Consider the following 60,948-nt stretch of genomic DNA (forward strand, 5'->3'; position numbering starts at 1 on the left):
TTTCCAAATATATAATCCTGCAAACGCAGATTCACCCCAAAGACTTCGATATGTGAGCGCATGCATGAGAGAGAGCGTGTGTTTGCGTGTGCATGTGCATGCTGGGTATTGTGTGTGTTTGTGTGTGTGTGTGTGTGTGTGATGGAGTGAGATGGTGTGTGCGTAGGTTTGAGTGTGGGGATGTATTACTGTGTGTCTGAGAGAGAGCATGTCTATCAGAGAAGGTCTGCACGAGCGTGTGAGTATGTAAGAGAGTGTGCTTGTGTGTGAGAGAGTGTATTTTGTAGCTGGGTCTCCTGTAGTGTGCCATGAACCCAGGGTCTCGGCTGAGGCCATCCTCATGTGTTCTAAACTTGGCTATCAACCTCTGCTCGGCCACTAGATCAAAGAGGGCTGAGGCACGAGAAAGGACGGGCGGGGACACTGGTGGTGGTGGAGAAGGGAGAGAAATGGAGACGGGACAGAGGTTGGGGAGTAGAGAATGACTGGGGTTCAGAGGGTTGGGGAGAGATCGGGGTGCAGTGTGAAGAGGGGAGAAAGGGCGGGGGCAGTGGGTGGGGAGAAAATGGACAAGGGGCAGAATGGGAAGCGAGAGACAGCACAAATCCCACCTTTCCCAGGACTGGTGTCAGTGTCCCACGAACTGGAACCCACTCGTCCCACAGCAGATTTGGGGCAACCATTTCTCAATATACGCATGGCTAAGGCATATCATCCCTGCAGGCCATTCACACCGACCTTCCCAACAGCATCCCACCCAGACACACTCGATTACGCTACAGCCCTGCAGTTCCCCATGGCTATTTCCTGATGAAGGGTTTTGCCCGAAACGTCGATTCTCCTGCTCCTCAGATGCTGCCTGACCTGCGGTGCTTTTCCAGCACACACTCTCGACCCTAATTTCCAGCATCTGCAGTCGTCACTTTCGCCCTGGAAGGGGTGAATGTTATATTCCGAGTCTTTTAAATCTTTTAAAATCTTTTCCCCTCACCCTAAACCTATACCCTGTAGTTTTGCAATACCTCTACCCTGGGGAAACGACAGAAACGTTGAGCAGCCATACAAAATGCAAAAGCAATACCATGTCTAGGCACAGGGAAAAAACATTTCGACAAAATTTGCTTTGGTATTTTTCTCTCGTATTCGCATTTGGACACTTAAAATTTGTCATGATGTGGAGGTGCCCGTGTTGGACTGGGGTGTATGAATTTAAACATCACACAACACCAGGTTACAGTCCAATCGGCTTGTTTGGAAGCACTAGCTTTCAGAGCGCTGCTCCTTCATCAGGCGGTTGTGGAGTATACGATCATAAATTCTGTGTCTTACGATCTTATACTCCACAACCACCTGATGGAGGAGCAGCGCTCTGAAAGCTAGTGCTTCCAAACAAGTCTGTTGGACTATAACCAGGTGTTTTGTGATTTTTAACTTTAAAATTTGTAACAAATTCCTGCACACTGAGCATGCTCCGCGGTGTCAGCAAGCAATGTGCATGACCGCCAGTGTCAGCAAAGCACTGCGCATATTCCTTGGTGCCCGCAGAAACTGCGCGTCAGCTCCTTTCCATGGACCAATGGAGAACCTTGGAGGACCGGAAGGAGACTGGTCCTCCTGCCAATCAGAGCCGGCCATTGTCGAAATGTGGAGGTTGGACCGTGAGCTCTGAAGCTGCTGCTGCTCCTTTCTCTGTGAACTTCACCCCAGACTGTAACTTCCTTCCTCTGTCTAACTTTTGTGAGTACAACAGTCTGTTTCTCACCACTTTTTCCATTTTTTGTTTCATTCTGGGGTTCAATTGTTAACTTGTAGCAACTGAAAGGAAAGAGTGAATCGGGGGGCGGCGGGGGAATAAATTCTGGAAAAGTTGATCCAGGTCTGTGTCTCAGTTTGCAAACACATGGCAAATGAGGTGACACAATCTATAGCCTTTGATGTTTAAAAAAAACGCAGAGAGGAGGCGCATTGTTTAAATGGTGATATGTTGGGATGTGGTGAAAGTGAGATGATGGAGATCAGAGTTGAATATTGTGGCGCTGAAAAAGCACAGCAGGTTAGGTAGCAACTGAGGAGGTGGAGAGTCAATGTTTTGGGCACGAGCCCTTCATCAGGAATGATGTGTGGATAGACAAAGGGGCCTCAGCGTCCTTCTCCACCAGTCACTGCCAGTTGTCAGAGAGGAGCAGCAAGCAATCAGCAAGGCAAATGGTATATTAGCAAGAGAAGCTTCGAAATCCTCATTTCCCCTTCCCCCACCTCATCCTAGTTTCTAACCTCCAGCAACACTGTCCCCTTGACTTGTCCGGACTTGTCCGACCTGCCTTGCTCCTTTTCCACCTATCCACTCCACCCTCTCCTCCCTGACCTATCACCTTCATCTCCTCCCCCATTGACCTATTGTACTCTATGCTACTCTATCCCCACCCCCACCCTCCTCGAGCTTATCTCTCCACACTCCAGGCTCTCTGCCTTTATTCCTGATGAAGGGCTTTTGCCCGAAATGTCGATTTCAAAGCTCCTTGGATGCTGCCTGAATTGCTGTGCTCTTCCAGCACCACTGATCCAGAATCTTGTTTCCAGCATCTGCAGTCATTGTTTTTACCCTATTAGCAAGAGAAGTTGAGTTCAGAAGTGGGGATGTCTTCCTGCAGTTAGGTCAATCATTGAATGTATTCAAGGCTGAGTTCATTTGACTTTGAAGAACAAAGAAGTGGGGGAAAGTAAGAAAATGGTTTTAAGACCAGTATAGAACAGTTACAGTCATACAGCACAGAAACAGACCGTTAAGTCCAAATAGTTATGCTGACTGTGTTCTGAAACTAATCTAGTCCCATCTGCCAGTGTTTGGCCCAGACTCTCTGAACCTTTCCTATTACAATTGGAACATTTAAGAGGCATTTGAATGGATATATGAATAGGAAGGGTTTGGAGGGATATGGGCTGGGTACTAAATTGGTTTGGGATATCTGGTCAGCATGGACGGGTTGGACTGAAGGGTCTGTTTCCATGCTGTACATCTCTATGTGCTTATCCAAATGTCTTTTAAACACTATAACTGTACCTGCATCCATCACCTCCTCTGGACATTAATACCACATGAGAACTATTCTCTGTCTTAAAATAAAAAGGTGCCCCTCATGTCTTTTTAAAATATTTCTCCTCTCATCTTCAAAGTTTGCTCCCTAACCTTGAAACACCCATCCCAGGGAAAGGATACCTGCTATTCACCTCATCGATACCCCTGAAGATTTTATAATCCTCTCTAAGGTCATCTCTCAACCTCCGATGCTGCAGTGAAAAAAATCCCAACCTGTTCACCTAGATGCCGGTATACTTATATCCAGTTATGAACTGTTCAATGCTGGTGCCGACTGGAAAGACCAAATGACCTATTCCTGCTCCAAATTCTCTCACCCTGTGTCCAGGACAGCAAGAGACCATATGACATAGGTGCAGAAATTAGGCCATTCAGCCCATCAGATCTACTCCACCATTCAATGACAACTGATACGTTTCTCAACCCCATTTTGAAATTTTGATTTTGGAAAGGCAGATCAGGGAAGGGTCTGCAAAGTTAATGGGGAGTGTTGTTGACCAAAGATACCTTGGAGTGTCGGTTCATAGTTTCTTGAAAGTGGAGTCACAGGTAGACAGGATTGCGAAGGAGGTGTTTGGTATGCTTGCCCTTTTCGGTCAGTGCATTTCAGTACAGATGTTGGGAGGCCATGTTGCCCCTGTACTGGACATTGATTCAGACACTTTTGGAATACTGCGTTCAGTTCTGGTTACCCTGCTACAGGAAAAGTGTTGTGAACCTTTAAAAGGGTTTGGCAAAGATTTACAAGGTTGGAGGTTTGAGCTATAGGGAGAGGCTGAATAGGCTGGGGCTGTTTTCCCTGGAGCATTGAAGGCTGAGAGGTGACTTTATAGAAGTTCATATGGAACATGGATAGGGTGAATAGCCAAAAACATTTCCACATAGTAGGGAAGTCCAAAACTAGAGGGCATAGATTTGAGGTGAGAGGGGAAAGATTTAAATGGAACCATATGGACAACTTTCTTACACAGAGTGTGATGCAAGCATGGAATGAGCTGCCAGAGAACGTGGTGGAGGCTGGTATAATTACAGCATTTTAAATGGCATCTGGTAACAGGGTGAATTGAGAGGGATATAGGCAAAGTGCTGACAAATGGGACTATGTTAATTTGGGATATCTGGTCAGCACAGACAATTTGGACTGAAGGAAAGCAGAAGTATTGTTGTGAAGACTGGACTTTCAGAGCAGCTTCCAAAGATATTTTGTCCTTACGCTGGGAGTAGAGCTACAATGAAATCTTTCATTTGAGAGACGGCAACTGAGTAAGTGAGGATATCCAGGATTTTGACGGAATGTGGGAATTTGTTGCAATGTGGGGTTGAAGTGTTTTAAGCAAAGTGTCCTGAGTGGGAAGCCTACAGAAGGGTTTCGGTGGGTTTTTGTTTTAAACTGTTCATTTCTTTCAGCCCCCAACAATGTACTTCCAATGTTGTGCATCAGAAGGAGCGGTGAATCAGTAACTGGTATCATCAGAAGCCTTACGGGTTTCAGTATTGCAGGTATTGCATTGTTGCATCAGCATTGTAAAAGTTACTGGCAGCAGTGGGAGGTGTGGGCTGTATTCACTGGAAGCGATGAAGCAGTTAGATAACACACATATGAGAGGGCAGGTGGGACTTGTCTTTCAATTTGCAGAAGTTGGGAGGTTCTGGGAGTTGTGGTTCTGGGCAAATACAACTGCAGTACATCATAGAAGCCCTACAGTGCGGAAGGAGGCCATTCAACCCATCAAGTCCACACTGACCCATCGAACAGCTTCCCACCCAGACTCACCCTATCTCATCGTTTCTGCTGGTGGGTTAGACTAGGTAACAAGATTAGGGGTAGGTTTAAGGCAGAGGAGGAGGGACTACATTTCCTGGAGAGTGGTGACTCTATGGAATTCTTTGTCCAAGGAAGCAATAGAAGCAGGCATATTCAAGACACAGTTCGATGGGATTTTGGATGGTAGGTGAATTTAGGGTAGTCAGGATAATACTGGTAAGAGAAGCTGAGATGATGGATAGAATCAGGCATGATCTTAAAGAATGGCGGAGTAGGCTCGATGGGCCAAATGGCCTCTTTCTGCACTGCAGGGATTTTATGATTGCTTCATATGGTGTATATCTGACATTCGCTGTTGTAGAGGCTGCATGGCTATGATTTTTCACCTTCTAATATAGTAATGGAATTACATCCTGTATTTCTTGTATTCATTTTTATTTAACAGGTCAGCAGAAAGTCTTTCTGCAACTTTACTGGCTTTCTTTCCTGAAGCAGCCTTGAGATTTCATTTTCATATCCTTCATTCAGCTCCATTTCCAGCACCTTTGTAGGAAGGTTGTTCCAGGTCATTGTCACCTAAATGAAGTTTTCCTCTTTATATACTTAATGCTACCTTGCTGAATGAAGGTTTTCAGGTTTCTGTGTCACGGATCATATATGATCAGCAGGTATCTGGCAATCTAAGGAATTGTCACCAATGTTATGTTCATTTGACTGTACTGACCGTGACTTATTTCATGGTTTTATTTGCAGGAAGACATGGGGAAAGAAATCTGAAACCAAAAGATACATCAGCTTCTGACAGAGTCATTTGATTCATTGGGACTTGAATATCAGCAGCCATTCCAGTCGAGAAGAAATGTTTGCTTCTGTCTGGTTGGATACTGGTGTGGCAGGAAGAATACTGATGCACCTGAATGAGGGAGATTCAGTGCGGTGACCGTGAAAAGTACAGGACTTCACACCATTTACTCAGCTTGGAGGATCAAAGAGACCGTTCACTTGCTCTCTCTGCGGGAAGGGCTTCACCTGCTCCTCCCACCTGCAGAGACATCAGTGAGTTCACCTCCCATCGCAGGGGGATTGAAGGAGCTTCGGCCGAGTGCCATTATTGACTGCATTAATAACCCAGTTCTGGGGGCTCCCAGGTTTGAATCTCACCATAGCAGATGGCGGATTTGGAGTTCAGTCAGAAATCTGGAGTTCAGGATCTCATTATGAAACTATTTTCGGGGAACAAACACCCCAATCTGATTCACTCATGATTAGGGGAGGAACCTGCCGATGTGGGAAAGGATTCACTCAGTCGTCCCAGCTGCATCCTTTCCCTGGTCTGGCCTATATGTGACTCTAGACCACAGAAGTGTGGTTGATTCTTGACAGTCCATCTGCAAATGTGTGGGGGGGAATCTTACTTGCATACAGGCTATGGGTTGCAATTGCTGAGTGAAGCAATACTCTCTCCAGGCTTAGGCTGCACCAAGGATCGAATTACAAAGGGACAACTCAGCTGACCAATAGAGAAGAAAGTGGGATGCAGGGGAGTGTGTGTGTTTAAAAAAAACGCTACTTTTTGTGCATCTGAAGCTGCAACAAAGTTGGGTCCCAACAAAAGTTACCTGAACTTACCGTCGGACTCAGACATTGAAGGCTATGAGATCCAACAGGTTTTTCTTTTAAAGCTGCTAATTTCTTTCAATCTCCGGCGCGAGGTTTCCAATGTCTTATATCAGAAGGAGCAGTCAATGTGTAGCTCGTATTATTAGAATTGTACATTTTTCAGGACTGATGGTTCGTTGTTTCCTCAGCATTGTAAAGTTTACTGGCAGCAGTGGGAGGGATGGGCTGTTTTCACTGGAAACATTGTTAAAATTCCAGTTACAGTCCAACAGGTTTATTTGGAAGTACTAGCTTTCGGAGTGTTGCTCCTTCGTCAGGTAGCTGTACAGCAGGATCATAAGACACAGAATTTGTAGCAAATTGATACATTGAACAAATCTCGACTGCTTTTAAGTGTTTCATCTTTAGAATGGGTTGCAGGTTTCAGTTCATTAGTATGTAAATCCCAAAACTTCTTTTAAGTCACAGTCTCGAGATAACTTAAGGTTTTACAAAGAGGTGCCATCTCAGCTCAGACAATGCATGAAAGATGTGAGGTTCGAGTCTGTCTTGAGTCAAAGTAGGAATTTATAAAATATTACATGGATTGACTGTCTGCAGATTGTGCACTTTTTGAGCAAAATAGAATGTATCTACAAACATAATTCTGCAAATGCAAATTCACCCCATAGTCATATCTATGTGTGCATGCATGAGAGTGATTGAGTGTGTGCATATACGTGAGTCTGGTGAAAGAGTGTGTGTTTGCGTGTGTGCATGCTTGGTAAAGTGAGAGTGTGCAGGAGTATAAGTCTATGAGAGGATGTGTGTGTGGGTGAGAGTGTGGGTGGGTACACATGTGTGCATCTGAGAGAGCGCGTATATCTGAGAGAGTGGCTGTGTGAGTATGTGAGAATGTATGGCTGTGTGTGAGAGACAGAGAGACAGAATGTGTATAGTGTAATGGGGTCACCTGTAATGTAACATGAACCCAAGATCCTGGTGAAGGCCATCCTCATGGGTTCCAAACTTGGCTATCAGTCTCTGTCCGGCCACGAGAAATGATTAAGCAGTTACACAATAGACACGGGAGAGGGCAGGGTGAGACTTGTCTTTCAATTTGCATAAGGTGGAAGGTTCTGGATGATGTGATCCAGGGCAACCACAACTTGGAGGACCTTCAGCTCAGAGAGGTGGAGCTGGAAGCCAGGTTGCTGACACGCTGGGAAGGCAAGGCGGAAAGTTAATCAGATGTTTTTTATTCCGGGAGATGGTCTTTCCCTCCGTAGAGAGCCTTCCGATGGGGTCAGTGGACAGGGTCAGGAGGGTGTGAGCCCGGGTCAGGCAGGTAAAGGGGATCTGAGAGAGGGCTGGGTGGGGGGGAACTAACTGTGGGGTGGTGGGAGTAAGAACAACGTGAGGGAGGGGGAGATAAGGAACAGAATAGTGATGCGGATTGCCTCCGTTCTCTGCAGTTGGCAGCAGAAGCACAGATGGCATCAGAATCTGGTGCCAGGATTCAGGAACCGCTGTGCTCTGGGCTGGAGAAGTGGGAAAGGGAGGTGCAATGGGTGTGGTCCAACGATGTCAGCAGGAGACAGCCTCTGCTGAGGGCGCATGAGAAGTTAAAAGCTGCAAAGACAAAGCAGAACCTCAAAGCACTGGGTGGGATGGTGGCTCAGTGGTTAGCAATGCTGCTTCATCACGCCAGGAGCCTGGGTTTGATTCCACCCTTGGGTGACTGTGTGAAGTTGGCATGTTCTCTCCCCCTTGTGTTTGTGTTGGTTACCTCTGGGTGTTCTGGCTTCCTCCCACAGTCCAAAGATCTGCAACCAGTTCTTCATCCAGACACCGCCTTTGGACAAGCCCTTCGCATACATAGGATCTGTTCAGGTGAGGAGGAACACTACGCAATGTTCTTCACAGCCTGCAGCACATTATTGATGAGGATGAGCACCTCACCAAGACCTTCCCCACGCCTCCACTTACCCCCTTCAAACAACCGCCAAACTTTAAACAGATAATTGTTCGCAGTAAACTGCCTGGCCTTCAGGACAACATGATACAACTCTGTCACGGCAGATAATGAAAGACGTATCAGAATGTTGACACGATTACCACTATTACACGTGGGGACACCACCCACCATGAGTGCAGCAGGTACTCATGTGACTCAGCCAACATTGTTCATCTCATATGCTGCAGGCAATGATGCCCTGAGTCTTGGTATATTGGTGAGACCGAGCAGAGGCTACAGCAACAGATGAATGGACACTGCACAACAATCACCAGCCAGGAGTGTTTCCTCCCAGTCAGGGAACAGTACAGCGGTCTGGGACATTCAGCCTTGGACCTTCGGGTGACTATCCTTCAAAGTAGACTTCAGGATGGGCAACAACGGAAAGTGGCTGGGCAGAGGCTGATAGCCAAGTTCAATACCCTTTGAGACGGCCTCAAACGGGACCTTGGGTTCATGTCACACTACACTATACATTCTCTCTCTCTCTCTCGCTCTCATACACACGCGCGTGCGCATGCATTCACACACACCCTCTCGCAGACTTATACTCCATTATACACTCTCTCTCTCACACACACACACCCACACCCTCTCAGGCGTATTCCCCATTACACTCTCTTACACACACATGAGCACTTGGTTTCTCCTGCACACACACACACACACATACATAGAAGTTTGTGGGTTGAATTTGTACTTGCAGAATCGCATTTTATTTTGCTCAAAAACTCATACACGTAAGATTCTGTAATACAACGATAGAAATAGAATCCGTCTGACCGAACATTGGGACACAGACAGACTTTAACTTAACACCTTCAATGCATCATCTGATTGAGATGACACGTATTGTTAAAAGTTAGCTTGACAACGTAACTTTTGAAAAGTTTTACGATTTACATGTGAAGGAATCGAAACTAACATGGTCATTCTAAAAAATGGTCGAGTTAAGCTAAAGTTGTTTAATATTCCATCCCATTTCACTGCAATCCTGGTGCTATAAAGTCTGTGTGTTATGATTCTGCTCCACAACCAACGATGAAGGAGCAGCGCTTCGAAAACTAGTGATTCCAAATAAACCTGTCGGGCTATAACCTAGCATTGTGTGATTTTTAATTTTGAAAATCTGCAGTAATGCCAACATCGCCATACTGCGCATGCTACTCGGTGTCAGCAACGCACTGCGCATGTTCCACGGTGTCAGCAAACTATTACGCATGCTCACGCAAGAAGCGGAAACACTCCGTGACCTTGTTTTGATGGACCAATGAGAAGCTCTGGAGGACCGGATGTAGACTGGTTCTCCTGCCAATCACAGCAAACCCATCGTCTGGATGCGGAAGTAGGACCATGTGCTTCTGCGGTGGTTGTTGCTGCTCCTCTCTCTCTGAATGAAGATTGAGCTTCACCCCAGACTGCAACTTCCTTCCTCTCTCCAACATCTGTGAGTTCAACACACTCTTTTCTCACCCCCTTTTCCATTCCGGAGTTGAGCTGTTGACTTGCAGGAACTGAAGGCAAACGGAGTGAATCCAGGGAGGGGACAGAATCTGGGAAAGTTAGTCAAGGTCTTTTTTTCAATGGCAAATACAGGAGAATTGACATTTCAGGCTCGAGCCTTTCATCAGCAATGATGTGTGGCTGAACAAAGGGGCCTCTGCGTCCTTCTAATCCAGTCAATGCAAGTTGTCAGACAGGTGCAGCAAGTAGTGAGCAAGGCAAGTGGTATATTAGCAAGAGGAATTGAGATCAGAAGTGGGGACGCCTTCCTGCAGTTTGGGCGTAATTGAATATCTCCAAGGCTGAGTTCATCTGATTTTTGAACAACAAAGAAGTGATGATTATGGGGGAGGCAAGACCAGTGCAGATCACTTACTATGCTGACTATGTTCTCAAACTAAACTGGACCCACCTGCCTGTGTTTAACCTATATCCCTCTGAACCTTTTATATTGGAGTCAGAGAGATGTACAGCACAGAAACAGACCCTTTGGTCCAATTTGTCCATGCCTATCAGTTATCCTAATCTAGTCTATTTGCCGGCCCTGGGCCATATCCCTCGAACCCCTTCTATTATAGACCAATCCAAATGCCTCTTAAATTCTGTAATTATTCCAGTCTCCACCACTTCCTCTGGCTGGTCATTACATATATGCACTACTGTGTGAAAAGGCTCCCCTTTGAGCTCTTTTATGTCTTTCCCCGTTCGCCCAAAACCTTTAGTTCTGCACTACCCCACCCCAGGGAGAAGACTTTGTCTATTTACCCTATCCATGCCTCTCATGACTTTATAAACCTCTGAGGTCATCCCTCAGCCTCCGACGCTCCAGGGAAATAGCCGCAGCCTATTCAGCCTCTCCCGAGAGCTATTTTTTTCAAATCTGGCAACATGCTGGTAAATTTTTTCTGAACCCTTTCAAGTTTCACACCGTCCTTCTGATGGGCAGGAGACCAGAGTTGCATGCAATATTCCAAGCACGCAATATTCCAAATGTGGTCTCACCAATGTCCTGTAGAGCTTCAAGATCACTACCTCCCAACTCCTTTACTCAGTGCTGTACCCGATAAAGGAAAGCATGCCAAATGCTGCCTTCACTATCCTCTCTACCTGGGACTCGACCTTCAAGGAACTATGAACCTGCACTCCTAGGTCTCTTTATTCAGCAACACTCCCCAGGACCTTATACACTTTATGCTAAGTCCTACTTTGACTTGCTTTCCCAAAATCCAGCACTTCACATTTATTTAAATTAAACTTCATCATTCATATACTAATCCAAATGTCTTTTAAATGTTCTAACTGTATCTGCATCCACCCCTTTGTCTGGAAATTCATACCACACACAAACCACTCTCTGGGGGGACGAAAATGGCGACCCTCATGTCCTTTTAAAATCTTTATCCTCTCTCTCTTTCAAAATTTGCTCCGTAATCTTGACCCCCATTTAGAGAGAGGATTTTGGCCGTTCACCTGATCTATACCCCTCACGATGTTATAATCCTCCTCTGCTCCAGTGGAAAAATTTCCAGCTTATTAACCTGAATGTAGGTATATTCATGGCAGGTCAGGCAGCATCCGAGGAGCTACCTGATCTGCTGTGCTTTTCCAGCACCACTCTAATCTAGACTCTGGTTTCCAGCATCTGCAGTCCTTGTTTTAGCCTTTTACGTCGGTATACTCAGATCTACTTATGATCTGTTCAATGCTGGTGCAAGCTCGACAGGCTAAATGCCCTATTCCTGCTCCCAATTTGCACGCTCCTAGTCCAGAACAGCAAGAGACCATAAAACACAGGAGCAGAAATTAGGCTTCTGAGCCCATCAGGGGTGCTGCACTATTAAGTTCTAGCTGATAAGTTTCTCAATCCCATTCTCCCACTTTCTCCCTGTAACCCTCGATCCCCTTGATACTCAAGAACCTATCTATTTCCATCTTAAATCTACTCAGTGACCTGGCCTCCACAGCCTTCTGTAGCAATGAATTCCACATATTCACCACTCACCGGCTGAAAATGTTTCGCCTTATCTTTGTTCTAAAAGATATTCCTTTTACTCTGATGCTGTGCCCTCGGGTCCTGGACTCTCCTACCAATAGGAACATCTTCCCCATGTGCACTTTGTCCAGGCCATTCAGAATTCTGTCTCTTTCAATTAGATCTCCACTTCCCCCGAGTGTGGGTCTGTTAATCAGCATGAACCACACCCTTCAGGATGAGTTACAGCAGGAATTAGGTTCAGCAAAGTCAGAACGGGGGGAGTGTGTGTGGGATGGAGATTCTCAGCTTTTAGGGGATGAGAGAGGAAATAAAGTTCAATATAAATTAGAATTGATCGGATGGGCTGATGGGCCGAGGAATGGCAACATGAATTTAATTTAGATAAATGTGAGGTGTTACATTTTGAAAGGCAAATCAGGGCACGACTTACATAGTTAATGGGGAGTGTTGCTAAACAGTGTCCTTGCAGGTTCATAATTCCTTGAAAGTTGAATTGCAGGGAGACAGGATTGTGAAGAAGGCATTTGGTACGCTTTCCTTTATTGGTCAGAGCATTGAGTACAGGGGTTGGGAGGTCATGTTAGGCCACTTTTGGAAAACTGTGTGCAATTCCAGTTGCCCTCCTCTAGAAGAACGTTGTGAAACTTAAAATGGTTCAGAAAAGATTTACAAAGATGTAGGCAGAGTTGGAGGGTTTGAGCGATAGGAAGATGCTGAATACGCCAGGGATAATTTCCCTGTAGCATTAGAGGCTGATGGGTGACCTTGCAGAAGTTTATAAGGGGTATGGATAGGTTGGATAGACAAAATCCTTTCCCCATGGTAGGCAACTTCAAACCTAGAGGGCATAGGATTCGCGTGAAAAGGGAAAGATTTAAAACGGACCTGAGGGGCAACTTTTTCACACAGAGGGTAGTGCATGTTTGGAATGAGCTGCCAGAGGAAATGGTGGAGGCTGCTACAATTACAACATTTAAAAGGCATCTGGATGGGTATGTGAATAAGAAGGATTTAGAGGGATACGGGCCAAATGCTGGCAAATGGGATTAGATGAGTTTAGGATATCTGGTCGGCATGGATGAGTTGGACCGAAGGCTCTGTTTCTGTGCTGTATGACTTTAATCATCTTGTGTGAAAGCAGAAGTGTTGTGAAGATTGGACTTTCAGAGCAGCTTTCAAAGGTGTTTTGCCTTTACTGGAAGCAGAAGAAGTGACAATGAAATATTTCATTGGTGAGATAGCAACTGAGTACATCTAGGATTTTGGTGGAAATTGGGAATCATTGCACTGTGGGGGTGAAGTGCTTGAAGGCTTACCAGCAGTAAGGACGGTGTGCTGATTGGCGTGCCCAGTGAAGGGTTAGGTGGAATTTTGAGTTAAACTGCTCATTTCTGCCAGCCTCCAACATTGTATTTCCAATGTTGTCCATCAGGAGGAGCGGTGAATCAGTAACTGGTATTGTTAGAAGCCTTACGATTTTCAGTACTGCAGGAATGGCATTGTTTCATCAGCATTGTAAACGTTACTGGCAGCAGAGGGAGGTGTGGGCTGTATTTACTAGAAACAATTAAGCATTTAGATAACGTACATACGAGAGGGCAGGGTGGGATTTGTCTTTCGATTTGCAGAAGGTGGGAGATTCTGGGAGCTGTGATCTGAGGCAAACACAACTGCGGTAAATCAAAGAAGCCCTGCAGTGTGGAAGCTGGCTATTCAGCCCATCAAGTCCATTCTGACCCCTCCGAAGACCATCCTGCTCATACACCCCTCGCGCCCCCACCCCTTAGGGAATCAAGAGTTTGAGATAACACAAGTAAGAAGAGCTGAGATGATGGATAGATCAGCCACGATCTTAATAAATGGTGAAACAGGCTCAACAGGCCAAACGGCCTACTCCTACTTCTATTACTATGAAACAATAACCCTGCATTTCCCATTGGCTAACCCACCTAACCTGTACATCCCTATGGGCAATTTAGCATTGCCAATCCAAATCAAGGTTGGTAAGCAATGTAGTGATGTGGAAAATGGACATCAGAGAAAAATAGAAAGGAACAAGGAGAATAAAAGTACCAGCAATTAATACTGGATTCAAAAGATTACAAACAATAAAACTAAAAGCTCAGTATCTAAATTTGTGCTTGTTATGAAAGGGTAGAGGTACTGTACCTTGAAGGGGTAAAGGTACTGTACCTTGAAGGGGTAGAGGTACTGTACCTTGAAGGGGTAGAGGTACGGTACCTTGAAGGGGTAGAGGTACGGTACCTTGAAGGGGTAGAGGTACTGTACCTTGAAGGGAGTTAAAAAGCTGAGCAAAACAAAGTGTTCTAAACAAGATGAGAATGTAATATTTGGTCAACACAAATAGAGCAACTGGGTTGCCATGAGGCACAAACAAATTCAAATTTGGCCAATCAGTTTAAATTTTTCCCCAAAGTCCAATCAAGTTTGAATTAAGTATTTTGATAATATTGATACCAATAAAATGATCCGATGATTTGGACTATAAAACCCGGCATTTTTGTGAGTTTTAATACTCTGTGTTGGACATAAAGAGTAAAGTTGTTAATTCTTACTTTAAATATTTACCTCTGGGATAGTACTTTGCCTCTCAAACTTTTACATATTACTGCGTGGGGTGAATCATTTCTGTGTTTCTGGTTTAATTTAGCAGAGGGGGTTACTCTGTGTCGTAATAGCGCTGCAACGTAACAAAAGTGAATGAATTGACTGCACACATTGAAGAGAATAATTATGATCTGGGACTCCTTACAGAGACATAGCTTCAGGATGACAAGGATTGGATCATAAATATTGAGGGGAGATGTGGCATGCAAGTCGAATGAGAAGCTAGGTAAAGGTAGCGGGTTGACGCTGCAAATCAAAGCACTGATCACAGGGCAGTCTGGTGTCAGTTCGGATTTCAGGTCCTGGTTTCTTTGTCCTCTATTGATCTCCCTGTTCCCACACAGTTGTTGTCCGTTCTCAGCTCTGCTTCATTTCTGCTGAAGCTTTAACCTCCTTTGACACCTTCCGGAACAATAAAAGTCAATCAAAGTCCAACCCACAATCTCCCAGCCTGTCAACCATCCAGACACAGAGTATCATTCCAGAAAATATAACAAAAAAGGCGAAAAGTTAGAATTAAACAGGTGCTTGTGTCTGTTCATTGGCAAGTAAACGAGAAATAAGGGTCTGCCAGGATTCTTATAGTGCCCTGATTGAAGAATTCTCTCTCCCTTACATCTAAGTATTAGTACCCAGCTATGATTTATAACAATATTTACATCAACAGAAATAAAGCATCAGTTATGCAATAGACATAGAGATATACAGTATGGAACGAGACTTTTACTCTCTCTCGTGTGTGCGCGCGCATGCACACACACACCGAGGTCTATGGGGTGAATTTGTATTTGCAGATACCATCTATTTTGCTCAAAAAATGCACAATCTGCAGGCAGATAATACATGGAATATTTTATAAATTCCACTTTGGAAATAGAACCAGTCTGACTCAAAAACTGGGATACAGACAGACTCTGGCCTCACACCTTTAATGCATTGTCTGAGTTAAGTTGTCATCTTTTCTTATAAAACCTTAAGTTATCTCGAGTAGGTGTCTTATAAGAAGTTCTGGGGTTTACATATTAATGACACCAGCAATTCATTCTAAAGATGAAAGACTTTACAATCCAGGTTTCTTCAATGTATCATTTCAGTGGCATGACTCTGTAATGTTTTGCTGTAAACTCAGTGTCTTATGATCTTACACTCCACAACTACCTGATGAAGGAGCAGTGCTCCGAAAGCTAGTGCTTCCAAATAAACCTGTTGGACGGGCGTCATGTGATTTTTAGCTTTGCCAAGGTTCGGGTGGATTGGCCCTGCTAAATTACCCATGGTGCTCAGGGTTTTGCAGGTGTGGGAGAATTGTTAGAAGCGATTTGATTCCACCTTCTCATGACTGTCTATGTGAACTTTGGTATGTTCTCCCCCTTCTGTCTGCGCGGGTTACCTCTGGGTGCTCTGGTTTCCTTCCACAGTCCAAGGATCTGCAGTTTCGGATGTGCTAAAGTGTCCAGGGATGTGCAGGTTAGAGTGGGTTAGCCATGGGGAACAGCAGGGCTGTAGAGTAAGTTGATGAGTCTGGGTGGGATGCTGTGTGGAAGGTCGGTGTGAATTTGATAGGTGAAATGGCCTGCAGGGATTATATAATTCTTCTCCTTTAGCCATATGTGGATTGAGAAATGACCTGCTGTGGGAGGAGTAGGCTCCAGTTCATGGGACACTGCCCCAGTCCTGGGGAAGGTGGGAATTGTGCTGTCTCCACCCTTTGACCCCCGAGTCTTTCCTTTCAGCCCCCACCACCCTCTGTTCCCCCCAGTCTCTCAATGGCCCCCACACTCTGTCACCCTGTCCATTCTGTCTCTCTTCCAACTCCCACTGAACTTTCTCATGCCTCGAGCTCTCTTTGATCGCTGTATCAAGCTCTTAGAAGAGAGAGAGAATGGTTGGTGATGAAACTGCCTGGGAGATGGGGGTGCACGAGAAATGGCTGATCTTTCAAATTGAGAATAGCTAAAATAATATATTCAGAAACAGCATTAAAGTTTGAATGCATGTTCAATTTTATATTAAGACAAAGCTGCAGCCATCTTTCTCAAACTTGCTTTGAACTATGTGCAGTTGAGGACAGGCTGTTCGGGGTGAATGAGGCTTTTGCTCGAAATGTCAATTTTCCTGCTCCTCGGATGTTGCCTGATCTGCTGTGCTTTTCCAGCACCACATTCTTGACTCTAATCTCCAGCATCTGCAGTACTCACTTTCTCCTGTTAGGGGTGAATGGCCGAACCCTAGTCTTGAAAAATTGGTTCTGTTAGAAGGTGTAGAGGTGTATTCTACCTTCAAGAGAGTTGAAAAGCGAGCAGAACCACCTGACGTAGCACCAAGCGTTCTGAACAAGGTAACAGTTTAACATTTGGTCGAACAGCTCAGTAGCTGGGTTGCCTGGAGACAAAAACATACTCAATTTTGGCCAATCGATTTAAAATCTTGCCCCAAAATACTGAATTCCAATCAAGTTTGAATTTAGTATTTTGAGAATATTGGTTAGCACTGCTGCCTCACACCACCAGGGTCGATTCCAGCCTTGGGTGACTGACTGTGTGGAGTTTGCACATTCTCCCCGTGTCTGCGTGGGTTTGCTCTGGGTGCTCCCGTTTCCTCCCACAGTCCAAAGATGTGCAGGTCAAGTGAAGTGACTATGCTATATTGCCCGTAGTGTTAGGTGCATTCGTCAGAGGGAAATGGGTCTGGGTGGGTTACTCTTTGGAGTGTCAGTGTGGACTGGTTGGGCCGAAGGGCCTGGTTCCGCACTGTAGGGAATTTAATCCAATCTAATATTCACACCAATGAAACGATTTGATGCTTTGGAGTACAAAATCAAAACAAAAAGTTGAACAGTTACAGGAGAACTGCCAAAAGACCAATAAATGTAGGCTGCTAGTGAGAACTCTGAGAGGTACCTGTCCAGAGAAGGAGTCTGCACAGAGAAAAAACATCGACACCGACCTGGAGAGCAAATCTACAGAGGAAGGTACAAAGAGAAGATTTAACAGCTGGCTGGGTTTAAAGTTTGAATCTTTCGGTAAATCTTAATCAGGGTTTTTATTGGACTGGTATCATACAGGGGAAGGTAGAAGATAGGTTAGAGACAGGAGTTGTAAATAGTTGTTAATTAATTATTCTCCGTTAGACTTTAATAAATAAAGTTGTTGATTTTTACTTTAAATACTGACCTTTGGGAATAGTTTCTTGGTTCTTGAATTTTCACAGATTACTGCATGGGTTCAACCTTCTCTATGTTGCTGGTTTAAATTAGGTAGGGGAGGTTGCACCCAGTGTTGTAAAATTTGGGGGCTTTCGTCCGAGATTTGAACTGGTTTAGACAGATTTGAATAGATTTGGCGGTACGAAAAATCCCAGCAGATTTAAACACTTGCAAGTTCGTGTCCTAGATCATTAAATAAAACTTTAAATAGTGACTTTTAGACACAGTTCCTTACCTCTTGAATTTTCACATTACCACATGGGGTAAATCTTTTTTGGGTTTAAATTAGTTGGGGGGGGGGGGAGGTGCAGTCCGTGTCATAACAATTCTGACTATGTAGAAACAGTAGTGGAGCGTGGAAACAAACTGTTTGTTCTGTGCCAGTCGGATATCCTAAATTAATCTAGGCCCATTTGCCAGCTCCTGGCCCATATCCCTCCAAACCTTCCTGTTCATAAACCCATCCAGATGCCTTTTGAATATTGTAATTGTACCAGCCTCCACCACTTCCTCTGGGAGCTCATTCAATCCACGCACCACCTGCTGCGTAAAATAGTTGCCCTTTAGGTCCCTTTTAGTCCTTTCCCCTCTCACCCTAATATAAATCAATTGCTGCTTTTTCTGAACAGGCTCAGTGGCTGGCACTGCTGCCTTATAGCGCTAGGGACCCGGGTTTGATCCCAGTCTCGGGCAACTGTCTGAGTGGAGTTTGCACCTTCTCCCCATGTCTGCGTGGGATTCCTTTGGTGCTCCGGTTTCTTCCCACAATCCAAAGATGTGCAGGTTTGGAGAGGGCACTTGTGGGGAATTAACTTTCACACTTTTTTTCTACTCCTTAGGTCCCTTTTAAATCTTTCCCCTCTCACCTTCAACCTATACCCTCCAGTTTGGGAATCCCCTACCCTGAGGAAACGATGAGTAGTCAAATAAAATGCAAAAGGAATAAAATGGGGGGGGGGGGAGCAGAAAGGAGATGCATTGTTTAAATGGTGATATATTGGGATGTGGAGAAAGTGAGGACCGCAAATGTTGGAGATCAGAGTCAAAAAGTGTGGTGCTCGAAAAGCACAGCAGATGAGGCAGCATCCGAGGAGCAGGAGAGTCAGCGTTACAGACACGAGCCCTTCATCAGGAATGTGTATAAAGGGGCCTCAGCGTCCTTCCATACCAGTTAATGCCTGTTGTGAGGTAGGTGCAGCATGCAATGAGCAAAGCAGGTGTTATCTTAGCAAGAGGAATTGAGTCCAGAAGTGGGGATGTCTTCCTGCAGTTATGGGATCATTGAATATATTCAAGGCTGAGTTCATCTGATTTTGGAACAACAACGAAGTGGATGTTTATGGGGGAAGGCAAGGGAATGGTTTTCAGACCATTGCAGAACAATTACCGAGTCAAACAGCACAGAAACAGTCCCTTCAGTCCAACTACTCCATGCTATGTTCTCAAACTAATCCCATCTGCCAGTGTTTGGCCTATATCCCTCAGTCACAAAGCTGGTCCTTTTTACTAAAAGCTAGTCCTTTTTACGAAAAGCTGGTCCTTTTACGAAAAGCTGGTCCTTTTTACTAAAAGCTGGTCCTTTTACTAAAAGCTGGTCCTTCTTCTCAAGGATGCTGTGTCCTTGGTTTTTTTTCAGAGGGGTGGTTAAAAAAAACCCGGGCTCCGAAGTGACTGGTTTAGTACAGAGATGAAAAACAGTATTGGGAGGCATTTTTGGTTATATGTGAACAGATGAGACTTGAGGCCAAAGCTTTTATGTTTTAGAAGTGACCTGTACAATGAAAGGGGAGTGGTCAGTCCTGAAAGCTGAAGTCTTGTTTGGGTGAGTTAAGCAGTGGACTATGTGGAGAAAGGCTGCTAACACTGTCTCCTTCTGCCCTTCTAACTTCAACTGTAAGCCTCTGTTCAGTTTTACTTTGTTTAAGGGATTTGTTTTTTTTTTCGTACTGTTGTGTACCAGCATTGTGAAGAGTGTTAAGAGTTTCTCCACAGCTTGTACTGTACTTAATAAAGTTTGGTTGTTCACAGAAGTTGGCGTATTGCAGTGTAAGAAGCTCAAGCAAAAGAACTTAACAAAGGAACCTAAGGGATAAGTCTTTCATGCAGAAAGTGGCATGTTTAAGGAAAGAGCTGTCAGAGGAAGTGGTGGGTGCTGGTACAATTATGACATTAAAAGGCATCTGGATGGGTATACGATTAGGAAGGGTTTAGACGATATGGGCCAAATGCTGACAAATTGGCCGAGATTAGGTTAGGTTATCTAGTTGGCACGCATGAATTAGACCGAAGGGTCTGTTTCTGTGCTACATATCTCTATCACTCTGGCTTGCCACTAACATTTGCCACATCTATATGTAGTTTCTCTCTGGTGTCAGTGTCAATGCCTTGATATCTCATTCTTAACTGGACTGGCAGTACTTGAAATATAATGCAGCAAAATGAGGGCAATTCACATAAAACATCCCCCTATGCACCGATAGTGGGAGCATGAGGATTCCAACCGGGGTTTACAGATGCCACTTTTAAACTCTGGAGATCCAGGGGTATCTCATATTTAGGGGATCTATTTAAAGATGAGGTCCTGATGTCTTTTGAAATTCGGATTACCTAATGGAGACCTCTTTTGATACTTCCAAATTCGAGATTATATCCAGAAGAAGACCACGTTATTAGATAGTCTTTATAAATCAGATAGAGAATGTAGTGTCCTACGACCAGTGGGGGTATCTTCCGTCAGTAATATTTATCATTTACTACATGATGAAGTATCGGGAGATATGGATAATCTGCTTAAAACATGGGATCAGGATTTGGGACTAGAAATCTCTATAGAAACGTGGAATGATATTTGGGAAAATTCTAGAAGAATTACTATTTGTAACAGAACCCAGGCTATCCAGCTGAAGATACTTCATAGGGCCCATATAGCACCGTTTCGATTGGCAACATTTAAGGCAGGAGCATCTCCAATGTGTCCTCAATGCAAAATAGAGGTGGGCACTCTTATACATTGCCTATGGACCTGTCATAAGATCCGTAGATATTGGACTAAAGTAGCAAGTACCCTGACAGAAATTTTTGGAACGGAAATTAAAGTGGACCCTGTATCTCTCCTCTTGGGCTTTTCGAACCTTCCCTCCCTGGACACGTACGGGAAGAGACTATTTTCTATTCTTTCTTTCGTGCAAGGAAAAATATTTTGGTGAACTGGGCGGCTGAGGGCCACCCTGGACTTTCAAATTGGCACAGATTAATTATGGAATGTATTCCCCTTGACTTCCTTACAAATATGGTGCACCGAAAGACTGAATTATTTTATAAAATATGGCAGCCCTTTTTGAATTACACAAATACAGATATTTTGGCTATCCTAACAAGGGCTTTTATTTAATTGAGATTACAAACCTGGCTGGTCCGGGGCCCCTCGGGGGAGGAATCCCGCACGAATACGGGTTTTATTACATCTGATGTTAATACATTCCGAGCGTGTAAGAGACTTAAATATACACTCTGGTTAGTTGTAGGTTAGATTAGTAGATAGTTGAGTTTTGTTTGTTTTTTCTTCTTCTTTTTCGTTTTTTTCTGTTTTTTGTTAAATTTTGACTATTGTATATTTGAGTTAATTGTATATCAATGTTTATATCTGAGAGTTTTGTTTATTTTTGTAAACTTGTTAAAATGTTAAATTTCTAATAAAAATATCTATAAAAAAACTGGTCTGGCAGTGATGACTTTTGTAATCTTTTCTTACAGACTATCTGAAGACAGAAGTTTCAAGTCAACAGATAAAGGGCTTATGTCCAAAATGTTGATTCTCCTGCTTCTCTGATGCTGCTTGCCGTGCTGCCCTTTTCCAGCGACGCAGTTTTTGACTCTGACTCTCCAGCGTCTCCAATCCTCACTTTCACATCAATGTCTGATAGTTACTCAATCCATCAGGACCGCAACAATTTTTAACTATGTTTCTGTGAGAAGGAGCAAAGCTTTCTTTTTGGTTCCAGTTTGAGTACGGGGGCACTGGTTGAAAGACCCTACTATTGCAGCGCACTGAGTGTGGAGCCTGAAACAACTCTACTGCCTGGAAAGAAGAATTCATGGCAGGGTTGTACACGTGTGTGTGCAGCTGAAGCTTCGGCCATGGAGAAACCCGAGGAAACACGCCCTGTTGAGAAACCATGGAGTTGTGGCGACTGCGGGAAGGGCTTCCATGTCCCACCTGTCCTGGCGGCTCATCAGTGCAATCACACTGGGAAGAGGCAGTTCTCCTGCCCCAAGCGGGCAAAGGGCTTTACTTGCTCCTGTGTCCTGCTGGCCCACCAGCACATAAACACGAGTGAGAGGAAGTTTTACTGCTCCATGTGCGGGAAAGGATTCACTTGGGTGGACAACCTCCAGACCCACCAGCGATTCCACGCAGGGGAGAGGCTCTTTAGTTGCCATGAGTGCAGGAAAGCCTTCAGCAATTCCTCCAACCTGCTGACGCACCGGCGGGTCCACACAGGGGAGAGGACATTCAGCTGCCCAGAGTGTGGGAAGGCCTTCAGCAATTCCTCCTCCCTGCTGGTCCATCAGCGGGTCCACACGGGGGAGCGGCCCTTTAGCTGCCCAGAGTGCGGGAAGGCCTTCAGCAATTCCTCCTCTCTGCTGACCCACCGGCGAATCCACACGGGGGAGAGGCCCTTCAGCTGCCCAGAGTGTGGGAAGGCCTTCAGTAAGTCCTCCAACCTGCTGGCCCATCAGCAGGTCCACACAGGGGAGAGGCCCTTCAGCTGCCCAGAGTGTGGGAAGGGCTTCAGTAAATCCTCGGACCTGCTGAGACACCGGCGAATCCACACGGGGGAGAGGCCCTTCACCTGCTCTGAGTGTGGTAAGGCCTTCAACAATTCCTCTGACCTGTTGTCCCACCGGTGGGTCCACACCAGGGAAAGGCCATTCAGCTGCCCCGAGTGCGGGAAGGGGTTCACCCACTCCTCCAAACTGCTGGCCCATCAATGGGTCCACACCGGGGGGAGGCCGTTTGCCTGCCCCGACTGCGGGCGGAGGTTCACATTGTCCTGCAACTTGCGGAGGCACCAGCGGGGGCACCAGTGCATCCAACAATCAGATTCCACCAGTGACGCTGCAGTGGGTCACCCCCAGGGCTGAATCTCCTGCCCATTTTGACAGTGGGTGCATTGAGCTTTTGTGTTTTGTGCTGGACTCACCCCCACCAAGCCCACCTACGTGGCTCAGGGGTGGCATGGTGACTCTGTGGTTAGTACCACTGCCTCACGATGCTGACCTGGGTTCAATTCCACCCTTGGGGAGACAGTCTGTGTGTAGCTTTCACATTGCACGCCCCACGTCTGTATGGGTTACCTCTGAGTGCTCTGGTTTCCTTCCCCTGGTCTAAAGGTGTGCAGGTTAGGATGAATTGGCCCATCTAAATTGTCCCATAGTGTTCAGGGATGTGTAGGTGTGGTGCATTAGTTGGGGTAAATGTAGAGGAATAGAGATAGGGGAATGGCTGGGTTACTCTGCGGAGGGCCAATGTGGACTTGTTGGGCGAAAGGACCTGTTTCCATACTGTAGGGAATCTCATCTTTAAAAAAAAGAATTCCTCCAAGCAATCTTGATAAAATATGCCGAGTTGGACAAAGTATCCCATCAAGTTTGAGTTGAAGAAGTCAGAAGTGACACGACACCATGTTACAGTGCAACAAGTTTATTTGAAATCACAAGCTTTAGGAGCATTGCTCTTTCATGAGTGCTGCTCCTTCATCACTTCATCTGGTGCCGTGTGACTTCTGACCTTGTCCACCCCAATTCAACACCAGCACCTCCGCATCAGAGTTGACGAATGAGATTGGATTTTATTCGGCCTGATTGTGAGATGTTCCATTTGGAAACTCAAAACTGTCTGACCAACAAAGAGATGCAAGTCATAGAGTCCTACAGCAGGAGACAGGCCCTTCGGCCCAACATGGTCCACACCGACCAAACTGTCCATCAACACTAAGCCCATTTCCCTGCAGTTGGCCCATTTCCTACCATACCTTTCCTATCCACGTATTTGCCCAAATGCCTTTTAAATGTTGTTAATGTACCCACCTCAACCACTTCCGCTGGCATCTCATTCCATATGTGTACCACCGTCTGCGTGAAAAGAAATGTTGCCCCTCACATTCCCTTTTATTCTTTTTCCTCTAACCTCAAACTGATGCCCTCTAGCCCTCACTTCCCCAACCCCGTGCATTCACCCTCTCATGATCTCTTCACTTCTCTAAGGGCCTCTCTCAGACTCTTAATGCTCTAAATAAAAATATCTTAGCTTGTCCAACCTCTCCCTTTTACACAGACCCTTGAATCCTGGTAACATCCTTGAAAATGTCTTCAGCACGCTTCCAAGTTGAATAACATATTTGTTATAGACACTGCCCTGTCTACCTATTTTGTTGGAAATATAGGACCTAATCCAAACTGGATAATCTGGCTGATGGGGCAGGAAAACACTTCCTTTCTTGAGAGACAAGTCTCCTGGAGAGAACTGGCTGGCTGACTGATCTACTGACCCTCAGTGTCCCACTGCCCTCAGTTATCTGGAGGGGTGTCCACACATTTGCCTAAGGTGGTACTTGAAACCTTTATCATCTTTGGGATGGATCCTCATTCATTCCGTGCTATGGAGTCATGCAGCCTGGAAACAGACCCTTCAGACCAACCAGTCCATGATCCCCAACTAAACTAGTGCCACCCATCTGCTCCTGGCCTGTATCCAGTATGTTAATACTTTTGTTCATTTGTTCACCGTGAGAGTTGGATAAATAAATTGCTGATTGTTGATTTTAAAGTGTTGGGGATTTATTCTTATCACTAGAGCAGGTTACACCACTTTTCATGCTAATTTTACAGATTATTGGGTGACACGCTCCTCTGGGTGTTTCTGTTTGAGATAGGTGTGGCTGTCAGCCTTTGCTTTATAAAGGTACTGACGTAATGTAGTGCTGAATGCAATGGAGTCAACATGAATCCCAGCCTTTCACTGTGGTTGTGGGTGAATCGTCTTAATTTGGCTCTTAACTCAGAAACTGCACACAATTAACTGCTGAAACAATGATTAACACTTTATTGTATGTAGCAACCAAAAATAAAACTCCTCAAGTTTTCATTGGAGAAAAGAAGGTTTAGGGGTGACTTGATAGAGGTGTACAAGATGATTAGAGGTTTAGATAGGGTTGACCATGAGAACCTTTTTCCACGTATGGAGTCAGCTATTACAAGGGGGCATAGCTTTAAATTAAGCGGTAATCGGTGTAGGACAGATGTTAGGGGTAGATTCTTTACTCAGTGAATAGTGAGTTCATGAAATGCCCTGCCAGTAGCAGTGGTGGACTCTCCCTCTTTATGGGCATTTAAGCGGGCATTGGATAGGCATATGGAGGATAGTGGGTTAGTGTAGGTTAGGTGGGCTTGGATCGGCGCAACATCGAGGGCCAAAGGGCCTGTACTGCGCTGTATTCTTCTATGTAACCAAGTTCAACCTCACTCACAACTTGGCTATCACCCAATTGATGGCAGAATTTAACTGAGTTTCCCCCAACAGTATCTGTCTCTGGAAGTGTCCAGGGATTCAGTGCAACATTCTTCTTCCATGTACTGCTGCTACATCATTCTGGAGTTGAATTCTGGTGGAGATTCCTCGCTTTCAAATCTGTGATGTGATGCTTCTTTTGATTCTAACACCACCTCCCCACACTTCTGGAGATCTCCGGTCTGTAGCTTACCTTCTTATCCTCGAGGTTTAGTGGTTTGTTTGATACAGCGTTTCCTGCGAAAAACTCCTTTACGTCAGGGCCTTCCTTCCACAGACAAACTTAATTGTCCTTTTATCATGAGCTTATTAAACACTTCGCTCATCTGTCCCAGGAAACAGCTTGTTGTTTTGCGTCCTTCTTCCCAGGGATGGTTAACTCCCAGAAATTAGGCCATTCAGCCTATTGAGTATGCTCTACTATTCAATCGTGGCTGATACGTTTCTCAACCCAATTCTCCCTGTAACCCTTGATACTTAAGAATGATTGAGTCTGCTCCAACATTCAATGGGCTGAATGGCCTAATTTCTGCCTCCTGATGTAGCAGTTTCTCAGTGGCCCTTTTGTTTCTTGGTCCAGAAAGAGTTCCTGCTAACTCGGGGAGTTGGAAAGTTCTGCAGTTTACAGGACCACACCACATTCCCCTCTGCCTCCTCCTGAGATACTGGCAATTCCCAAGATCCCTTGGTATCCCTGAAAACAATCGAGGTGTCTGGAAATCTCTGCTGCTACTCTGGAACAGAAGGATTATGGGGAGAAAATTCAGAAGTCTGATGTGCAAAGGGACTATGGAGTTCTACTCCAGGATTCTCTCAAGGTAAACTTACAGGTTGAGTCAGTAGTTGGAGAGGCAAATGCAATGATGGCATTTATTTTGATCAGACTTGAATATAAATGCAGGGATGTACTTCTGAGGCTCTGTAAGGCTCCGGTCAGCCCACAATTAGAGTACTGTATGTAGATTTGGGCCCCATATCTCAGGAAGGATGTACTGGCCCTAGAACATGTTCAGAGGAGGTTCATAAGAATGGTCCAGGAATGAAAAATTTAACATATGAAGAACATTAGAGGACTCTAGGTTTATACTTCATGGAGTTCAGAAGGATGAGAGGGAATCTAATTGAAACCTACAAAATAATGAACGGTGTGGATGTTGGGAAGGTGTTTCCATTGGTAGGACAGACTAGAACCTGAGGGCTCAGCCTTCGCGCCAGGGAAGACCCTTTAGAACAGAGGGAAGAGAGGCTCCTTCAGCCAGAGTGTGGTGAGTCTATGGAATTCACTGCCACAAGGCTGTGGAGGCCAGGTTACTGAATATATTTAAGACGGAGATAGATAGGTTCGTGAGGATCAAGGGTTAAGGGAGAGAATGGGGTTGAGAAACTTATCAGCCATAATTGAATGGCGAAGCAGACTCAATGGGCTGAATGGCCTAATTTCTGCTGCTATGGTCTTATGATATGCTGATGAGTGGAGGGATGAGAAGGAGAGAAAGACAGTTAAGGTGAAGCTCGATAGAGATGAAGGAAATATAAGAATTGTATGATAAATGGCAGAACACATAGGAGCACTGGCATACAGAGAGATCTTGGCATATAGATCCGTGGAAGTGGTAATGCAGGTGGGCACGGTGGTCAAAAAAGCACACAGCACACTTCCTTGAGTGTCAGAGTTACGTTACAGCTGTTTATTATGGCCACATTCAGAATATAGTGTGCAGTTCTGGTCACTGTGCTACTGGAAGGATGTGGGTGGTCTGGCAAAGGGTACAGACAAGGTTCACCAGGACATTGTCTAGTCTGGAGGGCTCTCGTTATGAGCAGAGGAGGCATAAACCTAGATTGTTTTCTTTGGAAAAACAGAGGCTGAGAGGAGACCTCGACAAAATGATGAGACACACAGATTGGCTGGACAGGGGTGGCAGGGTAGCTCAGTGGTTCGCACTGACGCCTCACAGTGCCAGGGACCTGCGTTCGATTTTAGTCTCAGGCAACTATCTGTGTGGAGTTGGCACATTGTCCCTGCACCCCACCTCCCGTGTCTGTGTGGGTTTGCTCCAGGTGCTCCGGCTTCCTCCTACAATCCAAACGTGTATAGGTTAGGGTGGATTACTGAAGCCAAATTACCCATAGTGTCCAAGGAGAGGCAGGTTCAGTTGGATTGTCTGTATGTAAATTGCCCCAATTTTCTGGGATGTGTAAGTTCGGTGCATTAGTCAAGAGTAAATGTAGATCACAGGGGTAAGGGAACGGGTCTCTATATGTTAATCTTTGGAGGGCCAGTGTTGACTTGTTGGGCTGAATTGTCTGTTTCCACGCTGGAGGGATTCTATGATAGTCAGAGGCGTTTTTTCCCTCCAAAGTGGAAAGGTCAACTAAAAGAGGGCACAGGTTCAAGGTGAGAGGGGGACTGTTTGGGGGACAAGTGGTGGGGGTGGGGAATTTATACAGAGGGGTGGTGGGGTTCTGGAACGCACTGCCAGTGGAGGTAGTGGAAGCAGGCACCTTAACAATGTTTAAGGTGTATCTTAATAGACACATGAAGGGGAGGTGAACAGAGGAACAGAAACCACACATGGGCAATAAATAGCAGGTCTTAGTAAGGATTAAGAATTAGTACAGGCTTGAGGGGGTGTGTGTGTGCCTAAACCAAGTGAGAAGGGCCTGTGACTGTGCTGTATTGTATTGATCTAGCTTTCCCCCACTATTTGAAAGTAGAGTGTTCCTTTCATAAGCCGAAATGGCCTAAAGCGAAGAAGCAGTTACCATGAATTAATTTATATTATGCCTTTCTTTGTAAAAGCGACAATCCTCTTCGAATTGCTTTCGGTTTGTGAGAACAGGTATTAATGTAGGTCTTTTGTAAAAGTGAAGTAGTGTAAAGTGAACTTTCGAAAAGTGGGGGATATCTTTATGCTGATGGAGGGGAGATGGGGGAGCAATGAAGAGGGGTAGATGGAGGCTCAGATAGAGAATAAACACTGAGACACCAATTGAGCAGCCCAGCCTGGCCCTGTGCTGGAGATTCAATGGGACAGAGACAAATGTATCTATTTCAGGTATACCTGCAGTATGCTCCATCCAGGATAAAAAAAAAAAATGTCCTTCATCTGCTTCAGCACACAGGGCAGATGAGCAGTTTCTCCCCAATGTGGACCAGGAGGTGATGCGACTGAATGAAGCCTTTCCTGTGCTGAATGTAGGTGAATGGCCGCTGCCCTGTGTATAAATGCTGATGAATATCGGGCAGGTGGGGAAGGAAAACCGTTCCTACACTCCCTGCATTTTCATGATTTCTCCATGGTGCAGGTGTCCTCTTATTTCTCCAGGTTCAACAATCAGTTGAAACTCGCTCACACTTACAGCATAGGTGTGGTGTTACTGGTGGACTGGTAATTGGAGGACTCTCATTCAGTCTGTAAAGCATGTTCCAGTCACTACTCTGGTGTGTGGGTATGTGAGACTCTGAGTTTCCAGTCACACTGACGTTTAAAACCTAACTAAGCAGACAGACCTTCTCCCCTTTGTTTTCAAGGCTATCAATATCCAAGTCCTGGTGAATCAAGCGACTGTCAGACTTCGACGTGATGTTTGGTCTGAGATTTCTGCCTCCAAATTCTTCTCTTGTAATATTCCTGTGGAAATAGATTGCAAAGGTCATTGCTGTCAGTCCACAATAGAAAATCAGAACACACAATTCTAGTTTCTGTGGGACATTCTTTCCTCTCTTAATACCCAAGATCTTTGTGCTGATCTATATGTAAATGTATACAGCAGGGTAATGTGTTGGATTGCATACTCCATGAAGAGTCCACTCAAGTTGCTGAATGGACATCTATCATGCGGTATTGACGTTCTTACTGAAGATATACAATATGCTTCAGTGCAATATTATGAGCCCAGAAACACTGAAAATCAGGCTTTTAGAGCCATAAACATTCCATCAAATATGTACCATATACCCCAGACTTATCTGTCTTATATTAACGCACGGTTGTCTTAGATTCCCAGAAGACTCGGATTTACGTGTGAGTTTCTGTAAAAGAAGCCGTCGTTTTGGACTCCTTCCATGCCATACTGACTATTACTGGAAATACAGCCATACCACACCAGGATTCATTGATCAATGACGTGAGGTTTATCTTTACCCTCTTATAATTTTCTGTTGCATAAATGTTTCGACGAATGTCAATGCTTTTCACCAGTCATACAGTCAGAGACATAAAGCACAGAAACAGATCCTTCAATCTAACCTGTCCATGCCGACCGGATATCCAAAATTAGTCTAGTTCCATTTGCCATCACTTGGTCCATATCCATCCAAACCCTTCCTTTTCATATACCCATCCAGATGCCTCCACCACTTCCTCTGGCAGCTCATTCCATACACGCATCACCCTCTGCAAAAAAAGGTTGACTGCAAGGTCCTTTCAAATTTTTCCCCTCTCGCCCTAAACCTATGCCCTCTAGTTCTGCACTCCCCATATCCCAGGGAAAAGACCTTGTCTATTCACCCCATCCACACTCCTCAATTTTCATAAGCCTCTTTAAAAAACACACACTCAGCCTGCGATGCTCAAGGGAAAACAGCCCCAGCTTATTCAGCCTCTCCTTGTGGTTCAAACCCTCCTACCCTGGCAACAGCCTTGTGACTCTTCCCTGAATCCTTTCAAGTTTCACAACACCCTGCCTATAGGAGGGAGACCAGAATTGCATACGATATTCCAGAAGAAGCTGACTGAAACTGACTTTTGCAGAGTCTGATCCCTGCTTGGATTCATACTCTCTGCCTCCCGTTGCTGCAAGTGAACAGTGCTTCCCCCCTTCTCTTTCCCTCCCAGGATAAGGAATGGAAAGGGGGAGACATTGCTTCATTCCCAGAAGAGCCCCCCTGTTGTCTGAATGCGCAAGTTGGACCATGAGCTTCTGAAGCTACTGCTGCTCCTCTCTTTCTCTGAATGAAGATTGAGCTTCACCCCAGACTGCAACTCCCTTTCTCTGTCCAAACATCTGTGAGCACAGCACATTTTTGTTGAAATAAGGCATCTTTCCTGAATGTTACAATTGAAGGGGGTGTCTTCCCCCTGATATTCAAAGGGATGGTAAGTCAGAGAAGGACCACGCCTTGTGTTGTGTGGCATGTGTGACAGTTGCAACAGGATGTCCCAACTTCAATGCTCAATTCAATGTTTGTGAGAAGATTTGTAACTCGGGTGCTCATTGTTGTGGTTCTGTTCGCTGAGCTGGGAATTTTTGTTGCAGACGTTTCATTCCCTGTCTAGGTGACATCCTCAGTGCTAGGGATCCTCTTGTGAAGCGCTTCTGTGATGTTTCCTCCAGCATTTATAGTGGTTTGTCTCTGCCACTTCCGGTTGTCAGTTCCAACTGTCTGCTGCAGTGGCTGGTATATTGGGTCCAGGTCAATGTGTTTGTTGAGAGAATCTGTGGATGAGTGCCATGCCAGAGAACAGCCAGGGAATTCCTAGAGGCATGGCCTCTAGGCATTTTTCCAGCGCCACATTTTTCAACTCTGGATCTGGAACAAGGTGTGTGGTATGGGGTGGGGGGGAAATAAAGAAACTGGTGAAATTTACATTGATCCCATGTAGTTAGTGGGTCCCAAGGCAGAAGACGAGGTGTTCTTCCTACAAGTGTCAGGTAGCTAGAGCTGGAAGGGGGAGGCAGCAGAATACTTGCGTGTCTTTGACAGATTGGGAGGGGAAGTTAAAGCGTTCAGAAACAAGGCAGTGGGGTCGTTTAGTTTAGGTGTCCCAGGGCTGTTCCCTGAAATGTTCTGCAAGTTGGTGTCCAGTCTCCCAATATGGCAGAGACCACATCGAGAGCAAGGGACGTATAAATAAATCTTATAAACAAATTGTACAAATCTTAGCCTGCCAGGGTTATTTTCTTCAATTAAGTCAAAGAAAATTTTAATTAAATTGGGTGACTACATGAAATGGTTTGTTGGTCAGACTCAAATGAGACAATGCCATGAATATCAGTGAACTGCTTTTTTTGTCAGAACCACAAGTTCTTGATTTATTTTCACAACTTACTGATATTCACATCTGCACATTCAATGTCAAACTCTAACATCAGAAATGAAATTACACCATTAATTTTTTCTTACAATAATCCAACAAACAAATTAATAACACACAGTGAATACCAAGTCTCATTAATATGAAATTAAATTTGACCAAATAAAATGTAAAATCAAATGGGAGATAACAAATGGGGGAAGGGCAGAAGGCAAGAAATGCAGCATCATAGAAGGTGCTCCTCCAGGGAGTGTATTTTACCAACTACAACTGCTCAATATAAACAAACACTCTGACATGACCCTCCGGTTTTAATGTAAACCATATCCCCATACAGTAGGTACCATTTAAATAAGTTAATAGATACAAGCCTTGAGCAAATCCAGCCTTCAGCCGGACCCCCCGCTTCTTGGAGCTCGGACTTTCCTCCAGCTCCGGGGGGTTGTTGAGCTCCTGGGCTCCGGCCGCTGCCGAAGAAGCCGCGGGCGCCGACTCTCTCTCCTCCACCGCCGACATTTTTAATTTGTTTTCTCGTTCACCCGGTAACCGTCACCTCCCCCTTCCCGGGCCCCGGGAATTATACACAAATAAACAATAAACCCCACCGGGGACTGTCTCCTTTTTTTCACAACTTTTGTTTGAAAAGGTCCGACTTTAATTTGAAATGTATTTTAAAGGTATTTTCTGAGGTAAACGATGCCTGTCTGCCCCCTCCCTCCGTCAGAAACCGCCCGCTGAGTCGATGAGAAAACCGCAGCCTCGCGCCGCCATCTTTGTTTTTCTTCTTCTTACCGTCTCCTCCTTCAGTGACGCTCGTCATCCGCGTCCCCTCCAATCAGAGCGCACCTTACTCCACCTGACCAATGGCAGCTGGCATTCCGTGTCGTGTTGGTCCAACCTTCTGTAATCTCTCTCTCCGATTAGTCGGTACCGACCACAAGCTTTGGGATTGGTTGGGAATTTCACAACCACATCAGTGTATCCGCCCTTTTCATTCCCGTTCATTCATTCAACAGCAGATGACCCAATTTACTGCAACGGGCTCTGGGGCTTTAGCGGTAGTGTCACATATTCAGGGGGAAGATGTGATTTTTAACGTTATCAACCAATTCAACTCTGGCACCTCCGCATCCATTCATTCAACCGAAGAGGGCATAATATTTGTATCCCATGTTGAGAAGGAATCTCTGCCCATTCATTGAATAGAAGAAGGCCTATTTGCTGCAGAGGTTTTTTTTTATGGCGCAGTGGTAGTTTCCCTATCTTCGAGCCCTGAAATCCCACAGCTATGAGGATGCATAATAACAAATTTTTTAGTCATAAGTCACATGACACCAGGTTATAGTCCAGCAGGTTTGTTTGGAGGGGATCTTACAGAAATATATTAAATTATGAAAGAAATAAAAGTAGGATGTTGCATTGGTAGGTGAGACTAAGATAAGAGCGCATGGCCTCAAGATTAGAGGAAGCAGGTTTAAAACTGAACTGAGAAGAAACTTCTTCACCCAGAGGGTTGTTAATCTATTGAATTCCTTGCCCAGGGAAGTATTTGACATTACTTCAGCAATCACTAGAATCAGTAGATACGTTTTTGAAAAATAAAAGAATTAAGGATATGGTGAAAACGCAGATAAGTGCAGCATAGTCCACGAAAAGATTAGTCATGATCTTATTGAGTGGTGGAGCAGACTCGAAGGGCTGGAAGGCTGACTCTTGCTCCTAGTTCTGATGCTCTTATGTTGAAATCACAAGCTTTTGGAGTGTAGTCACTTCAGCAGATGAAGTCATGAAAAAACAAGTGCAGGAAAGAGAATTTAGATAAATGAAAGACAGAGCATCTCAACGGTCAATTACTTCCTCCCATTCCTACTTCTGATTATCTTACTACACAGCAAGTTGTGTTTTCCAAACATTAATTTTATTTCCATTGTTTAAAATCAAATATTTAAGATGAACAGTTTGTTTTTCGTCACTTGGACACACTGTGAATATCATAAACCCTCTCATGAGATATCATAGGAATAATTCATAAACTAGATTTGTCACTGAGTCACTCAAGGAGATATAGAAAGGAGAAAAAATCCCAACATGTGCAGGATGCTAACGAAAAGTTAGCAACCTGAAATGGTAACAGGAGCAAGTGAACAGCTACAATCAGGAAACTCATATTAGATTAGATTACTTACAGTGTAGAAACAGGCCCTTCGGCCCAACAAGTCCACACCGCCCCGCCGAAGCGCAACCCACCCATATCCCTACATCTACCCCTTACCTAACACTACGGGCAATTTAGTATGGCCAATTCACCTGACCTGCACATCTTTGGACTGTGGGAGGAAACCGGAGCACCCGGAGGAAACCCATGCAGACACGGGGAGAACGTGCAAACTCCACACAGTCAGTCGCCTGAGGCGGGAATTGAACCCGGATCTCCACTGTGCCACCGTGCCGCCCACCGTGCTAACCACTGTGCCACCGTGCCGCCCACTACAGTACCTTGTACTATTCTTCACTGAACACTGCAATTGCCTTCCTTTTCAGTTTAATGATCCATAATTGAATCTGACTCCAACACACTCTCTGGCAGACAGTTCCAGAGGTCAAAGTAATTTCAATCATTAACGAAGTTAGTTTTGGATCCATCCCAAAGACAATTCCGGTGGACGTTTGCTTCCAAACATTTACAGTAAGTTCTTGGTATGGACACATTTCCAACTTAGTAGGTTTATTCCAGTTTTATAACATATTGGGGTGGCACACTGCTTAACATTGCTACCTCACAGCATATGCGACCCAGGTTCAATTCCAGCCTCAGGTAACTGTGTGGAGTTTGCATGTTTTCCCTGTCTGCACAGGTTTCCTTCCACTGTCTAAAGAGGGGCTTCGGTACTACCGTGTGGACCTCCTCCAATTAACTGAGGGCAATGGGGCACTGTGAGGATCAACAGATCAGACAGTCAGTCAGCAACTTCTCTCCGGGAGACTTGTCTCAAGAAAGGCAGCGGTTTCTTATCTCATCCATTCTCCTACCCTCCACAAACTCCACACAGACAGTTGCCCCAAGGGTGGAATTGATCCTTGGTTCCTGGTGCCATGAGGCAGTGCTAATCACTGAGTCACAATGCCACCCCTGAGCCGTGAGGTTGCAGTCCAATGGAAAACAAATACAGTGCACCAACTCTCCCACTGCACCCACTGTCAGGAGAATCAGTCCTGGGGGGGACTCATGGCAATGTCAGCAGTGGAATCTGATTGTTGTGAGCGCTGGTGCCCCCGCTGGTGCTTCCGCAAGTTGCGGGAAAATGTAAACCTCTTCCCGCACTCAGGGCAGCTGAAGGGCCTCTCCCCGGTGTGGACTCGCTGGTGCTTCAGCAGGGCAGAGGAATCACTGAAGGCCTTCCTGCACTCGGGGCAGCTGAATGGCCTCTCCCCCGTGTGGACCCGCCGGTGGGTCAGCAGTGTGGAGGAGCGGGTAAAGCCCTTCCCGCACTCGGGGCAGGAGAACGGCTTCTCTCCAGTGTGGACGCGCTGGTGCCGAAGCAGGGCAGAGGAATTGCTGAAGGCCTTCCCGCACTCGGGACAACTGAATGGCCTCTACCCTGTGTGGACCCGCCGGTGGACCACGAGGTGAGAGGAAACAGCAAAACCCTTCCCGCACTCGGGGCAGGAGAACGGTCTCTCGCAGGTGTGGATCCGCTGGTGGGTCAGCAGGTTGGAGGGCTGGGTAAAGCACTTTCCGCACTGGAGGCAGGAGAAGGGCCTCTCCCCAGTGTGGACCCGCTGGTGCCTCAGCAGGTGGGAAGACCTGCTGAAGGCCATCCTGCACTCTGGGCAGCTAAAGGGCTTCTCACCCGTGTGGACCCGCAGATGGGTCAGCAGAGCAGAAGAGCGGGTGAAGCCCTTCCTGCACTCAGGGCACGAGTACGGTCTTTTCCCGGTGTGGACCCACTGGTGCCTCAGCAGGGTAGAGGAATCACTGAAGGCCTTCCCGCACTCAGGGCAGCTGAATGGCCTCTCCCCTCTGTGGACCCGTTGGTGCTTCAGCAGGTCCGAGGATTTGCTGAAGGCCTTCCCACATTCAGAGCAAGGGAAGGGCCTCTCCCCAGCGTGGACGCGCTGGTGGGCCAGCAGGTGGGAGGAGTAGGTGAAGCCCTTCCCACACTCAGGGCAGGAGAATGGCTTCTCCCCAGTGTGGACTCGGCGGTGGTCCAGCAGGCGGGAGGAGCAAGTAAAGCCTTTCCCGGACTCGGGGCAGGAGAATGGCCTTTCCCCGGTGTGACTTCGCCGATGAATCTCCAGGACAGATGGGGCATGGAAGCCTCTCCCGCAGTCGCAACACTTCCATGGTTTCTCCACGGTGTGGGATTCCTCTGGTTTCACCATGGCCGCAGCTACAGCCCCTGCCCACAGTAAATTCCTTTTTCCTGGCCGTATAACTATTTCAGGCTTTACACACAGTACGCTGTAACAGTAGAGACTCTCATCCAGTCCCACTAATGCTGAAAATGGTCTGAAACAGGAACCAAAATGTTTTGCTCCTTCTCACAGAATCATAGTTCAAAATCGTTGAGGTCCCGATGGATTGAGTGACTGTCAGACATTGATGTGAAAGTGGGGACTGTAGACGCTGGAGAGGAGTTGAAAAGTGCGGTGCTGGAACAGCACAGCAGGTCAGGCAGCATCCAAACAGCAGGAGAATCGACGATTCAGGCATAGGCCCTTCATCTGTTGATTTTTAAACTTCAGTCTTCAGATCTTCAAATACTCTGAAAAAAGAGATTACAAAAGTCATCACAGTCAGTCCAGGGTAGAAATTCAGAACAAGCTACTCCACTTTCTGCAGAACATTTTTTTCTTTTGCTGTTCCACAAAATTGAAAGCATCCCACACTCTCTCTCTTCCTCTATTCTCACTCCCTCAAATTAATTCTACTGAAGTTGCTGATTCAGGATCTTACAGGGACAGAAAAAGCAAAAACGTCAGGACTGACACCTTCGAATTTTGGATAACACCACGTGAAAATTAATATCTTTTGGGATATTGCTGAGAGTGAGCAAGTCTGATTTTGGGAAGCAAAACAAGTGTAAATTCAGGTTGAACCTGCAATACAGCTTCTTGATAAAAAAAAGACATGAATTGGTTATTGTCCCTGTGGTGGGTGGGGGTGGTGGTGGTGGTGGTGGTATGTGGTGGGTGGAATGTGACATTAAGGCATTGACACAGACAACCCGAGAGAAACTAAACATACAGACATGGCAAATGTTAGTGGCAAGCCAGAGTCAGATCTACAGCACAGAAACAGCCCCTTCGGGCCAACCAGATATCCCAGCCTAATCTAGTCCCATTTACCAGCACTTGGCCCATATCCCTCTAAATCTTTCCTATTCATATACCTATCCAGATGCCTTTTAAATGTCATAGCTGTATCAACATCCACCACTTCCTCTGGCAGCTCATTCCTTACACACACCACCCTCTGCATGAAAAGGTTACTCCTTAGGACCCTTTTCAATCTTGCCCTCCTCCACCCTAAACCTTTTACCCTCTAGTTCTGGACTCTCTCACCCAGGGTAATGTCCTTGTTTATTTACCCTATCCATGCCTCTCATGATTTTATTATTGACTCTCAGTCACCCCTCAGCCTCTGATGCATGAGGAAAAACAGCCCAGCCCATTCAGCTCAAACCCTGGCAACATCCTTTTAAATGCGTTCTGAACCCTTTCAAGTTTCACAACATCATTCTGATAGGAGCGAGACCAGAATTGCACACAATATTCCAAAAGTGGAATATTGTACAGCCACAACACAACTTCCCAACTCTTATCCTCAGTCAGAGGATTGGGAAAGTTTTCAAAACCCACAAAAGACAGCCAGGAAAGAATGCAAATTTGAGGGTTAGCTTGGAAGCATCAATGAGAAATCGGCGGACTGGGTTTATTGGGTATCCGTTCTTGAGTACGTATACATATTTCTCTTCTGCTCTTCGCAGTTCCTCTGTGCTGCAATGTGTGGTGGATCGTTGAAATAATCTCCTGATGCAGCTTCGTTTGTGGGCGTTGGGATGATTGCTTCTGTAGTTAGGTATTTGGTCCGTGTGTATTGTTTCTTGTAGACGCTAGTGTGAAGTTCCCCATTGACTGTTCGCTCTACTGTGACAGCTAGGAAATGGCACTTTGTTGTTGTTCTCCTCCTCTTCAAACTAGGAGCCCCCCGCCCGCCTCAGGCCCATAGTCTCACTACCCGGAACACCACCAATATACAGACTAGTCAAAGACCTCCAGTGAAGACTAAAACACCAAGTCGAAGATTCATGCCACTCCATTCACTCTACCCAAGAATTCCTGAACACCAAAGACACCAAGATAGAAGAGGATGAAATTATGCTGTCCTTTGACATAACAGCCCCGTTCACATACATTAACATCAATGTGGCCAAAGAAACACTGACTACACTACAAGAACCATCAAAGACACAAACACCAAACAGCACCAACTTCATCAGCAAAGATAACATTGTCAAGCTTGTGGACCCGTATCTTATTACCCACTTCACATTCAATAACAAGACCTACAAACAAATCAACAGAACACCCATGAGACCACCAATATCAAGGTTCCTAGCAGAAGCAATAATGCAGAGACTCGAACAAACAGCCCTCCCAATGCTCCAACCCAAATTTTGGGTCCTCCACAGTGATGACACCTTTGTCATCAGAAAATGAAACAAATTAGAAGAAACCTACAACACCATCAACAATATCCTTACTGGCATAAAATTCACAAAAGAGGAGAACAACAACAAAGTGCCATTCCTAGATGTCAGTAGAGCGAACAGTCAATAGGGAACTTCAGACTAACGTCTACAGGAAAACAACATACACAGACTCAAATACCTAATGCAGAAGCAAATCATCCCAAACGAATCTGCATCAGAACACTATTTCAACGAGCCACTACACACTGCACCACCCAGGAACTACGAAGAGCAGAAGATAAATACTTATACAACATATTCAAGAAGAACGGTACCCAATAAACCGTGTCCGCTGATTTCTCAACAACAAACTCAAACAAGCAGACACATGCACAGAAACCCTAGCCACATTACCTTACATCAAAGACATCTGTGAAATGATGTCCAGACAACTCAAACCTCTCCGCATCATGGTAGCCCACAAATCTACCAACACACTTAAGCAGCAGCTAATGAACCTGAAAAAACAAATGTTATTTACAAATTACCATGCAAGGAAGTATAGACATGGATTCTGCCCCCATAGTTCTCGGTGGCAAGAAATGCTGGGATGAGATAAGGAAGATTTTGTTCAGTCAGAAAGAGGTGACTCTGTGGAACTCATTGCCACTGAAATGAGGAAAGTAACTGAGTGCTTTTAAATCAGATAAAGATAGGCTCTTGATTAGTAAGGAAATCAAGGGTTACAGGGGGGAGGCAGGAGAATGGAGTTGAGAAACATTGGCCATGATCGAATGGTGGAGCAGACTCAACAAGTCGAATGGACTGATTCTGCTTCTGTATCTTATGGATCTGTAACCACAAAGATCTGACTTAATTTTCACTACTTTTACTGTGTTCCTGTCGTATTTATGGCAAGCATGTGGCAATACGTTGTAGATTTCTCAAGCTAGATCTTCTAATTTCATATCAAATATTGATAATTGGAGCTAATATTAGAGAGAGTAAAGGTGCTTATTTCTTGGATAAATAAACCTGTCATGCATTTTAAGCTTAAACCTTGCATACTTGCGAAATTAGAGTTGCCATTTTGCCCGCTGTCATCAAATCTCCAATAATACTTCCCTTTTACTTGACACCCCTTTTTGGGAAATAATGAACATAACTGAGGTGTTTTATGCAAGCGCTTTAAGCTTTTGATATAATGATTTTAAGCCATCTACACAGAGTGTGATTGAATTTATAAACTTAAGTAACAGCCTTAAAGTATTGTTATTTGTGTCACTCACATAACTGTAATTAATGTAAATATTGAATTAAACTTATTGAAAAGAACATACTTGCTGAATTAGAGTCAGCATTGTTTTCATTGCTTTGTCCATTATTCCCTTTCACCTCATTACCTATTTTAGAGAAAGAAAAATATTGCATATGTTGAACATTTACTTTTTTTTGGCAATATTTTAAAATGAATAAAGCAGTTCAGTCAACTTCAATCTTCATCCGGTCACTTTTTAGAAAAGGTTTTGAGCACAGTTATAAAATAATAATGCAAGGTTACCTAATTTGCAGCATTGCTGGAGACAGATTTAATAGTACAAGAAGTTATGATCTCCATTCAGTAATGTCTCGATTTGAACATAGTTTAAGTTAAGCTAAGGGTGTTGCAGGAATTGAAGTCATTGTGAAAATGTTACCAGGGAAAACATTGGATAAAAAAAAATTCTGGTTTGAGTTTCTTCTTTGGGTATAAACAGATCCTGGATCCAAGTGTCCTCCCAATCTTCTTAAAATATCCCACAAAATAAACACATAGCAACCTAAATAAATCAGGCCCAAAAGAAATTCAGAACCCACACTAATATATGGCAAGGAGGAAAGTTTTAGACTACAGGGCAATAAAGATGGGTTGGTCAGATGGGCAGAACAATGACAGATAGAGTTCAATCCTGAAAAGATTGAGATGGTACATTTCAGGAGGATCAACAGGCAAGGGAGTACATGATGAATCACAAGAACTTAGAATGTACTGAAGATCAGAGAAAGGTATATGTGTTCATAGATTCTTGAAGGCAACAGGACATGTGGATGAAATGGTTAAGGCGGCAGATGAAATACTTGCCCTCAATAGTTAAGGCATTGAACATGAGAGCCAGGAGATCATGATGGAACTGTACAAGACATTCGTTGGGCCACAGCTGGAGTACTGGATCTGGTCGTCACATTATTAGAAGGATGTGAAGGCACTAGAAAGGATGCAGAAAGGAATACTAACCCAGGGTGGTGCATGTTGGTGGGTTTCAGCTATGAGAGTGATTAGATCGGCTGAGGGTATTTTCCTTAGAGCAGAGAAGGATGGGTGAGGACCTGTTTGTACAGATAAGACACTTAGGGTCTAGATAGGAAGAAACTTTTCCCCTTGGTGGACGGCTTCAGCAGTTAGGGGGCATAGATTTAAGGAAAGAGATAGGACATTTTAATGGAATTTAAGGAACAATATCACCTAGAATGTGCTGGAGATGGATGAATTTACTTATGGAAGAATTGGTTTGTTTCAAGGGATGGATATAATGAAATAAAACTTGTTCAGAAGATCATTATAATGTGCTAAGAAAAAGAACTGGAGGTAGACCTCCAATAGTGGAAACAATCTAAAGAAGTTTCACTGTCCCATCTGAGAAAAACAATTCTGCTAAACTTCTCAAACGAACCTGAACATGTGTCAGAACTTGTTTGTTTAAAATTAATTGAATCTATTCCAAGTATTTAGGAAAATGAGAATCATCTTTAATATTGGCCCTATTGGCTGCAACCAAAAGTGATAGGAAGCTTTTTCAGTTTCATTGAAATGGAGCTATCAGAGATATTGGCTCATGAGAAGAACAGAAGAGGGTTGTTTGAGCTTATTGAGCAGTTTGTAGACTCAAACAAGGATCCAGAAAACAATTTTCTGTGGCACAGAAGCAAGGACAATTAACAAGGATTGATGTTGGTACTGTGTGTCCAAGTGTCTCAGTCTTCAAAGTTCTAGATAAGTTAAGCTTCTGAAAAATTGAAGGTGTCAAAGGAAGATCAGTGGGGAATCAAGGGTTTTGGGGAAAAGGCAGGAAAATGGAATTGAGGGTTATCAGATCAGACATGATCTCACTGAACGGTGGAGCAGAATGGCCAATACTGCTATTTCTTGCGGTAAATCGATCTGGGTGTTGATAAATGCTTTTGTGTGATTTTTCTTTGTAGTCAGCAACATTTTGTATTTGGAAGAAATTGGCTTTTGTGTTGGATCTCAAATAACGCTTGAGGCTCCACTGAGGGTTGTTTAGCAACTGAGGTTACATATCATCAAGTTAAATCAAAATAAGCAGCAAAATATATGGTAAAACTGTAGGTGTGACTGCTGAAGGCCAAATAAAACATTTTCAGTCGCAAAAATGTCTTTACTCCATAATGTTTCGTTTTACATGCAGTCAGCGACAACCAATCAAGGTGTCGCAGAGTAAAGTTAGGTCTCACCAAGACAGCTGACATGTCCGTACAATACTGTTGTAGCGCTCTTTAACCACAGGGTATATACTAGTGATTCATTTATTTTGCACTTTCCCCAACATCCCAAATTAGGTTGAGGTTTGTGACAGCATCCTGATTGGAAGCCCGATGTAACGTGCTCCAATACTGCTGCAGTAGTGTGATGTGTTAAATTCCCAATGATTTTTTAAAAAGAGTGAAAGGCAGTGGTTGCATGTGTTGACACCACAGGTATTATTTATATTGGCTTTGAGATAGGGAACAACCATCACCTCCCAAATTGTGTTTTGTTTGCACAGCAACTTTGAGTATGAAAAGCATTCTATTTTTACACAGCCTAAATGCATACATCGTTTCTTATCAGCGTACCTTAAAATCAACATTAAAAAGCACAAACAATTCATTTTCACTGTAAATTACATATTTTAAAATCAAATATTGCAAGATGTACAAACACATCAAGAAGTTAAAATTTGTGAAGAAAGCACATCTTTGACAGTTCAGACAGGGAAAAACTTTGTTCTTGTGGTGGTCACTGGAGGCTTACTCGATCAAATATTAACTACCATGTATCTCACATAGATGCTGTATAAATCAAGATCTTATTGATCACTGTTGACAAAATTAAACCTATTGACCTGACTCTTTACAAAATAAGAACAGATTTTAGTACATAACATTTTCCCATAATACAGACATTTGCGGTAGTGCAGTTATGTGAAAAGAAACCTGAGTTGTTAATTTAGTTTGTTGCTCCATTTCATAAATGTTGTTTTTATTTATTTTGAAAAATCAACCCTTCCACTCTTTCTAAAAGTACATGACACTTTAATTTTCTTTTCGTTGCCAATTTTCTTTCACAATAAAAGCATTCACATTTTTGGCATTGGGTGGGGGAGCTCTGCCAGCTGCCAATTTCTTCCTGAAATTGTTTCACTTGACATGAGTCTTGCCAATAAATGACAGCAACAGCAGCAGCTAATACTGATGATAACATTTCAACAAAAGTATACCAAGGTGCTTCACATTATGTATCACCCAAGCTGGAGAAATGTGAGGATCTCCTTCTTGGCCTTTCCCCTCAGCTGAGGTGTGGTGACCCTCAAGATAAACCACCACCAGCCATCTCTAATGAGAGAGAACAGTCTAATCCTCTGGGAAGACTGTGATGAATGTGTTTAAAGTTGAAACACTGTTGAAATACAAGTGGTTAGCACTGCTGCCTCACAGCACCAGCGACCCGGGTTCAATCCCATCCTGGGGCGACTGTCTGTGTGGAATGTGCACAATCTCCCAGTGTCTGTGTTGGTTTCCTCCGGATGCTCCGGTTTCCTCCCACAATCCAAAGATATGCAGGCGAAGTGAATTGGACATGCTAAAATTACCCATAGTGGTACATAAGTCAGGGGTAATTGTACAGGAATGGGCTTGGCTGGCATACTCTCTACAGGGTCGGTATGGAGCTGTTGGGCCGAAGGGCATATTCCCACACATAGGGATTCTATGACTGTAACAAACACTACATCTGACAAACAGGAATAAAACTAGCCACCAGGATATATGAACATCAACTAGCCACAAAAACACATGCTCCACTATCACTAGTATCTTTACATACAGACAAAGGAGGACACCATGTTGACTGGGACCATACATCCATCCTATGACAAGCCACCATCCAATAAGCCAACCAGAAACACACACAAGAATTCCTTGGAACATGTCATTCCAACTGGAAATCTATTGATTTGGACCCCATCTACCACGCTCTGAGAAAAATAACGGAAATGATATCACCCATCCTAAAACCAAAAGACATAAATAGAAACCAGTGCTTAACTCGACTCACTGATGTTGTTACCAAGTATGGTGATGAAACATCTGAAAATGATGTTCCAGCTCAGCGAGCAAACTTACATCCAGAATGAGAAAATCCTAGTTGACACAAAGGCTGCCACAAAGTTGGAATTCTCTCCCAGAAATGACAGTTGATGGTGCCCACACCAACATGAATGCTCGCGCTCCCCGCCCCAAGACAACATGCGTCTTACCCTCACAAATATGGCGACCAGTTGCCCCCAGAGGTCCTTCCCCAAGCAAAGTAAACACTGGGCCTGTGGAGCTTTTATTCGCAGCCTCAGGCCTCCCCTAGGACTTTATAAATCCTCAGTCTCCCTCCTCCCGCAGTTCCCAATCCTCCCCTGTCTCACTGTCTCCTCTCGGTAAAAATAATGACTGCAGATGCTGGAAATCAGAGTCTAGATTAGAATGGTGCTGGAAAAACACAGCAGTTCAGGCTGCATCCGAGGAGCAGTAAAATCGACATTTCGGGCAAAAGCCCTTCATCAGGAATACAGGCAGAGATCCTGAAGGGTGGAGAGATAAATGAGAGTAGGGTGGGGGTGGGGAGAAAGTAACAGAGTACAATAGGTGAGTGGGGGTGGGAAGAAGGTGATAGGTATGGGGGAGGGGGTGGTGGAGTGGATAGGTGGAAAAGAAGATAGGCAGGTAGGACAAGTCATGGGGACAGTGCTAAGCTGGAAGTTTGGAAGTGGGGTGAGGTGGAGGAAGGGGAAATGAGGAAATTGTTGAAGTCCACATTGATGCCCTGGGGTTGAAGTGTTCCAAGGCTGAAGATGAGGTGTTCTTCCTCCAGGCATCTGGTGGTGAAGGAGCAGTGGTGAAGGAGGCCCAGGACCTCCATGTCCTCGGCAGAGTGTGAGTGGGAGTTGAAATGTTGGGCCACAGGGCGGTGTGGTTGATTGGTGCGGGTGTCCCAGAGGTGTTCCCTAATGGCTCTGCTAGGAGGCGTCCAGTCTCCACATCTGGAGCAACGGATACAATAAATGATATTGGTGGATGTGCAGGCAAAACTTTGACGGATGTGGAAGGCTCCTTTAGGAGGGAGGTGGTGAGGGAGGAGGTGTGGACGCAGGCTTTGCAATTCCTGCGGTGGCAGAAGGTGCCAGGATGGGAGGGTGGGTTGTAGGGGGGCATGGACCTGACCAGGTAGTCACAGAGGGAACGGTCTTTGCGGAAGGTGGAAAGGGATGGGGAGGGAAAGATATCCCTGGTGGTGGGGTCTGTTTGGAGGTGGCGGAAATGTCGGCGGATGATTTGGTTTAAGCGAAGGTTGGTAGGGTGGAAGGTGAGCACCAGGGGCGTTCTATCCTTGTTACGGTTTGAGGGGTGGGGTCTGAGGGCGGAGGTGCGGGATGTGGACAAGATGCTTTGGAGGGCATCTTTAACCATGTGGGAAGGGAAATTGCAGTATCTTAAGGAGGAGGCCATCTGGTGTGTTCTGTGGTAGAACTGGTCCTCCTGGGAGCAGATACGGCGGAGGTAAAGGAATAGGAAATACGGGATGGCATTTTTGTAGGAGGTAGGGTGGGAAGAGATGTAATCCAGGTAGCTGTGGGAGTCGGTGGGTTTATAAAACGCCGGTGTCAAGTCGGTCGTTATTAATGGAGATGTAGAGATCCAGTAAGGGGAGGGAGGTGTCAGATGGTCGAGGTAAATTTAAGGTCAGGATGGAATGTGTCAGGAAAGTTTGCTCAACCTCCTCGCGGGTGCACGAGATGGCGCCAATGCAGTCATGAATGTAGCGGAGAAAGAGGTGGGGAGTGGTGCCGGTTTAATTACGGAAGATGGACTGTTCTACGTAGCCAACAAAGAGACAGGCATAGCTGGGGCCCATACGGGTGCCCATGGCTGTCCCTTTGGTCTGGAGGAAGTGGGAGGATTCGAAGGAGAGATTGTTAAGGGTGAGGACCAGTTCAGCCAGATGAACAAGAGAGTTGGGGACGTCGGGAGAGGCAGAAACTGAGGGCTTGGAGGCCCTGGTCATGGCGGATGGAGGTGTAGAGGGATTGGGTATCCATGGTGAAGATGAGGCGTTGGGGGCTGGGGAAACGGAAGTCTTGGAGGAGGTGGAGGGCGTGGGTGGTGTCTCGAACGTATGTGGGGAGTTCTTGGACTCGGGGGGAATAGGACAGTGTCGAGGTAGGTACTCACTGTCCCCTCTCCCCGGGCGCTCAGGCCTGGCGACCTCTCCGGGATGTTTCCGAAACCTGTTTCTGTTCTGAAGGAGGATCACTGGACCCGTAACGTTCCCTCGGATTCTCTTGACACATGCAGCCAGGGCTGCTCAGCTTTTCCAGCGGTACCTGTTCTTGTTCCTTAAGCCACCGGCGCCATTCCTCTCCCACACTCAGTAACACTGCCTTTGTCTCGCTACATGACCTACACTGCACATGCGCCAACTCACAAGGGGCTGGGTGGCCAGACCGTGACGTCACCCCGCGTGTATTGGGTGCGGTTCGACGAGGCATCCAACCAATCGGAGACAATGGGGGCGGGGCGAATGTGTTCCCTGCTCCCCTCGCCAGCCGCCTGAAAGGGTGGGTTTGTCTTTAAGTTTTAACGTTGTTTTAAACATTTTCAGTCTTTTCCGAAATGTTATTCCAGACCTCGAAGGCTGAAACATTGGAAAACTTGCAAACGTAAAACGAAGGGATACTAAAAAAAAGAATAAAGATAAATTACCAAAGAAACCTTGCGCAAAATATCAAAAAGAATAGCAAAAGCTTCTGTTGGCATGCTAAAGGGAACAGAGTCGCTATGGTCCCTTGGAAAATGAAACCAGTGAGTTAATAGGAGGAACACTGAAATGGCAGAGATGCTAAGTCAATCCTTTTCCTCAGTTTTCAAGCTGGAGGACAATAGTACCATTCCTATTGGAACGGGCAAGTCAGAGGTGATAGAAAGGATAGAACTTAAACAATCAACGTTGAGAGGGAAAAGGTACACAGCAAACTATTAGGATTGAGGGCAGACAAGTCCCCTGGGCCTGACGGCCTACATGCCAGGGTACTAGATAGACTTTAGTAAGGCGTTTGACAAGATTCCCCAAGGGAGACAGATTCACAAGGTTAGATATCATGGAATACAGGGAGAACTAGCCATTTGGATACAGAACCAGCTCACACGTAGGAAGACAGAGGGTGGTGGTGGAGAGTTGCTTTTCAGACTGGAGGCCTGTGACCAGTAGTATACCACAAGGATGGGTGCTGGGTCCACTACTTTTCATCATTTATATAAATGCTGTGGATGTCAATATACGAGGTATAGTTACTAAGTTTGCAGATGACACCAAAATTAGAGGTGTAGTGGACAGTGAAGATGCTTAGCTCAGAGGATAACAGGGTGGAGTTTAATTTAGATACATATGCGGCACTGCATTTTGGAAAAGCATATCAGAGGAGGACTTATACACTTAATGGTAAGATCCAAGGGACTGTTGCTGAACAAAGAGACCTTGGCGTGCAGGTTCATAGCTCCTTGAAAGTGGAGTCACAGGCAAATAGGATAACGAAGGTGGCGTTTGGAATGCTTTCCTTTATTGGTCAGAGTATCAAGTATTGAAGTTGGGAGATGATGTTGCAGCTGTACAGGGCATGGGTTAGACCACTTTTGGAATATTGTGTGCAGTTCTGGTCTCCTTCCTGTCAGAAGTTTGTTGTGAAACTTGAAAGGGTTCAGAAAAGATTTAGAAGGACGTTGAGCTATTGGGAGAAGCTGAATAGGTTGGTGCTGTTTTCCCTGGAGCGTCGGAGGCTGAGAGGCGACCTTATGCCCGAAACGTCGATTCTCCTGTTCCCTGGATGCTGCCTGACCTGCTGCGCTTTTCCAGCAACACATTTTCAGCTCTGATCTCCAGCATCTGCAGTCCTCACTTTCTCCTCAAAGACTTCAACCTACTGCGAATCCTCTTACAAGGATGCCTTCCTTGAAGAAGCTCTCTTCCTCCCTCTACAAAGATTTCAGTGTGTCCCTCTCTCACTGCACCCCCCAGGTCATCTCCACTTCAAGTGCCCTGGCAGGTTACTCTGATATACTGCTACAAAGTGGTTTCCTTTACACAAAGGTTTACAAAAACATTGCATGTTCTTAATTCCTAAGGAAGAAAAGTTAATTGACAGGTCCCTGTACGCTTGACTAATCACTCCTACAGGCCCTAAGCCATTCATCAGGTGAGAAAAACATATCCAGCCGAGTTAGGTGCCTGCTAGCGAGATAAACTCCCATCATAAAGAGGTACCAGTCTGAGCTAATTGGAGAGTTCCTAACCTTGCACAGGTCACAAGTCAGATACACTTATTTTCCAAAACGGCTTCTTAGCAGGAGGGCAAACTTTTGACCATAAAATGGCTTCCTGACACATTGTGCCTGAATCTCTTCAATGTTAGGCTGAGAATAATTTCTAAGCTAGGAGTAAACTCCTGCTTTTTAGGCACTGAATCATACTGTACCTGAAGCTGAGATGTTACCAAAAGGTTGCATTTAAACTGATTCATTAGTCTTCGAATTAAACATGTTCTCTTTTCAGGGTTGTGATTCAAATAAGACATAAGATCTGATTAGTTGGAATTGACAGTGGGGTAGTCTGAAAGGTCTGTAGAGTGGTCTGCAAGAACAGCAAGTAAGTTAAAGCTTCGTCAATGTTACCTTTTACAGAGTTCATATTTAATAACCAGTAATGGCTACTCAATACCATCATAAAGTCTCAAAAATACAATTACGTTCAATCCAAAGCAGGTAATTTTTTAATGGCTTCGGGAGCCCCAGCGCTACAATGGTTTCTCTCTCTTGTCCTTTTGAACTCTCAAGTCAGGGACTTTTAACAGCAAAGGTGTTTTTCCCTCTGTTTGCCTAGCTTGCAAAGGGTAATAGGAATCTATTATAATTAACAGGACCTGACTGTCAATTACAAGGTTTTTGACAGTACCAAGTTTCGTTTCGGGGTCAGAATCAAACGCTGTCATTAATTTCACAAGGGAACAGCCATGAATGTTATCACTCCGTGTCCTATTTACACAGATTCACTGTTAAGGCAAATGTACTTAATTGCCTTAGGGTATCCTGTTATCATTTGGTTATCTTCTGCATACCTTGAGTTCTCCCCTTTTACCAAGCCTCCCTGCCTGTCTATTTTCTAGTGTGCAGCAAATGTGCTCTATAATTCAACATTATATTTTAGTTTAAATGTTTAAAAACAAGTTTTATGCTATAGACTTTCTTATTCCCTTCTTTTGTTATTTCATGACAACTACTTGGCTTATAACAATAATTAGTCCATTCAGTCAATTTGTATTTTCAAATAAGTCAAGTGCCTCCTCTGCCAGGTCATCGTCCAGAGAAGCAGAGTCTGAAAGATACTGGATTTCAGCATGGAAGTTCAGGCATAGAGGTAGAGGGTTAGACAAGGGTCAATTAAGCAGACTCTTCTTTGGCTTAGGTGAAAAACAAATGTACAGTCCATTTCATGCATAAGCGGACGACAGTATATATTCCTAGGATGAGACCAAGGACTATCAGTACAATCCATCCACACAGCGATCATAGCCAGCAAGTAAACTTCCATCCATTTGAATCAGACAACAGTTGGGCAAGTATCTTCCCTGCATCTTGACCAGTTTTGTTGATCACATCTGTGTTGTCCGTAAGATCAGGACATGGTTTAGTAACAAGTTCATTTATGAGAACACAATCATGGGGAGGATCAGGCAGTTCAAGCGGTTCTTCCTGCAGGAATGTAGAGGGTTAATGTTAGAGCAGCATTTAAAGGAGAGAAACGGATTCAGAAGTAATGAAACCTCACAGCGACTGAGACGAACCTTAACGAGGTGTTGAGTATATTTAGAAATCAGCAAGGATACTGCAGAATGCGAGGTACAGACTTCTACATTTTGATGTAAAGTTTTATTAGAGGCAGCCACTACCATAGTATGGATGGCAGAGAGAATCTGGGTGCAGGAAGGCATACCTTGAGCAATGGGGTCAAGTTGAGTAGAAAAATAGGCAATAGGGCGCCAAGAGGAGCCATGCTGCTGGGTGAGAACAGCTGAAGCACAGGTATCAAGGATGGCAACATAAAGATGAAAGTGGCAGACATACAAACGTCGGCCTAGCGTGAGTGCTGAAGAGAGGGCAGTTTTAAGCTCCATAAAGACTTGTAGTTGTTATGGGGTGAGTTCATACCGTTAAGGCTCATTAGACGAGGACAGGGGAGATAATGTTTGGGTCAGAAGGGCACAATTAGGAATCCATTGTCGGCAATAATTGATGAGGTTGAGAAACTGCCTTATGTTTAGGAGGGGCAATACAAAGAATAGGATCAATACGTTCAGGTGTCAAGCACCAATCGAATTCAGAAATGAGAGTACCTAGGAACTTAACTTCTTTCTGATTAGTCTTAACTTTGCTGGGGGGTACAAGAGAGCCACATTGATGTGGATGGTTGAGAAAGGTAGTGGAGTCAGTGTGATTGGACACTTTGTCAGGGCTAGCGAGGAGGTCATCGATGTATTGAACTAGGGTAGCGTCTCCAGAAAATTCAAATAATTCAAGCTGGGCATGAAGAGTCTCTGAAAAGAGTGTCGGCGACTGAATAAACCCTTGAGGTAGGCAAGTCCACATATATTGGTGGCCCTTAAAAGGAGGCAAAAATGTATTGGGCTATCTGGATGCAAAGGAAGACAAAAGAATGCATGTTGGAGGTCAACGATAGTGAAGAGCTTGGCATCAACTGGAGCTTGGCATCAACTGGAACTTGGCTGAGGATAGTAGCAGGATTAGCAACTGGAGGATTATGAGCCTCAATGATTTTATTTACTTCACGAAGGTCGTGAACGACATTCAGGACATCCCGGTGTAGGGATCGGAAAGATAGGTGTATTGACAGAAGAATGGCATGGGACTAGAAGGCCTTGCTGTAGAAATAAAGCAATGACAGGTTGAATGCCAGCTTCACCTTCTGGTTTCAGGGGGTATTGAGATATAGACAGGAGGACAGAATTAGGTTTGATCAGAATAATGATGGGTGGGACCTTAGCAAGGCCCACTTGTGTTTTAGAGTCCATCCAGACTCCAGGATATACTGCATCCTGCAGGTGATGGTGGGCATGATGATGATGCAGGCTGCCATGAATCGACTAAGGTTGTACATAAAATAGGATTGATCCTTGAGTGAGCGGCTGAATTTCACGGCAAGTTTGATCAGCATGATCAAAAAGAGTCTTAGTGTCAAAACCTACTTCTTAGGTTTTATGTTCTGGGTTCAAGTGAGTGGTGACACAGGGGAAAATGAGAGGGCCAGTTTTCCAGCTATGAAGAGGAACTGACACCAGGATCTGATCTCACCAATCACCCAAGCGTGCGGAGTCGTGCCCAGTAAGGGATTATAGTATCTGTTCAAACCTGAGATCATTCCCGGATGAGTCATAAGCTAAAATAATGTGGGGGTGAGGGACGTTATGTAAAATAGGATCAAAAGCATAAGGATCCAAATCAAATGACCACCATCGAGGAGGCTTTGGTTTGGTATTGATGCATTGAACAAAATGAGGTGGATCCTGAATCAGGATACCATCATCATGACATTCAATAGTAATATTTAGAGGACAGAGGAGATCTCTAGCGAGTAGAGGGATACGTAATCCATTAGTAACAACAAAGCAAAAAGGGAGCGTGGCACAAGTTTTCCACACCACTGTCAGAGGGACAGCGTATGCATGTTTATTAGAGGAACCATCAAATCATTGCAGGATTTCATCATCATCAGAGATTTGAAAATCAAAAGCATTAGAAAGATGGACGGGAAGTGATGAAACTGTGGCTCCTGTGTCAAACATAAATTCAATATCGTGGCCATTATGGTTAAGAATTAGCATAGGTCCATCTTCTGGGCTAGCGGTAAGTATGGGAAAATTCAAAGCAGGAAGCTGCTCTATATCCGGGAGTCAGTTTTGAAAAGGGTTTTGTGCAGTAAAAGGGGCAACCTGCTGAGGTCACTGGGGAGGGAGACCAGGAGATTGTCTGTTGTTTTTACTGCGGTGATGAACCAGGGACTGCTACGGAAAGGGCAGTTCTTGGACCAATGTCCTGGTTCACTGCAATTGAAACAAAGGTGTAGTTGTTGGGGGACTCTAGGGGGTGGGGGAGGAAGTGAAGAGTAATGAGAGGGTGTATAGGGGCACATGGACTGTTGGGGAAGGATACATAGGAGGACCGCAAGGTCCATTGGGATGTTGTGAATACACAGTACCATTTCTACTGTCGTGCCATACTGGACGATAGTATGAGGGTTTCATTTGCTAGCTTGACTGACCTTGCAGACGTAAAGGTCTTCTTTGAATACTGGGTTTAAGGTTAGCCACTGTAGTTTGGGCAAGTTCTGTCTTGACCGTGCCGATGGTAGCCTTACTCTTGGGATCCTTTAGTTCTCAGAAGTAACAAACCTCTCGGCTGAATTGTGCATCCTCAGCATCTTGCCGGTGGTTATTGTGGGTTTTAATAGCTTCCTGTACCTGATCAGGTAAGAATCATACATAGGGCATTAAATTGGGATGATCATTCTTGTAGGTAGTTAGTGTCACCAGAGGAAGCGCCATAGCATTCCTTAAAACAGGTAAGGAACTCCTCAGCCTCTTCGCCTGAGCTGGGTTTACATGTTAAGACTTTACCCACATCAACTACACGATGCACTGCTTGATGGAGACAGGTAATAATCCAATCTGATAGTTTCCGCCGGGTGCCAGACTACAAGCTGGGTATGATTATTACCTTGTAAAATTTCTCAGAACTCGCCCATTTTTCAGGCAAAAAGCTGCATTCGGAGGTGAATTAGGTCTTGGGAGGCAGCATTATAAATGGTCTTAGTCCTATTAATGTAATTAACAGATCCCTCAGGATTCCTTCAATAATCTGCAGCCTTATTGATAATGCTTGAGAGTCATGAGGTTTCCATGGTTGATAAAGATCCATAAATTGGGCTTGTCCCGGATTCAGAGCCTGTGGGTTAGGGACCTCTTCTATTCGGGAAATTTCTTTTTGGCCCTTCCACATCAGGGTGAGTGCAAGGTCTGATATTAAGGTCCTGAGACTTTGATTGCAAATCATCAGTGTCTTCGGGACTTATTAGTTTAGGGGCAGTGGAAATCAAAAGGAGTCTCTTCAGTGTTTCTTCCAGGTTTTAATTTTAATTGACTCCTAGTACAGTAGGCACCGGGTTTGTGGTAAGCCGAATTCTTATTCGGCAGGACAGCTGGGGGGAGGTCATGAGCCTTGGCACGTTCGTCATCAGAGTAAGGGGGGAGGGTTCAGGCAGGGAACCGGAGGTGGTCAGCTGACAGGATTAGAAGCATAAAATATTTCCTCCTCCGAATCAATATCTCCCCCACCATCTACAAACGGATCAGGATTCCTTTGTAATGGGTCTATGGAAGAGGGGAGGGTGGGGTATAAGGAACAGTCCTTGTCAGCTTCGTCCTGCGCAGCTGCAATTGCAGTCTGTTGTTTGTTCATCAGTTTCCTTTTTCTTTGGTGCCCTTGACGTTTCAACGTAGATTCTGAATCTTCGCGTTTTTTAAATTTTCTCCCTTGCCTATCCCAATTCTGCTTCTAAATCATGTGCTTCACATTTATGTTTTAGTTCTGTCCAATTTAGTTCACATCCTTCCTCAGTTAATGGACTATCTCCCCTTTTAATACAGTTTTGTCTCCATGATGATTGCATGGATTTTTCCCATTTTTCCCCGAGCTACCCTTTCCCACTCTGATAAGACTTCTTTCTGCTTACTTCCCTTTCTTTTTTCCCCAAATCCCTTGTTCAATTTTAGTGAATAGAGTTAAATCATGTGTGCCTCCTAGAGACCAATCCTTATTCTGTTGAGCAGCTGCAGCTGATATTCTCCTTAATTGTTTCTCATAATTAATAATACAGACTTGATATTTCTGTTAGGGGACATTTGTCTTCCATCTTATCTAGGGGCACACTCATAGTTATCCGACCTACTTTAAATCTTCACAAAACTACTGATCAACAAGGGCTCCAACCCCACAAAGTACAAACGCAAACATTCATTCATCAACAAGCAAATGTGCATCCAAACCAAATCTCACAGGATTAAACTTTCTGCAAGCTGCAGGGAATCAGTGCTGAGTCTCTGTCTGTCTCACATGCGCACTCTCTCGTACATACACATGAACATTTTAAGAGAAATGAGGCACTCACATTCCAGATTTCTCATAAATCCTGGATGTGGCACATAGTTGCTTAACAAAGTATGCAAGAATTGTATCACTGGCCAGCTTTTTTTTGATATAAATGACAAAAGCAGCAGCCACCCTCTATTTCATAAATGAAGAACACCCAACAGAACAAAACTATAACTAACAAACAACACAAACAGCAAAGCAAGACAAGCCAAGATGAATAGATACAACAGAGAAGATAATCTCGACTTAAAACTTTCAATAATCAACAACCCGACAATGAACAACAAGACTAATGATTTCTGCAAAACATTCTCAACATTGTAAAATCCTGACAGTTTCTGTTTTTAGTCCTATTTAAACGATCTCATTTAGGGTTCCGTCAGGGTACCGAGAGAGTGAAATGGGGGAAACACCACACAGATGTAGACAGAGAGTAATCAAGGTACAATTTTACCTTTGGGCCCATTGGTCTTGAGTCCAACCCTTCGATGGAACTCCTCTTTTCCAGTTTCACTCAAATGTAGCCCTTGTTGGAACCCTGCTTGCAGCGCCAAATTGAGACAGCCCAGGGAGTCCCTTGTGGACTCAGACCTGTCAGCCTATCTTGGTTCATCCCGGAGATCGTACTCTTTGGAAGTCTGGAATAAAAATAAAACTCTTACAGACAGTTTAGTTTAATTTTAAATTATCCCCTTCATTAATACCATCACCGTTACAGCATAACACTGATACCTATAAGACAAGCTAACTGGATTCTATTAACCCAGAAGAGTAGCAATCACTCTTCTTCCAAGAGCCCTGGCGGGCTACTCTGTATACTATCTTTATACACAAGTTTTTTTACAAAGGCGGTGCTGTGACAAACACGCTTTCTTTATATGAATTTTTTTTTTACAAAAGCACTGCATGTTCTGAACTAGACAGATAACAGTGAAAGGGCTGAAAATGTGTTGCTGGAAAAGCGCAGCAGGTCAGGCAGCATCCAGGGAACAGGAGAATCGACGTTTCGGGCATAAGCCCTTCTTCAGGAATGAGGAAAGTGTGTCCAGCAGGCTAAGATAAAAGGTAGGGAGGAGGGACTTGGGGGAGGGGCGTCAGAAATGCGATAGGTGGAAAGAGGTCAAGGTGAGGGTGATAGGTCAGACTGGGGTGGGGGCAGAGAGGTCAGGAAGAAGATTAGGAAGGCGGTGCTGAGTTCGATGGATTTGACTGAGACAAGGTGGGGGGTGGGGGGGGGAGGAATGAGGAAACTGGTGAAATCCGAGTTCATCCCTTGTGGTTGGAGGGTTCCTCGGCGGAAGATGAGGCGCTCTTCCTCCAACCGTCGTGTTGTTGTGGTCTGGCGATGGAGGAGTCCAAAGACCTGCATATCCATGGTGGAGTGGGAGGGGGAGTTGAAGTGTTGAGCCACAGGGTGGTTGGGTTGGTTGGTCCAGGTGTCCCAGAGGTGTTCTCTGAAACGCTCCGCAAGTAGGCGGCCTGTCTCCCCAATATAGAGGAGGCCACATCAGGTGCAGAGGATGCAATAGATGATGTGTGTGGAGGTGCAGGTGAATTTGTGGCGGATATGGAAGTTTCCTTTGGGGCCTTGGAGGGAGGTGAGGGCGCAAGTCTTGCACCTCCTGCGGTCGCAGGGGAAGGTGCCGGGAGTGGAGGTTGGGTTGGTGGGGGGTGTGGATCTGACGAGGGAGTCACGGAGGGAGTGGTCTTTATGGAATGCTGATAGGGGAGGGGAGGGAAATATATCCTTGGTGGTGGGGTCCGTTTGAAGGTGGCGGAAATGACGGCGGATGATGTGCTGTACATGGAGATTGGTGGGGTGGTAGGTGAGGACCAGTGGGGTTCTGTCCTGGTGGCGGTTGGAGGGGCGGGAAGTGGAAGAGATGCGGTGGAGGGCATCGTCGACCACGTCGGGGGGGAGATTGCAGTCCTTGAAGAAGGAGGCCATCTGGGTTGTACGTTTTTGGAAGTGGTCCTCCTGGGAGCAGATGCGGCGGAGACTAAGGAATTGGGAGAATGGGTTGGCGTTTTTACAGGGGGCAGGGTGGGAGGAGTGAAAGGCAATAATTCGGGAGAGAAGTAATTGATACCGAGTTTCATTTCGAGGTCAGAATCAAACACTTATTCATTTCACAAAGGAACTGCCGTGAATGTGATCACTCAATATCCTGTTTATACAAATTCACTGATGTTAAGGCAAATGTTCTTATATGCCTTACCCTCCCTGCCTGTCTATTTTCTAGTGTGGAGCAAATGTGTTCTATAATTCAACATTACATTTTAGTCTAAATGCTGAAGGACAAGTTTTCCTTACAAACATTCTCACGACCCCTTTCAAATTTTCATAAGTTCTTTCCTATATCAGGGGGAGCAGAAATTAACGTAGTTTCCAAAAATGCCCTCACCAATGTACAGCCACAATATGACCTCACAACTCCTTTATTCAATGCTCTGACCAATAAAGGAAATCATACCAAACGCCTTCTTCACTAGCCTATCGACCTGCAACTCAAAGATCTCTTTGTTTAACAACACTCCCCTTAACTGTCAGTCCTGCCTGGATTGCTCAACCAAAATGCAATACCTCATTTCTCTGAATTAAACTCCATCTGACACTCCTCAGCCTGTTGCCCACCCCAGAAATTCTAACTTATAGCAAACTCTCTTTGCTCTCTTATAGCCTAGAAGCTGAAAGTCTCCATACCACACAGGCCCCCTCTGTTTTCACTTTGCTGAACCGAATCCCTACTCTGAAGGGTCAAAATACTGACCAGCCGGGACAGAGTGGACGTTGGGAAGATGCTTCCATGGGTAGGAGAGACAAGGAGCGGAGGGCACAGCCTTAGATAAAGGGAAGACGTTTTAGAAAGAGAGAAGGAGAAACGTCTTCAGCCAGACAGTGGTGAACCTATGGAATTCATTGCCATAGACAGCTATGGAGGCCAGGTCACTGAGGATAGGCAGCAAATTTTGAAGGTGAGAGAACAAAGATTTTAAAAAGACTTGAGGGGCAGCATTTTTTTTAAAAAAGAGTGTGGTTTGTGTGTGGAATGAATGTCCAGACATTTTCTCACCTTCCCCCCGCCCCATAAACATCCACTTCTTTGTTGTTCAAAAATCACATGAACTCAGCCTTGAATATATTCAATGACCCCTTAAGTGCAGGAAGAAATCCCCACTTCTGAACTCAATTCCTCTTGCTAATGTACCACTTGCACTACTCATTGCTCGCTGCACCTGACAACTGGCATTGTCTGGTGAGGAAGGACGCTGAGGCCTGAAAATGTGTTGCTGGAAAAGCGCAGCAGGTCAGGCAGCATCCAAGGAGTAGGAGAATCAACGTTTCGGGCATGAGCCCTTCTTCAGGAAACTCATGCCCGAAACGTCGATTCTCCTACTCCTTGGATGCTGCCTGACTTGCTGCGCTTTTCCAGCAACACATTTTCAGCTCTGATCTCCAGCATCTGCAGTCCTCACTTTCTCCTAAAGGATGCCGAGGTCCCTTTGTACATCCACACGTCATTCCTGATAAAGGGGTCATGCCCAAAATGTGAATTCTCCTGCTCCTGGAATGCTGTTTGATCTGCTGTGCTTTTCCAGCACCACACGTTTCGACTCTGATCTCCAGCAACTGCTGTCCTCACTTTCTCCATATCCCAAAACATTATATCAACATTTAAACAAAGCTTTTTTTTTACACAGCAAAAGCTCTAACTTCACATTGGCCACGTGTTTGCCAATTGTGGTCTTCTCTACACTGGGGAAACTGAGCATAAACTTGGGGACCAGTCCGCAGAGGCTGACCAGACCTCCCAGTCGCCACCCATTTTAATTCCCCTTCCCACTCCATTTCTGATATGACCATCTTTGGCCTCCTCCATTGCCACAACGAACCAAACCGCAAATTGGAGGAACAACACATCTTCCACCTGGGCAGCCTACAGCCTGGTGGACTCAACATGGAGTTCACCAATTTATTTACCTCCCTCGCCACCCCTTGAATTCCTTCCTAGCCCCTCCCTGCCGCCACCAACCAGATTCCTTCCTACCACTGACCTACCAGGTTGTACCCTCTCCCTGTCCCCGCCTATCCCCAATTCACCACCCTGCCCCCAGCACATCGTTCTGCAGCTCTCCCTACACCCATCCCCAGTCCTCAACAAGGGTGACACCCAAAACATTGACTTGGCCTCCTGATGCTGCCTGGCTTGCTACGTTCTTCCAGCCTCCTGCATGTCTATTTTGCCAATTAAGTCACAGACCTGGCTCAACTTTTCCCAAGTCTGTCCCCTCCCTGGATTCACTCCCTTTCCTTTCAGTTGCAGCAAGTCAACAATTGAACATCACAATGGAAAATAAATGGAAAAGGGGATGAGAAATGAGTGTGTCGTACTCTTGGTCAATCAAAAGAAGGTCTCACACCTTTCTGCCGACAGTGAGGAACATGTGCAATGTTTTGGTGACACCGGTGAACATGGCCGTGCTTGTTAACACAGGAACGCACACAATATGCTCAGTGGCGCTGCTGGTATTATTGACAGATTTTAAGTGTCAAATGCCAATAGGAGAAAAAAAAGGGTAGAGCCATAATTGTTTTCCCCATACGGCACAACATTTTATTGCTTTTCCATCTTGTCTGGCTGCTCAACGTTTTTGACTTTTCCCCAGTGTCGAGGTGAAGTTCAGAACGAGAGGGCATAGGTTTAGGGTGAGCGCGGAAATATATAAAAGGTATACATAAGGGGCAACTTTTCCATGCAGAGGGTGGGGTGGTGTGTGTATGGAATGAGCTGCCAGAGGAAGTGGTGGTGGCTGGTACAATTACAGCACTTAAGAGGCATCTGGATGGGTATATAAATGGGAAGGGTTGAGAGGGATATGAGCCAAGTGCTGGCTAATGGGACGAGATTAATTTAGGATATCTGGTCGGCATGGAGGGGTTGGACCAAAGGTGTCTGTTTCCGTGCTGTACAACTCTGACGACTCTAAATAATACAAAGTATAATTTGACAAATAACAAACTATATCCATGTTAACCAGGCTTAGCACACCACATGCTTTACTAACCATTCTCCACAGGTCCTGCCCCTTCAATGACTGAGGAACATATGCTGGTGCATAATCTCCTTCACTAGTATTTACACACTAGTCTAAGGAATTGCACAAGTAACAGTGAGGGTAAACAGCACAAGCGCCAGTAAAAGCAGATGGAAAGTGAGTGTAAAATGTCACTATGACAGGACAGGCCCCACATTCCTTCCCCTCCGTCCCCCCACAACCTGCCTCACCTTTCACCTCCCGGGCCCAGTACCTTCCAGGTGGCCCCATAGTTGACACAGGGGCCGCCCCACGACCAGTAGAACTCCACCACCCAGGCGGCCGACGAGTTCCCAAGCAGGCCCTTAACCCCATCCGCCTCCAGAATGCTCACCGGCTCCTGCCTGCTGTACAGCCGGCCGGTGTGGCCGTGACACAGCAGCTGTGCCAGGAAGGCGGCGGTGCCCAGTGACGGGTGTCTGCCCCGGGCCGCACGGCGCCATTTTCCTAACGGCCGCCCTCCCGCCGCTTCCCCGCTCGAGCGACTTCTCCTCCCAACCGCCTTCGCCCCCGCGTGACGTCTGCACGGGGGGATGGGCGGGGCCGGGGGAGCCTCACCGTCACCAAGCAACAGCCACCTCGCGCTACAACTGCTCATTCACAAAAACAAACTCTCCTGTCTCGCTCTGCAGCTGCAGGGGGGACACTGCCACGTTTCCAGGAGCCCTGTCTACATTGGGAAAGCTCACGGCTCAATTTAAACAGATATTCCGACATCTAACGGAACGGCGTCATATCTAAAGGGGGAAATCTGCATTTTAAAAGGCATGGACATTTTAACGGGCTATTTCTGCAAATAAAGAGATTTAAATGGACAAGATTATATTTCAAACGGATGCGTGCACATTAAAAGGAATATCTTAATATGTAAAGTGACGCAGTCATATCTAAATGAATCTACATTTCGAGGAGACGTTGCCCTATTTATAAGCAGAAATATCCCTTTAAGAGACAATAGGTGTGAATTCTGTCTGAGTCCCAATGTTGTCAGACTGACATTTTTCTTAGAAAAGTTCTGCATTTAAATTACATTCTCGAGAAGGTAATTTATAGATAAGGGTGTAGGTTAGGGTGGATTGGTTGTACTATATTGCCCATAGTGTCCAGGGATGTGCCAGTTAGGGTGGACTGGCCATGGGAAATATGGAGTAACGGGATGGGTATGGGTGGGATGCTTTTCGGAGGGCCAGTGTGGAATAGATGGGCTGAATGGCCTGCTTCCACATTGTCGGGATTCTATGACTCCTTCCACAATGGAGCATTTTATCTGCATCTATCCTGTCAAGCCCCTTTCAGAATTCTATTGGTTTCAATAAGATCACTTCTTTGGTTCAGAGACATATAGCACAAAAACAGACCCTTCATCCAACTCATCCATGCCGACCAGGATTCCCAAACTAAACTAGTCCCACTTGCCTGCAATTGACCCATATCCCTCTTAAACCTTTGACAAAGGGTCAGTTAGACTCAAAACGTCAGTTCTTTTCTCTCCTTACAGATGCTGCCAGACCTGCTGAGATTTTCCAGCATTTTCTCTTTTGATTTCAGATTCCAGCATCTGCAGTAATTTGCTTTCATCCCTCTTCAACCTTTCTATTCATGTACCCATCCAAATATCATTTAAACGTTGTAACTGCCCCTACATCTACCACTTCCTCAGCAAGTTCATTCCACATGCAAACCACCCTCTGTCAAAACATTGCCCCTCAGGTTCCTTTTAAATCTCTCTCCTCTCATCTTGAAAAAAATGCCCCTAGTTTTGAGCTCCCTCTTTGCTGTTCACCTTACCTCCACTCCTCATGATTTTATAAATCTCAATAAGGTCACCCCTCATCCTCCTGTGCTCCAATGAAAAAAGTCCCAGCCTCTCCTTATAGCTCAAACCCTCCAGTCCTGGGAACATCCTGGTAGATCTTTACCGAACCCTCTTAATAGAATTCTTCCTGTTACAGAGCCACCAGAAATGCTCTCCGTACCTGGAAAGTGTCCTCACCAACATCCTGCACAACCTCAACATGATGTCCCATCTCCTATCCTCAATGGTGAAACAGTGAAGGGAATGGTGCTAAATGACTTCTTAACCGCCATGTCTACCAGTGATGCAACTTTCAAAGAACTATGTAGCTGAACTTCTCACTGTTTTGCAATACAAC

The 60,948-nt window shown here is 45.2% G+C and overlaps 1 pseudogene across 1 annotated transcript; it reads right to left on the reverse strand.

Moving 5' to 3' along the window:
• Positions 1–33,599: 33,599 nt before the first annotated feature.
• Positions 33,600–59,121, reverse strand: LOC148143744 (uncharacterized; annotated as a pseudogene). The gene is made up of 3 exons (XR_015751308.1): positions 58,987–59,121; positions 54,153–54,336; positions 33,600–36,187 (listed from the first exon to the last, which is right to left on the reverse strand). The product of XR_015751308.1 is annotated as an uncharacterized LOC148143744 (transcript).
• Between the last annotated feature and the right edge of the window lie 1,827 nt (positions 59,122–60,948).

The sequence above is a fragment of the Chiloscyllium plagiosum genome, unplaced genomic scaffold, assembly GCF_037043375.1.
Source record: "Chiloscyllium plagiosum isolate Xiang-an unplaced genomic scaffold, Cpla_swu_hap1 HiC_scaffold_27, whole genome shotgun sequence".
NCBI lineage: Eukaryota > Metazoa > Chordata > Chondrichthyes > Orectolobiformes > Hemiscylliidae > Chiloscyllium > Chiloscyllium plagiosum.